The following is a 72,089-nucleotide window of genomic DNA, read 5'->3' on the forward strand; positions in this document are numbered from 1 at the left end:
TCCTGCTATGCTAACCCACTTGCATGACTAGAGTATAATGCTTTATACGCTGTGTGGTCTTGTTTGACTTTGTATGGTTTGGTCTGTCTTCCCCGTGCCTGTAATTTGAGGTGTTTCTAGACATTGACTCCTAATACCAATAGAACCATGGAACGCTTACTGGGGTCGTGACACACTTCGTGACACTGCCTATTCATTAGATTACCTCGAATTTTTGCTTTTTTACGATTGCTATCGAGGTCGTGATCTCATTGCCAGCATGACCGTTATCTCAATTGGCGTGTTTGCGGTAGAAGGGTACATGATTAATTCTAAGCGACTCCGGGCGTTTGTTAACTACATTTCCCGACATGCTCCGCTTTCCGCTATCAATTTCCTGATAGATGCTGAAACTCTCGTATCACGTGTAGGTGGTCAGATACGTGGTTGGTTCCCGCTTGAGGGCGTCACTCTTTGAGGCTTTAAGGGTTCGCGTCCACACTGTTCCGGCTACCACTCGGAACATTCAGGAAGATAGTCCGGGGTACCGACGGACAGGTAGGCGAACCCTATAACACTCTGTAGTTCTGTAGCCCTTTGTTGTCCAATTTGCATAGGCTGTATGGACATGCGTGCTGGCCAATTTTGCACAGAGATTGCTTAGTTTGAATGTGGGACTGGTTGTGCTTGCTGGTAGCATCCGGTTAAACCGAGCGCCAAACAATGCTCTTTACTCCACCGGCCCAGCAATATAAGTATATTCAGAGCATGGGTTATTAACTTAGGCTACACGTCACTCGTGGCGCCATCTCGATACTCTAGCTCTAGTATAGAGGTTTTTAGGTTCCAACCGGGCATGTTTTCAGTGTATGGGCGAGTAAACTTTTGGACCGGTAACAATATTCTACCTGTACTGTTCTATAAGGTGCTTCACACAACAGTCATAATGTCAACTTTGGCTAGGTACCGGTCCTCGTCTTTCCCTCATATGCACCCGAGCTAGGAACCGGGCATGTCTTTTAGTTACTGCATGGCCCAACAGTAAGACCCCGTGCTAGGTGCCTTGATATTCTCAGACTTATAGTCAGCTCAGAATTAGTTTTACAATGTTTGATTTCGTATAGCTGATCCTTTTTACGTCAACGTCAGTGAGCAGATAATATCTGGCCGCATCTGTTCCTTTTGTCTTTTTAGAGCGCTGCCTCACGCCCTGAGTTGTGAACAGGAGTGTGGGACGTTCCCCGATCTCTTGACGGGTAAGGAGGTATTTTGTTTCCCTCCCAGACAGACGTTTACCTTTGTAACGTGTGTAATAGGTCTACCTTTGTATGCTATCTTGTCCAGCTTTCTATACTTCTATGTCTGTCCCTGGTAAAAGTTAATTAGAAATCATTTCGTTTTTTTACAGGTGACCTTAATACTTCCCGACGGTGCCGTATATCTAGTGATAAGCAGGTACCAATGTTGGTTGTATCGTTCCTTGTATGTCCCTGTGTACACTTTATCACTTTGCAGTAGTGTTTTGTTATGGTCCTGAAGAAAGCCACGGTCATCTCCTTGAGACGCTAGTTGGCTGAAACATGTAGACCTACACCCAGAGTACGTGTTCCTTATTGTTTGGTGTACACGTTTTACTCTATCATTTCTGCGTTTTTACTGTTGATATCACCGGATATCCAATAAAGTATTTTTCCAGTGATAATCAATTTTAATATCACATTTTCACACACTGCACCTTACTTCACCACACCATAGGCAGCTTCCTCCTATTTTGGGAGTGATTCCCTCCACATTGATTAGTAAAAACATCCTTGAGCTCCTCCTTTTTATAGTAACTTAAGGAGTAGTAGCTCTTTAACCGCACAAGGTGCGGTTAAGGGAGGTCCCAGATGATGAAGCATGCCACTTCGGTGGGTGATGGGACTTGGTCCTTTTGAAAGGATTCCCTAATGTAGGATTGTAGCTGGCACTTTTTGCTTCTGTTTAGGTAGACCATTATAGACCCACGGACTCTGCTGTTGTACTGGTCCCTGAGGGCCAACTAGCCCAACAGGTATCTCCAGTATGCGCCAGGGAGCTGCATTGCAGACAGGTGTTCTGAGGCCATGCCCCTTTTTACACCTTTATGCAACGCAGCTCTGTGGCGCTTACTGGAGGTACCTAGTGGGCTAGTTTGACCCTAAGGACCCTTAGGATTCAAGGGGACTTAATCTCTCAACTTAGAACGGCACCAGGGCGCGTTTACACAGTGGTGAAGGGAGGGGACGGGGCCTGAGGTGACATGTGCAAACACACCCTGTGGCACGTTTTAAGTTGGGGAAATAGTTCCCTTTCAATCCTGAGGGACCCTGGGGGCCAACTAGCCCACCAGGTGCTTCCAGTAAGCGCCACTGCTCTGCATTGCAGAGAGGTGGTGCAGGCCGTGCCCCTTTTTACACCTCTCTGCAATGGCGCTTACTGGACGTACCTAGTGGGCTATTTTGCCCCTAGGGACCCTCAGGATTCAAGGGGACTTAATCTCCCAACTTAAAAAACGGCCACAGGGCGTGTTTACACAATGGGGAAGGGAGGGGACGGGGCCTGAGGTGACGTGTGCAAACATGCCCTATGGCGCATTTTAAGTTGGGGAAATAATTCCCCTTCAATCCTGAGGGACCCTGGGGGCCAACTAGCCCACCATGTGCTTCCAGTAAGCGCCACTGCGCTGCGTTGCAGAGAGGTGGTCTAGGCCGTGCCCCTTTTTACATCTCTCTGCAACGCAGCTCTGTGGCGCTTACTGGAGGTACCTAGTGGTCTAGTTGGACCCTAGGGACCCTCAGGATTCAAGGGGACTTAATCTCCCAACTTAAAACGGCCACAGGGCGTGTTTACACAGTGGGGAAGAGAGGGGACGGGGCCAGAGGTGACGTGTGCAAACACGCCCTGTGGCACGTTTTAAGAGGTAGTTTTAATCCCCTGCCCTATTATATACTAGGGGCTTACAGAGGAGGTCATGCTAATCACAGGGGGACCCCAACGCATAGTGTTCCCTAGTGTATGTAGGTGTTTTCACTGTATTCTGAGTGTCTTTTAACATAGCACTGGCTCTAGGACTGGTTAGTCAGACTCAGTTACCACCAGTATCCATCTGAAAAAGTTGAGGGTACAGGATGATTTTGCAGCAAGGCTTCTTTCTGCTCTTCTGTTTGTTCTTTCTGCACGTTATCCTTCTTCCTGCACTTTTCTTTGTCTTTGAGGACTTCTGTTGCTTCTTTCTGCATTTCTTTTTTTTCTTTCTGTGCGTTTTTTCTTCTTTCTTCACATGTCCTATGTCTGTAGGCATAGTTAGAAATTAGCATTTAAAAAACCTTTGAAATTCACTGAAAAAACCATAGGTTTCAGGCACGTTAGAGTTAGGAATTAGCATTTAAAAAACCTTAGAAATTCACTGAAAAAACCATAAGTTTCAGGGGCGTTATAGTTAGCTGGACTTTTCACTCGTACAAAACCATTGAAATTCCCCTGTTATAGTTATTTCAGCTAACTATAACTCGCGCGCCCACAATGCACTGCTGATGACGTCACATATTACATCACTCATGACATGGTCAGTGACATCACTCATGACATCACTGATGACATCTCAAAAGAGAGGGGGAAAAAAATAATTCTATTGGGTATAGTACCCATAGTTTTTTATGCCATACATATTACAGATGTACATGTAATTCTTCATCCCCATTCAAGCCAAATGGGGTCTTGGTTCTGAATCGAATGATAAGGCGTGATTCTAATTTTCTCAATTTCATTGTGCGATTCCCGCCTCTTTCATTTGTAGGCACAGTAGCAATACAAAAGTACCAAATGTTCTCCCATTTGGTTTTGTGTTGTACATGAAGATGTTTCGAGATTGCATATGTCAAGTCTTTGTTATGGATAGCTCTTAGACGTTCTAATATCCTTTTCTTAAGTTGACATATGGTGCTTCCATTGTATCGCATTCCACAAATACACTCAATCATGTATACCACATATGTTGTTTTACATGTTATTCTGTCAGAGATATGAAATGTCTTTCCTCTAAAGTCTTCAATGCTAGACATTGATTTGCCAATTTTACATGCCTTGCATTTTCCGCAATGGGTAAACCCCTTTTGTTTCTCTGTTAGCCATGTTGTTGGTTTTTTTGTCGCAAAGTGGCTCTTTACCAGTTTGTCCTTTAGAGATGTAGCTTTTCGAGTAATTTCCCTATGTCCAGATCTTTTTCTAAAACATTCCAATATTTTTGGAGAATTTTTTTGATCTTGAAGCTCTCTTTACTATACGTTATGATGAGTCTCGTGGAGTCATCTGTTTGTTTTTTATTTTTATTAATGAGAGTTTCTTCTCGAGAGGTGGTTTTAGGTCTTCTTAGACCTTGTTCCACATCTCTGTGTTTGTATCCTCTATCCATGAATCGTTTTTGGCTTTCTTTGTAGTTGTTCTCAGCCATCTCATTGGTGGAATAGTTTCTTCTCATTCTTATAAACTCTCCATATGGGATGCTTTTTATTAGACTCATTGGATGGCAACTTTTTCCATGGAGAATACTATTGGTAGCAGTTGGTTTCAGTTGTTCAGTCCATCTGGATGCAGTGATTTTAAACGGTACGAAAACTTCTGGATGTACCGTTTAAAATCACTGCATCCAGATGGACTGAACATTACTGACAACACAACCTGATTACTGCATATCTCAAGAGCTCTCAGGACTGCATTGATTCCACATTCCAAATGGAATCTTCACTCATGATGCTTTTTGAAAATTCAGCTGTGTCATCTGTGCAGCCACAGAGCAAACCATCTTGTACTACCTGAGGAAGGCGGAAGCTGAAACGTTGTAGTGGAAATATATTTTTGTTCTTTGGTGAATCTATCTGTTTGAGTGACTTATTTCTTGGATATATACATATATCTACATATATATACATATACATACATACATACATACAACCACACACATATATATAATATAAATATGTGCGTGTATGTGTTTCATACCATGTAGTTCCAACTTTCTGCTTGCAGCATATGTTGTTTTTGCTTAATTGTCTGATGTTGACAAATGAAATCTTACCTTTACACACATATATATATATATATATATATATATATATATATATATATATATATATATATATATATATATATATATGCTACTGGCATGGCTACTTTGTCTTCTCTGGTACAAACTGGTGTGTGTTTAGTTTCTTGATGCCGTTTGTCATTTCTATCTTCTTTCGTTCTTGTGCAATATGTTTTGTAAGATGGAAGAAAATATATTGGTACTGTAATGGGTGTTATGTCAAATATCAAGCTTTTCACATCAAACTCCAAGAATATGGATTGTGTGATATCAATTACCCTCATACCTTCTGGGTAATCATATAGCCATAAGTATACACTTACTCTACTAAACTCCACACTCACATATTTAGCAGATATTGTCAAGGTATATAGATGTTACGTTGAAAATAGTAAGTCTGCTCATATCTATGTATACTTAAACTGATGAAACTTGTATGGCAGTGTGATGCAAAAATGTTCACTTAAATACTTCTTAAAATAAAGCAGAATTAAATCTCAAAACTGTTTCAAACACCACCTGCTAGGTCACGATCCATATTGCTGTAGTAATGGCACTGATAGATGTGAGACCATGTCAACGTCACAGTCTGTGGCCCAGAGCAGATATCAGTAGTTGAGATTAATTCAAGCAATCCACCCATCATTTATCAATCAATCAGCATTTGTAGAGCACAGCACTGTCATCCCTGGGGGTATCTGGGCCCTGGGATGCAAGGTCTCTGTCGAAAAGCTAGATCTTGAGGGCACCTCAGGAAAAGGGAAGAAACAAGCAGAGAAAGGCAAAACAAAGGGCGGAAAAATGAGCTGAAAAGGCAAATCAGAGCAGTAGAGAGCAAAACAGATAGCAGCAATTCGAGCAGAAAGGCCAAGCAAAGAGCAAAAAAACTAACAGAAAAAGGCAAAACAGAGGGCAGCAAAACAAGCAGAAAAGGCAAAACAAAGCAGAAGAGGGCAAAACAGAGGGCAGAAAACCAAGCAGAAAAGGCTAAATGTAGGGCATCAAAATTAGCACAAGATGCAAAACAGAGGGTAGAAAAATGAGCAAAAAAGGCGAAACAGAGGGAAGCAAACGAGCAGAAGAAGCAAAGCAGAGGGCAGAAAAACTAGCAGAAATGGTAAAACAGGGTAAGAAAAGAGCAGAGAAGGCACAAACAGAGGGCAGCAAGTAAACAAGCAGCAGAGGGTAGCGGATTGCGGGCAAGCTGGACAGAAGAACGGTTGATGGGGGGAGGTGGTACAAGGACCTGCTCAATGGGAATCACGCTAGGGCCTCCATTAAGTAGGGGGATGGCGGGGCACTGGGTGGCGGGAGAAGGGAAGAAAGGAGCAGAAAAGGGCAAAACAGAGTAGAAAATGAGCAGAAAAGTCAAACAGAGCAGAAGAAGGCAAAACAGAGGGCAGACACGGTAAAAAGACAAAACGGAGAGCAGCAAAATTAGCAGAAAAGGGAAAACAGAGAGCAGAAAAATTAGCAGAAAAGGGAAAACAGAGAGCAGAAAACCAAGCAGGAAAGGCAAAACAGAGGGTAGAAAAACAAGCAGAGACGGCAAAACAGAGCATAAAAGGGCAAAAAAAAGAGCAGAAAAGGTAAAACTAAGGGCATAAAAACAGGCAGGAAAGGCAAAACAGAGCGCAGAAAAAAGAGCAGTAAATGGCAAAACAGAGGGCATAAAAACGAGCAGAAAGGGCAAGAACAGAACAAGAAATGAGAAGAGGAGGCACAAACAGAGGGCCGAAGGTAGGCAGGCAGCTGAGGGTAGAGAACCGCAGGCAAACTGAACAGGAGAGGGGGAGCTGGCACAAGGACCTGCTTTGCTTTCCATAGTGCAAAGCTATAAGTGTGAATGGTGTGATCAGACACCTTGAGATTCAAGATGCATACTACTGACGAGGCCCAGAGAAGCCAAAATCAGTCTGGTGTAGCTTGTACACCAATTCAGAGGGAACCAAGCCAGGCAGTTAAGGCTGGACTATTCCTATTGGAGCAGGTCCAAGTCTGATTTGCATATGCCTGGTTTCTATCCGAGGTGGCATAGTGGGCAAAAAATGATAGACTGGATTGCAGGCCAGAAAAATTAACAGTGGCTGGAATTCAAGCAATCCAACCATCATTTTGTTTAAATTCTTCAATGCAATCCCCTAATTGCAAAGGGTATGCCCACATGTGACTGCCTGGCTCACTGTGCCATAGGACTTAATCTGCATCCTAATGATGAGGCAAAATTTACTGAAACCAGTCTGGGATTGCTTGTGTTCCTGTTCAGAGAACACCTGGCTTGGCAGTTCAGGCTGTACAGTTCTAGTTGGAGCTGGAACTATGTATGCTAATTTGTATATGGCTAGTCCCTTTCTGAAGTGGCATGGGGACAAACAATGATGGCTGGATTGTGGCCCAAACTAATCCCTAGTAGCTAAGATTAATTCAATCCATCCATCCATCACTTTGTGTTACTTCAGTTAGTGAGGTCAGGCAGCGGCTCAACTGCGCTTGTGCCCACTGCCCCAATTTTACCATATGACCGTTTTGGACATGTAAAATTGAGCTTGGTGTTTCCACACCTAGTAATCCTGTTTGTGAGCCTCTCTTTGTCTAAGAAAGCCGTATCCCGCTGTGCACAGCTCTCTACCGTCTATGTGATTGGGTCCTATGTGGTCCCATGTGTCTAACATCATCCTCATAACCTCATTAATACAGAGATTCCTTTTCCTATCATTTTTGGGCGTCCAAAGAAGGTCACACAGGGCAGGGCTCTTTCTACCACTGCCTGGTCCATATGGTCCCATTTTCCTCTGATTCCCTGCTGTCTAATCCATGAGAATGCCCTGGTCTGCTGCTTGATAGTGCATCAAACATATGTGGGCACTAGATCACCTTAGGCTGGCTTTGCCATTAGAATTTGCCTTGCTACTCTACGGGTTCTACTCCCCAAATTAATTATGCTCTGTTACGCGTCAAGAATGTGCCTAGGAATGACTACTGGCAGCTTCTGGAAGAGATATAGCAGTCAGGGCTGAAAATTTCCCCTAAATGGCATTTCAGTATCCTACATGAGATCCCTGCTCCAATTTAGAAAGGGCTAAAGACTCACTTCTATAAAGAACACTATACCATGACGAAGTAACTTCACTCTCAGAATTTAATTTCCCATCCTATCACCCATTGACTGTATCTTTGCCATTGAACCTGTACAGAGCTCTGCTAAATTTTTCTAGGTTTTCTCTAAACATTCCACACACACAGACATTGTTTTTTTAGAATATTAATTCTGCATAGCTGAACGATATAGAGTTTATTCAAATTCCCTAGACGTTTTAAAATTTCGACAATTTTTTGCATCCGCACAAAAGGAATGTGGAGACCTCAGAATTACTTAGGGAAAGATTTAGAATTTGTGATTTGGAATAGTTTGTTTTATAGCCCAGAGCTTTCTAAAAGTTCTCCAGTACCTTTATTGTCATGAGAAGAGATCTCCCAGGCTCTCCAAGCAACAGAAGGCTATCGCCAGCAAATAAGCATATTATATAGTCCTCGTCCCCCAATGGTATGCTTCAGATTTCAACTGCCATGAGTTCAATAATTAAAAGAAATAGCAGGAGTGAGAGGGTAAAAGCCTCCCTGTGACCCATTTTTGGATTCTGCCCTTTTGGCTTACCCCCATTGAGCAAAATACTAGGCTCTAATTCTTGCTTCTATGTGAATCTTTGTTAGAACCTCTCCATGAACACCAGCTCACTCTGTCAAATGCCTTCTCTGTGTCCAACGCTTGTAGGATCTTAAAAATATACCTTATTTACACCTTCTCTATTAATTGAGTTGTCTTCCCTATATTAACATATGGGAGCCACTCCAATATGAAACCAGATAGGTTGGGACCACCAAAAGAGAGAAAGAAGTTTATCTATTGGGAATGGCTTTTACGTCCATATTTTTCATTGCTATTGCGTGAAAAGATGCACAGTTCCTGGGGTATATCCCTCTTTTTTAGGTCGAGCCTGGGTAGCGCATGCGCTGCTGTGAGGCATGCAGAAGTGGAGTATGGCTTTAAAGCCCTGCCCACTCTCCCTCCATTTTTTTAACTGGCTTGTGTCATTGTCCTTCATAAACGCTGGCTTTCAACTCGTTAGTAGCCTTTTTAGTCCCTCCATGGTACCGCCTTGTCTGTGTTTGTTACCTCCCAAAACGACTGGACCTTTTACTTGGTTGTTACATGGTCTGCTATATAAGTTGGTGAGCACTATTTTCTTTAATGCTTTTCCCCTATTCTACCCATGACAGCGCAGCACGCCGCAAGCTTTGACTACTGTATTTATTTAAATTACTATACGGTCCGCTTTAACTGTACTTGCCGACCTTATACAATTATTAAACTTACGGCATAGTCCACTTTCAATTTAGCAGTCGCGCTTATATAATTTATGTATTAATTAATTAATAGCTTGGGTTGCTTTCACTTCAGCTGCCGTGCTGCAGAACGTTTCTAAATTATTTTATTTGTTTTTGCTTTGTCTGATAGCGCACCATATGTGCCTTCACTTTATTATTGTCTGTGCCCCTTTGTTTAGACGCTGCTCACTGTAACCTGGATATGGCGAGCAGCGCTTAAGAAAGGGGCGTGGCCAACATTAACGTGCTCTTGCATTTGCGAGAGTTTGAGCTATTGGCATTAAAAATAACAATGCCTTTTATATAGGTGTTGGGTTTAAAACAGATAAATAAAAGGCATTGTCAGTTACAATGCCAATTGCTTAAACGCTCGCAAAAGCGAGACCTTTTGCATTGAAAATGCTTGTTGTATCAGGTCGAGGTCTCACATGGCAGACAGTTCCCAGCAGAGATGCTAAATAAATCTTCCTCCTATATGGGACACTGGGGTATCGGTTAGCGTTGGCTATGGATGTTCATGTAACGTCCTGGCTTTCTCGGGGTTGGGACAAACAGACGACGGACCAGAGAAATGGAGGTTTAAGGATGATTTAATAAACAGATAAACAACTACAGACAACAAAGAATACCGGTACTGGAATCACCAGTTAAAGTACGATACCCATTCACAGCTCGTCTAACCGTCCTCCGCATGCACACCGGACCCGGTATGCTCCAACGGAGGGCACAGTGCTAAGCAGTGGCCGACAATGCCACTCGACCGCTGTGAAGGGTAGTTCCAAGGTTGTGGAATCTACGGGGGGCACGTGGGAGTCATCCGGCCGGGCTCTCTACCACCTGGGAACAGCCGCTCTACCAGTATCCCCCAGAGTGCTGCCACAACACAAAGACGCTGGGAACACCTCCTAGTGTGCGTCTCTTGTATCCGGGTTTAAGTGATGATACCCAAGGTGGCGCAGAGAATGGATGGGAGCAGCTGCTCTACCTATCCCAGTTCTCCTACGAGTGTCGATGGCTAAGACGCGGAAACACCTCCTGGATAGCGTCTTAGCTCTAAGCGTGTGTTTACCCAAGGAACGAGGGTTGGGAGCTTCGGCTCGCACCAACCTCGTTTTCTCCAAATTGTCAGGCCGTTGGGAGCTTCGGCTCTACCAACGGGACTTGTGCCCCATGACGTTGAATACGGCTCTCAGAACGGGACAGGACACGGGCAGGAAGCACACGCCAGCACCTCTCCTCCGCTCCTTAGAATGTTCCTTCCGCCGCTCAACTCACCAACGGGTCCGTGTACCTCAACCAGGTACTCCGGCAAAGATCAGAATATCCGACGCAGAGTCCCAGTGATCTTCTCCTTAAGTAGTACTCTCGGCATTGTATAACCATGACTTTTGAGTTGCATAACAGGAAAACTAGGCGTTACCCTTGGTGTTATGTAACCAGAACTCTTGAGTTGCATAACATGAAAACTAGGCGTTCCCCTTGGTGTTATGCAACCAGAACTCTTGAGTTGCATAACATGAAAACTAGGCGTTTCCCTTGGTGTTATGTAACCAGAACTCTTGAGTGGCAAAAGGCAATTGTTGCCGGAGGGAATTCTGGGAGTTGTAGTCCGCTCTCCTCCAAGCGCACCAGGTTCACGGAAGTGGCATCGTGGGAGGGAATCCATGTGCGGGAGGGGATTCCTGACAGTACATCCCCCTCCCATCAGCGCCCCCCATCAGGACCAGCACAGGAAGGATATCGACGATGGAACGACGATACCAGACGAGGAGCGTGAACCCCCGCCGCAGGTTCCCATGACTGCTCCTCGGGTCCGTACCCCTTCCATGCCACCAGATACCATAGTTTGCCCCTGCGCCACTTGGAATCCAAGATACCAGCCACCTCGTACTCCACCTCCGAATCCACAGTCACCGACACCGGCGTACGAGGCCTCACCGCGTTCGCGGGTTTCAAGAGGGAAACGTGGAACACGGGATGGATCCGCAGGGACTGGGGCAGGCACACCTTCACATTCACCGTGCTGATGCATCGAAGGATCCTATATGGCCCATGAAGCGGGGATGGAACACGCTACTTTTCTTGAATCTCATGTGCCGTGTAGAGACCCAGACGTAATCTCCAGGTTTGTAGACCGGTCCAGGCCTTCTCCTCCTATCAGAAAAGGCTTTATATGTGGCCTTAGCCCCCTCCAGGGCAACTCGAGAACTCATCAAGGCCTCCTTGATGCGGGCCACCCTCTTGGCTGTTGTCGGCAATCTGTCTTCCCTGACCGGGTGCAGAAACGGCAAGAACCGGGGATGATGGCCGTAGTTACTATAAAAAGGGGAAGCCTTGGTGGAACAATGTGTGGCGTTGTTGTACGCGATTTCCGCGATCCAAAGTAGGTCCACCCACTCATCCTTCCCTTGCTCTACAAAACAACGTAGATATTGTTTGAGCGACTGGTTCAGGCGCTCCGTCTGGCCGTCCGTCTGCGGGTGATAACTCGTGGACATGGCAGACTTGACGTGTAATGCCGAACACCAAGTTTTCCAGAAGTGTGACGTGAACTGAGACCCCCTGTCCGACACGATCACGTTGGGTAGGCCATGTAGTCTCACTACATTCTTCAATAACAACGACGCCAGCTCTCCTGCCGAAGGTACCTGTTTGCAAGCGAGGAAGTGCCCCATCTTCGTGAGATAGTCCACCACCACCAGTATGGCCGTCTTTCCTTGATCCTTTGGTAGCCCGACAATGAAGTCTAAGGATATGTTTTCCCAGGGTTTGGTCGGTGTAGGAAGGGGTTGGAGGAGTCCTTGCGATCTTCTGTGGTCCGATTTCATGGATGCGCAAACGGTACATGATGAACACCAATTCCGGATGTCTGTTCTCATGGCAGGCCACCAGAACTGCCGTCTTAGGCTCGCTACCGTCTTTTCGACACCCAGATGACCGGCACAGGGAGACACGTGGCACCAGGTGAAGGCCTGTTTTCGAAGCCTAGGCGTGGGTAACAACATACATCGTCCTTTCACCGGAATCCCGTCCTTCATCTGCCACTCCTTGTGACTGCGAAGCCACCTCCGCCACATGAAGGTATGGGTCCCCTTCTGGACCCCCCTGAGGAACGACTGTGGTTGAATCCCCCCTATCACAACTCCTGGAGGGATGATGGAATGTTCGGCAACCGGCTGCGGATCCCTGCCATTCGATTGCCTCGAAAGCGCGTCCGCTTTCCTGTTCTCCGTACCGGGTCGGTATGTGATGTGGAAATTGAAACCGGAGAAAAAGATCATCCACCTCATTTGACGAGGAGACAAATGCCGCGCCGCCGTCAGAAACTGGAGGTTTCTGTGGTCCGTATACACTGTAACCACGTGTCTGGCCCCCATTAACAAATGCCTCCACTCAGCAAATGCGTCCTTTATTGCGAGTAGTTCCTTCTCCGCAATATGGTAATTGCGTTCCGCGTCGTTCAATTTACGAGACATGTACGCCACAGGATGGAGCAAACCCGACACCTCTTTCCTCTGAGATAGAATGGCACCCAGCGCCACATCAGAGGCGTCCGCTTCTACCACATAGGGTAATTCCGGATTCGAGTGAGCTAGCACCGGGGCGGTGCTGAAGGCCTTCTTGAGGGCCACAAATGCTTTTTGTGCTTCCGGTCCCCACACGAACTCCTGAGACTTCCTTAGTAGTTGCGTGATCGGGGCAACCAAGCCAGAAAACCCCTCAATAAAACGCCTATAAAAGTTGGCGAAGCCTATGAAGCTCTGGACTTCCTTTACTCCTCGGGGCACCGGCCACTCCTCCACCGCTCTGATCTTGCGTTCCGCCATCTCCTGTCCGTTGGGGCTCAGCATCACCCCAAGGAATTCCACTGTTGTGACGTGGAAGTCACATTTGCTGAGTTTGCAGTATAGCATGTTTTCCCTCAGTTTTTTGAGAACCGCGGATACGTGCTGTACGTGTTCTTCCTCTGAGTTGGAGTAGATGAGTATGTCGTCTATGTAAACGACCACGTAGATATCCAATACCTCCCGGAACACCTCATTGAGGAAGTATTGGAAGGCGGCAGGGGCATTGCATAGTCCGAACGGCATGACGAGGTACTCAAAGAGCCCGAACCTGGTCTTAAAGGCGGTTTTCCATTCGTCGCCGTCCCTCATGCGCACAAGATGGTATGCCCCCTTGAGATCAAGCTTTGTGTATATTTGGGCCTTTTTTACCTGTTCCAGGAGAACGCTTATGAGAGGCAGGGGGTACCGTTTTTTTATGGTTATCGCGTTCAAGGCCCTAAAGTCCACGCAGGCCCTCAATTCGCCATTCGCTTTCGGAATGAAAAAGAGAGGCGATGCGGCAGGGGATTTCGACGGCCTGATGAACCCCAGCCCTAGTAACTTATCCAAATATCCCCGTAGATGTACGTTTTCGGGTTCTGTGAGCGCATACAGTCTGCCGCTGGGAACGCTAGCCCCCGGAACCAGGTCGATTTGGCAGTCGAACGGTCTATGTGGAGGGAGCACCTCCGCTCGGATTTCATCGAAGACGTCCCCGAAACTGTGATACACTCTGGGCAGCTTTACGTCCTTTTCTGCTGCCGTGGCGACCGTGTGACCTTCGCCTACCTCACCTTCGTGGGGGTCCTGCTGCATGCCGCACCATTGTTCACAAAACGGGGAAGTCATCTCAATGTGATGCGTAGGCCAATCCACCGTTGGGTTATGTTTTTGGAGCCAGGGTAGACCCAATATGACCCCGTACTGCGGGGCTCTGATTATGCTAAAATCGATACGTTCATTATGCAGTTTTCCGAACCTCACCGGTATTTCTCCTGTGTGCTGTCCGATAGGTCCGGTCACCAGACTTCTCCCATCCACTGCATACACCTCCTCTGGTATCTGTTTGGGAAGGAGAGCGAGACCCAGTCTCCGTGCTTCATTGTAGTCCATGAACATGCCCGTGGCTCCTGAATCAATCATGGCTACCACAGGTATCCACTGGTCCTGCACTCCTACGTGTAAGGTAATAAACAAATGTCTTCGCCCTTTTTGATTCGGGCTCAACATGGAAGGGATGTGGGTGTGACTCCAAGATGCCCCTTCCCTAGACCCGGAGTCCCTCACTTTTCCGCCGGTGCGTCCACCACTGCTGTCACCGTTTTGTTCGCTCGGTATCGTGAGGTTTTTGACTTGGCTGGACACTCGCGTACATAGTGCCCCTTTTTCCCGCAGTAAAGGCAAAGGCCTTGCTTGCGGCGTGATTCTTTTTCAGTGGCTGTAAGGCTCGCCCTTATAGCTCCTATGTCCATGGGTTCCGTCCTGGTGGAGGAGTTGGTCTCAGGGCCACCCATCGAAACATACGATGGCAGCGCTTTCCCTTTCCTCTTGTGATCGCCCTTTCTTTCGTTCAATCTATGGTCCAGCCGTAGCACCAGGTTGATCAAGCCTTCACATGTCTTGGGTTGGGGGTCGATTTGTGCTACCACATCTTTGAGCTCTTCGCTCAAGCCCTGGTGAAACAGCGCGGTTTGTTTGGCTATGGGCCACTTGGTTTCGGCCACTAACCTTCGAAAAGCATTAAGGTACTGCACCAGATCATTGTTGCCTTGCCTCAGCTCCAACATCTCTCGATCGGCAGTATACGCGTCCGCCCTTCGATCAAACACCTTCAAGAATTCCTCGCGGAAGGCTCCCCAATCACATAGGATAGGGTCGTCCCTGCTCACCAGTGGGACTGCCCATTGCGCCGCGTTCCCAGCAAGATACGAGATCAGAAAGGCCACTCTGGCTTGGCTGGTAGGAAAGGCCTTTGGTTTGCAGGACAGATGCAGTGCTACTTGAGTGAGGAATACCTGCACTGTGTTGGGGTCTCCGCTGTACCTCTCTGGTGTCGCCAAAGGAATGGCTATGGGCATCTCTACCACAACCGCAGGAGCCGTGGCCGTGTGAGAGGCACCTGCCTGTAGCGGATCGTTCTGCCGAGCGTCCATTCTAGCCTTAACGTCTGCGGTTTCCTGTCTGGAAGCGGTGAGCTCGATTTGCATCGCGGCTAAGACGGCCAACACATCCTCAATCGTGGCCATGTCGTTCGCCCAACCAGGAGATAGTTATGGAAGAGGTCGGATATTATGTAACGTCCTGGCTTTCTCGGGGTTGGGACAAACAGACGACGGACCAGAGAAATGGAGGTTTAAGGATGATTTAATAAACAGATAAACAACTACAGACAACAAAGAATACCGGTACTGGAATCACCAGTTAAAGTACGATACCCATTCACAGCTCGTCTAACCGTCCTCCGCATGCACACCGGACCCGGTATGCTCCAACGGAGGGCACAGTGCTAAGCAGTGGCCGACAATGCCACTCGACTGCTGTGAAGGGTAGTTCCAAGGTTGTGGAATCTACGGGGGGCACGTGGGAGTCACCCGGCCGGGCTCTCTACCACCTGGGAACAGCCGCTCTACCAGTATCCCCCAGAGTGCTGCCACAACACAAAGACGCTGGGAACACCTCCTAGTGTGCGTCTCTTGTATCCGGGTTTAAGTGATGATACCCAAGGTGGCGCAGAGAATGGATGGGAGCAGCCGCTCTACCTATCCCAGTTCTCCTACGAGTGTCGATGGCTAAGACGCGGAAACACCTCCTGGATAGCGTCTTAGCTCTAAGCGTGTGTTTACCCAAGGAACGAGGGTTGGGAGCTTCGGCTCGCACCAACCTCGTTTTCTCCAAATTGTCAGGCCGTTGGGAGCTTCGGCTCTACCAATGGGACTTGTGCCCAATGACGTTGAATACGGCTCTCAGAACGGGACAGGACACGGGCAGGAAGCACACGCCAGCACCTCTCCTCCGCTCCTTAGAATGTTCCTTCCGCCGCTCAACTCACCAACGGGTCCGTGTACCTCAACCAGGTACTCCGGCAAAGATCAGAATATCCGACGCCGAGTCCCAGTGATCTTCTCCTTAAGTAGTACTCTCGGCATTGTATAACCATGACTTTTGAGTTGCATAACAGGAAAACTAGGCGTTACCCTTGGTGTTATGTAACCAGAACTCTTGAGTTGCATAACATGAAAACTAGGCGTTCCCCTTGGTGTTATGCAACCAGAACTCTTGAGTTGCATAACATGAAAACTAGGCGTTTCCCTTGGTGTTATGTAACCAGAATTCTTGAGTGGCAAAAGGCAATTGTTGCCGGAGGGAATTCTGGGAGTTGTAGTCCGCTCTCCTCCAAGCGCACCAGGTTCACGGAAGTGGCATCGTGGGAGGGAATCCATGTGCGGGAGGGGATTCCTGACAGTTCACTTCAGTTTGCACTGTACAGAAAAGGCAACGGTCAACCACTTCAATATAAGAAAACCATGGTGGAGAGACAAGCCAGAATGATTATCAACATAGTGCTAGAAGATGGGCCTGTGAGGTCAGAAGGAACTCAACATGCTCAATGCCCAGTGGGTTCTTCAAAGCACACTGGTGTTTGTGATGTGGCTGGATCAAAGCTTGTTGGCCCTCCGCCTTTCAGACACGGTAAGACTATCCAAAGCTGCAGGTGCGATGTTACAGTTCAAATTTGGTATGTATGAACCATATATCAAGTAAATATAAAGGATGAAATAGATTGATTGCTAAGTGATATCTTGGGTATTAATGCTTTCAAATAGACTGGAATTGGACATTTTCAGTCAGAAGATGACACAGTGTATTCTTCAGGTCATAAACTGAAAAAATCACCTTCATAGTCCGAAGGACATTGCACCTACTATATATGGATATTATGCCATGAACAATGTACTTATATCAAACAGATTTCATGGACAGACATTCAGCATATAATCTAAGCCAACAATCGATGTAGATAAAGAACAACAAGATCAATGTTATAATCAAGTCCACCCGACAGAACATGCAAACAGTATGCACTTCGAATGGTTGGAGAGTGGAATTCCGAGGTAAGCAATGAAAAAGAAGGCAACATATTTGGAGCACACTATAGTTCTCGAGAACCTCTACAATGCCAACACATTTTTCACGTGACTGAAGGAACATCTATAAACATAGACATCATCAGATGGACTGCATAGGAATCAAATCATTTGCATACTTAGAGGCCGATTACGATGTCGGTCGGAAAGCATTCCGACAAGTCGGTCTCGGAATGATTTCTGACCAAATCGGATTCGGGGAGTCCGACCGACCGATTACGATGGTTTTGGATACCATTCGGTCGGACTCCCATTGACTTCAATGGGAGCCGGTGTTCCGACCATACACAGGCTCCCATTGAAGAAAGGGGTGGGTGGGGAAAATCATGCATCCTGTGTCGGGCACCCCTTGGTGCCTGCCACACTGTGCATGGTCTAAAAGTGGGGTCCCTTTGGGTACCCCCATGGGCCCCATTCGGAAGGCTCCGGGTGAAGGGGGGGCCTGCTACGTGCCCTCAAATTCAGATTCCAACAGCCGATCTGTGTCAGAAATACCGATTCGGAAAGGCTGTCCGAATCCAACATCGTAATCGTTCGGTCAGAAACACAGTCTGTAGACCTGTATGAGTCAGCTCCGAATGACACAGTTCCTCCGAATGCCATCCGGAACCGACTCGCAAAGTCAAGACACTTTCCGAACATAGTTATCGATTGTTCAGAAGGCTTTTCGAATGGGACGGAAATACAGGTTCCGAATCTCAGAAAGGGCTACTCAAGACAAAAAAAATCATGCAGCCATATAATTACAGTTTGTCAATTTTTCACTAATATAATTATGTGGCTTTGTATTGTAGATTTTCATATGGTATCTGGATAATAAGTGTCTATTCAAATGTGATATCTGTATATAAATGCTGAATTTCTAGTATTATGATGCACAGGTATCCTGTGCAGTAATGGGACTAAGGGGTTAATTTTGCCTTCCTATATCCCCTGACACTTTGTTATGTTATAATTAGTCAAGGCTTTCATAATCACACAGTTTGTAAGGTTGATTATTAGTAATATGGCTTGATGCTTAATTGCATTGGTGCCTTATTTGTCACTTTTTGTTCATAAGCCGCGATTTCATTTAACAACATTACATTTTTAGAATGAGTGCTATCTTCCAAACTTTTAATTTTGTACCTCTTTGTGGATTTCATATCATCATGCAGTAATATAAAATGGCGGATTACTGTCAATGCCCATGGGTTAATCCCAGACTATATTTATTTTTGAGTGCTTTACTGCAGGACTGCCATCTTATTTCAATATGGTTGTCGCCTTTAATTGCTGTGTTTTTTGCTTACCCTCCTAATGACATTTACGTGTATCTTCACAAATTACTTTTTAAAATGGAGGACCTATGATGCCTAGCTTGATTTCCGGTGGACTCCTTGATGACGGACAGATTTTAGCACTTTCCCCACCACTTTAATTCAGCCTTAACCATGCTCTCAGTTTAACAGATAAGCCCGCCCTCTTGGGAACACCTTTCCGAAATGCTGTACACCGTGATGAAGTTCAACCAGGCAATAATTTTGTTGAGGCATTTCAAAATCTGGTATGAACAAAAAGGTAATCTGGGTTTAATGTCCATTTTTAATTAGTTTGGTCCACTGGAGCTGAAATGAAGTTCCAACACACGATGGAGGCCACTGGCTAAACTGAATCCTGATGGGTGATGAATCCTCCTTAAAAATATCATGGCTAACATATTTACCTGTACTGACTACGCACTTGTCTCATGTTTTTTCAGACTTCATGATTCCTGAAAATATCACAATTCATTCCTGTACCTGGACCAACAATGGTTTTGTTTCATGTGTGTTCAGACTTCATGTTGATGCTTGTAAAGTGGTGGAAGGTCCAGGAAGGTATTGAACAGGGATAGGAGGGAATTGATCAGGCTCGCAGTTGAGGCTGGGCACTGGACTTCTGAAGGTGTCCTCCAAGACTACATATGCTGACTGGGTACACCTTTACAATTTTTGTCCTAATATGGGACCACTTAGTCACTTAGGCGTGTGCGAAGTAGTATAGATTTATTTATGCATAGCATACATAGTTCATGAGAGATCTACAAGTATTATGTGTATTTTGCGTTAATATTTTCAGCACTCAAAAACCTGTAGTTTCCATTGTCTTTTGTTGAAAAGTTTGGTGTTTGAATGTCTGTTTGCAACAAAACATTATGTGATTGACTATCAGAATTCAAGACCTGGCAGAAAAGGTGTTGCAAATGCAATACTAGTATCATAACTCTAGTCTGCAGCAAATATTTTGCCAAAATAGACCAGACGAACACCAGTGGCATAAAAAACTTAGACGACTGAGTAAACACAGTTAGTGGAACAACTCCACAAACTACATGTAAACCCTGCACGGAGTTGTATGCGAAACTTCCCTCGTATATTAAAAAATATTCCCAGTCTACCACTTAGCCCACACTCAGGGAGGTGATTTCCCATGAAATACCCAGACACTCATAAATGTAGTACTCGGCTGATCTGAAAAGGACCAAAGTCCTTCTATGCCTTGAAACAATGGTTGGAAATTAAGCTTGATGATTCCAAGGTCTCTATAAAGCTTTACTAAAAGTGTCTGGGCAAGCTTTAAAGCTCTAACGATAGAGAGTACTACAGCACTATAGTTCTCGAGAAGGGAAACCCAACAAAAAAACTGTTTAACCTACTAAGAGAAGTGAACTCTGCTATATCTAGCAACAAGCACTGGGATTTTGTTAGATCTGTGAGCGACGTTCGATACGGTCAATCACGCACAACTTCTGGCCCGGATTGTCGACTTGGGCATCAGTGGGTTGGCTCACCAGTGGCTTGAGTCCTTTCTGTCAGGGCGGTCCCACAGGGTCCAACTGGGTGAGCAGGTATCGAACAGTGGCGCCGTCTCATGTGGCATCCCTCAGGGCTCAGCACTGTCTCCGCTCCTTTTTAACATGTATCTCCAGCCACTGGTGGCAGCTCTGGCCCGCATGGATTGTCAAGTCTTTAACTACGCGGATGACACCAAACTTATCCTCCAGATCGAAAATTCCCCTCAAGCCCAATCTCTTGTGCAAAACATCCTCAGATACACAGTGAACTGGATGACAGTTAACTCGTTAAAAGTCACCCCAGATAAAACTGAGGTCCTCGTCATCTCCTCTAAAAACAACCCCTGGAAAGACCTCTTCTGGCCACAGGAGCTTGGCACCTCCCCTACGCCAGCCCCTGTTGTTAAAAGTTTGGGCATTAAGATTGATGCCAATCTCTCTATGGCCAATCAAGTAGCTTCTGTGGTCGGCACCTGTACAGGTTTAATGCGACAGTTGCGTAAACTTACCCCCCTTCTCTCACCTGCCACTTTACAGATGATCGTGTCTGCCACGATATTGTCTAGACTGGACTATGGCAATGCCTTATACATCGGCCTCCCTGAGAAACTCATCAGCAAGCTACAGGTGACCTTGAATGACACAGCCAAGCTGATTTTCAGGCTCCCTAGAAGGGCTCATATTACCCCCTTGCTATGTAAGTTACACTGCCTCCCGATCAAACAGATAGCAAAGTTCAAGGGCCTTTGCATTGCTCACAAGCCATTCATGGCCAGGCCCCAGCCTATATCAAGGAGCGCCTGGGGAACTATGCGCTGGGAAGTACTCTTCGGTCGTCCGAGGCAGGCCTCTTGACTTACCCACGGGCCAAAACCGCATCTAAAGGTGGCAGAGCTTTCTCTGTCTTAATTCCCTAACTTTGGAATCTACTGCCTGAGAACCTTTGTAAAGAATCCACACTCCTCCCTTTTAGGAAGCAACTAAAGACTCTTCTGTTTAGGGAGGCTCTGGGCACAGTCTAAATCATCCGCCTAGTGCTTATCGGTGATTTCTGGTGGACCTTGGTCTTCGCAAAGCGCTAAGAGACCTGTTAGTGATTACGCGCTATACAAACTGCAGTTAACATAACATAACAGTGGTGATGGCCCAAAATGGTCATGATTTCTTTGTCAATAAAGTTTTACTGTCAACGAAAACATCTATATTGAGACTGGTGGTTGCATGTAGTCAGTACTCAGCATCACAAAGATTTCAGAGACGGTAGTTACAACGCAGCTCACTGACCACCTGGAGACTAACAACCTATTGGATGATCTACAATATGGTTCTTGGCCCAGTTGTAGTGTTGTGTGTTTAACACACCTGTGTGTTCGTATGTTGTTATACATTAACATAAGCACTATCTCCTACATTCGCACAGCATGACTATGCATTAGGCCTAAAAATGAACCTTTTCCTTTGCTAGTGCAGACATTTCTGAATAAACTCTTCTTTTTAGTGTGCTTGTTGTCATGTGACTTTTTTGCCACACTGTTCAGTCTGAAGGGAAAACTTTCTGCTTTTGCACTACTTCTTATTAAGCACAACTAGGACCTAAAACCTTCCTTGCACAGCAACCTTTTTAAGTCTCCGGTTCCAGCATTACCAGGTTTCAAATATAACATATACTGATGCGTCCGAAGCTTTGAATGAACTCATTGGGCCCAATTCATAAAGACTACTTACACCACTGAACAATTTACACTTTTGAGTAAGTTGACTACTTTTTGCTTATTCACAAAATTCGAGTGCAAATTACTACTACAAAAACAGTAAGTTGAGCACCACATATGGCCAACCAGTGGTACTTCAAGACAATCCCATAAAAAATAATGAAGTTAGGGAATTAAAATAAAACTCCATAGGAAATAATTGTAAATTACATAACATTTTTAAAAATAGTTAACAAATATAAATACATATAATTTAATGTTCAAAAAAAGAAAAAATTGTAAATATTATTATCTAATTATCAAGCATTTTAATTCCCAATTTTGAATTAAAAAATAATATAATAATTTGTATTAAAATATCTCTTAGTTTACTTTATTTAATTCAATGCTTCACTTGTAATAAGTCTCAAGGTGAAAATTTATTTTTGAATTAAACTTTAGATAACTAGTTTTAATTTAACTTAATATATTTCCATTAATTAAAGATTTATTTAAAAATTAATTGATAGTGCTGTAGCATGTTTTCATTTTATTCTATAATTTAAATAAATATATAAAATGAATTTACCATTTACATGGTAAAGTATAGACAAAAATAAAAGAGTTTATTTACTTGAAAAAAATATAAAAATATTCTCATCTCACAAAATAATGTAAATTAATTTTACATATACAACATGAATTTACCATCTACATGGTAAAGGAAAAAAGATAAAATATTCTTTATCAAGCATTAATAATCATTAAAAGTGATGTACATCATTAATTACAAATAATGTAGTTATATTCTAATAAAAAATATTGTTCATTAAGTTTTAAATTCAACATAGGGTGTTAAAATTTTCTAAAATTAAATAATACATTTGTACAATTTTTATATTTTTTAATGAAATTATATTAATTTATAATTTAAAATATTTTAAATCAATGATTTTAATTTAACATTTTGATTTTCATTCTCTTGCTCCATTGACTTGTATGGGAGGGTGTTGCAATATCAGTGGTTGGCCATGTGTGGTGCTGGACTTGCTACTGTTTTTTTAGTAGTAATTTACACTCAGATTTTGTGAATAAGCAAAAAGAAGTAAGTTTACTGAAAAGTGTAAATTATTCATAAGTGTAAGTTATGTTTGTGAATTATACCCAGTGTGTCTTGCACATGTTGCTGCTGGCTTCTTATGGATGTTGTGTGTAAGGTAAGAAATTGGGTATTTGTTGAGGGGGATAGAAGCCCCACTCAGGCAACAACCACAGTTCTTGTCAGGTTGACCCACAAAAGTCACTAAATTAACCTGTGCTGAATCCTCTGGTAGCTTGGCACAAAAGCAGACTTAATTTAGAGGGAAAGTGTAAAGTATTAATGCACCACGCAAACAGTAATGAAGTAAAAACACAACACAAGAAAAATCCCAAAGCAATATAGAAAATTAAATGATACCAGAACAACAAAAATTGAATCAGTAGGACCAGAGATATTCAACGTTACAGTTTTAAGTAGCTATAGCGCCTAAAAGCACTAAGGCCACTTGCAGTGCTCTGGTCGTGTTAGATCAGGGGGAAGTCACAATCTCATGCCAACCATGATGGAGTGCGGGCCAGATAAAGCGACCAGATTAGTCCAGCTGAAAAAGTTACCTTCTCAAAGTCCATCGTGAAGAGTGGAGGAGGCCACAAGGAGCAGGGAGGGCATCGCTGATGGTCGTCGCTGTATAGCGAAGAGCAGGCCAGGTGGCACGGCTGCCATCACTGTGGCACAATGAGCCAGTTGGACATTGCAGACAGTCGTTGCTGGACATTCGTGTTTGCGGTCACCGTGGGCTGATACTGCAAAATACCGAGGTACCGACGGACAGAGCGGGGCCTCATTTATTTGAGCGGATGCCAGGTGAGGTGAGGCGTCTTCTCGTACTTTGACGGGATTCGAAAGAATACTCCTGAGAAACTTAAGGAGTTTGCTTGAGAAATCCTTATTTCAAGTAGGTCGTATAATTTACTTCACTGGTGTGTTTTACTTTTTGGATCACACTGACATACACAGCAGTAGCATAAATTCTCGAAGGTCCTGACGAAAGCCTGATTATCACTTAATCTTTAGGCTGAAACATGTAGACCCCCCTTTTTGTTAGACTTGAGCAGTTATTTTGTCAAAACTGCTTCTACACTGGTTTTAATTTTGTCACACGGACAGATACTATTAAAGCACTTTTTCTGTCCTAGTAGATGATTTTAACTTTATCACTTTTCACTTTTTTGCACTGCTTCCAACACCACCATTAATACACAAGATAGCTACACTAAGAACTAGGGCAGACACCCCATCTTAGATGGATAGAGAGGTTTTGTTTGCCCGTTCAGCTTGTGGCCCTGATCTACTGGAGGGCTCAGTAAGGGCTATCTAATCCCAAATGATGTGGGCTGCTATTCTGGTGGCTGATGGGATTTATTATTAATGAGAAAGGGCTCCACTTGCTTTATGGTTTATTTTGACCCTAGGTTTCTTTGTTGTTGTTATAGCAGATCTTGCATTGACAGTTGTTGCTGGCAGTCGATGTAGTGTGAAAAGTCGGGTTCACCAGAGCTTTGTGATCATTGTGGGGAGCAGAGTCTCTGCATGAGTGGGCCTGCTTGCAGTCGTGAAAAGCCCAAATCTTTAGGGGGTTCATCTTCCTTCACAGGAGGAGCTGAACTGATGCCAGCCAAGGGTCCAGAACCTGGGGAGGCACATCTTGAGGATCAGGAACTCACTCCAGCGCAAAAAGGTTTTTAGGGAGGCCACAAATTCTTGATGTGTCCCTGTAGTTCAGACAGGAGGTCAGCCAACTGACCCTTGGAGTCACTCAGGTTATCCTGGGATAAGGGGAGACCCAGTCTTCATTCTAAGAGAGCAAGGCAGTCCCCAGGCAGCAGGGAAGTCCTCTAGCAGGCAAGGCAATCCTTCTTCTGTAATGTCCTCTGGTCCAGGAGAGTACTGAAGAGTGGCTCTGGAGGTCCAATGTATAGATGATGCCAGCTTTTAAAGTGTGAGGGGGTTCCCTATACTACCTCACATCTGATTCTGGAAAGTTCTTCCCTTCCCCTGTCAAGGTTCCAAGAAATCTGTGGTGACAAAATGCTAGTGTCAGGTTCCTTTGTGTGTGCTGGAAGCAAACCCTTTGAAGCGGAGCAGGATAAGCTCCGCCGCAGCCATCCACGCAGGATGGCCCATCCTACCCAAACCTAGTCCCCTTTGTGTCACTGTCTGGGAAGAAGGAAGAAACCCCAACAGTACAGCCATTCTCAGTCATGTGACCCAGGACATTGGCAGAAGGAACAAATGGTCAAGACGAGAAAATACCAACATTTAAATATTGAATGCATTAACAAAGAGATGGCTGGAATGCATTAATAAATCTCAGCCACTGGCAATCGCTCGGGCTGCATCCCAGTCCATAATTTTTCACCCAACATGCCACCTCAGTTTGGATCCAGCCATGTGCAAATTAGTCTTCACCCTGTTCCTTATGGGGACAAACCAGCCCGAACTGCCAAGCAGAGTCCTCCCTGAACTGGAACACATTTAACCCAGGACCTATTTTGCCCTAGTTATGGGCTCTTCTGCCGGGTACAGCTTAGTTCCAGTGGGACATTGAATCATGAACCCACGACTGGGCATACCTGGCGCACTTAGGATGTCGATTGCAGAAAACAACACAGTGATGGATGGAATGCTTGAATTAATCTCAGCCACTGGCAATCGCTTGGGGAAGCATCCCAATCAATAATCACCCACCATGGCACCTCAGTTTGGACCCAGCATCTGCAAATTAGTCCGGACCCTGTTCCTCATGGGATCAGTCCAGCCTGAACTGCCAGGCCAGGTCCTCCCTGCACTGAAGCACAAGCAACCCAGGACTGGTTTCACTCTTGTTATGGGCTCTTCAGCCGGGTATAGCCTGGTTCCAGTGGCACAGTGAGCCTAGGACCCACGGCTGGGCATACCTGGGTGCATTTGGGCATCAAATGCAAAAACAACAAGGTGATGGATAGAATGCTTGAATTAATCTCAGCCACTGGCAATCGCTTGAGGAAGCATCTCAATCCTTCATTTTTCAACCCCAATGCCACCTCAGTCTGGACCCAGCCATTTGAAAATTAGTCTTGACCCTGTTCCTCATGGGAACAGTCCAGCCCAAACTGCCAGACCAGGCCCTCCATGAACTGGAACACAAGCAATCCAGGACCAGCTTTGATCTTGTTATGGTCTATTCAGCAGGGTATAGCTTGGCTCCATTGGCACAGTGAGCCCAGGACCCACGTCTGGGCATGCACAGCACACTTAGGGCGTCTAACAACAAGGTGATGGATGGAATGCTTGAATTAATCTCAGCTGCTGGCAGTTCCTTGGGGCTGCATCATTTCACCCACCATGCCACCTCAGTTTGGACCCAGCCATATGCAAATCAGTCCTGACCTTGTTTCTCATGGGAACAATTCAGCCCAAACTGCCAGGCCAGGTCCTCCCTGAACCAGAACACCAGCAACCCAGGACTGGTTTTGCCTTTCTTATGGGCGTTTCAGCCTGGTATAGCTTGGTTCCAGTGGCCCAGTGATCCTGGGACCAACATCTGGGCATACCCGGCGCACTTAGGATGTCGAATGCAATTTACAATTTTGTGATGCAACCCAAGCAATTGCTAGTGGCTGAAATGAATTCAAGCATTCCTTTCATCACCGTGTTGTTTTTGCATTTAACGCCCTAAGTGTGCCAGGTACGCCCAGACATGGATGCTGGACTCACCCTGCTACCCCTCTCCCCAGGGTCTTTAGGGAGCCCTACTGCTTAAGATCTGGCTATTACTAGGGGTGGGTGGAAAATTCTGCTATGCTGGTGGAGTTCGCAGGGTTTTACCCACTTTGCGCCACACAGTGCTAGGCGGAGTTTTATTCTCGTGCACTGCTCACCAATGTGAAGTTGACGAACGCGAACGAGAATTTACATCCCCTAGCGTGATTTTCATCCACTGGAATGCCTCTTCATTAGATTTTCTCAATGCTGGAGGTCGTGGCAGGTCACACCCGTTCACACTGAGAAAACTGCTGCTCAAGTAGAAAATCTACTTTAGTGGCAGAAAGAAGCAGCACCCTCGGGCATGCCGCGTGGTGCAGTTCACGCTGATTTTACATTATGGAACAAACTCTAAGCGCTAAAAATCAGTGCAAGCAGTGTGATATGCCAAGTTCTGCCTGCTCTTTGAACTCTGCGGAATTTCACACAGTTTTTATGCAACCCCGCAAGCTCTGCCCACCCCTACCTACTACCACCGGGGTCCATTATGCATAAGCCCTCATCCGCTCAACCTCACCATGGACCAACTGAGGTGTAAAGGAATCAAAGCTCTTTCACTTCCCCCTTTACCTCCCTTTGACCCCAATTCATGCCCCCTAGAGCAAAGTGTTTTGATGATTTTCTGGGGAGTAACCACACTCCTACTCCCCTCTAAGTTACCAACACTTGGTTCAAAAGCTTATCCCAAGTCAGAGCACGTGTTGTGTCCTAAGGTTGATCTCTGTCCACTGTGTACTCAATGTGCCTTGATACCTCTCTCCTGGCAAGTTGGCTTTCCAAGGGATCATCCCCAATGATCCTCTCTTTTGGAGCTAAAGTGAGTGTAGCACCGGGTGTCTCTCCTTTCTTGGAAGGAAGGTGCTTGGCAGATATATAACTGGTTCACCCGGGAGACAGGCACAACTAAAGCAGACATCCCCAAATACATGCGGCTGCTTCTTGTTGGAATAGAGTTTCCGGCATTCCCATTTCACATTAGCGATCTCATTGGTGACTGAACCTGCTAGGCTGCACTTGGTGTCCTCCTGCTGCCCCAGAATGGCATACAGCGTCAACTGAGCCGATTGCATATCCACAATACTCAAAATAAATGGCAGATTAAGTACGAAAAACGAAGAGAATGCATTTTGGTTGTAGTAGTCCTAAATTTAACTGGGTTGTGGGCAACACAAGGATTGAACACATACAACAGTATACTTATTTTGGAGTAGTAATTGAAAGTAAAATTGTAATTTTATTTATATACCACTTACTACCCATGCCAAGGCATTGAAGCGCTCTACTGTGAGTAGCACGCTACTCAGAGTAGACTGGTGGAGAATAGGTAATGTTAGATTACCGGGATATGGTTGTAAAGAGGAGAGATTGTGATATATAGGTGTCAGCCAATTGCAGAATATGCACATCTTGGCTGCAAAACATCTAATGCTGCTGGAGCAATTAAAAGATTTGCAACAAAACATGGAGAAGGTGCTATAGGCAGGTATAGCATGGGCCCAGACGGAAAGCTGTTTGACCTTGGGGTCTCATTGTAATTATTCAATATTTTGTAGGCCATGCACGATGCAAAGCTGGTGGAAGTTTTTGATTGTGCCATGAATTGTGATGACCATCATTGAAGATTCTATTAATGCTACACTTGCATCCCATTTTCAAAGTGACATCTTAGTACTATGAATTCATTTTTCTGAAGTTTGTTTTGGCTTAGTAGCCATATTTAAGTGCTGCAGTCAAGACCTGGCATGTTAGACACAGAAGTCATGCAGTGATGTGTCTTGAAGTATTCATCTTGGCTTACTCAGCATGCTTTCTGAAGCTTTAGTGGTGAGAGAATGCACTGTTCAATAGCATGAGTGGTAGGTAATCAGTAACTGTACCATGTTGTCCCTCTCTTACATTGAGGTATTCTGAAGAGTTGTACATTGTGGCAAGAAATACAACCTTCCATATCAGAGTTCTTATGCTATTCCTGTACCCTTCTCCATGATGTGTTGCAAATATTCTTCTGCAGCATCAAGTCAATGCTGTCCAACTTCCATGGCCATTTCAGAAGTCCTGTCTCCACACAGTCTTGCCTGCCTGGCAAGTATGTTCACTCCTAAATCTCTCTAAAGTAACTGCCATCATGTCTCTTCATGTGGATGAGTGCACACAGGGTCTGAAAGCTACAATATCAAAGAAGCGTAGTTTCTTTGTGGTCAGACTTGAAGACATCTGGTATCTGTCGTCTATGACAAAGGAGGCAAATGTCTTAGTTAGAGACATGCTCACATTGGGGTGGCTCCATTAGAATTGTCTTGTCTGACATGAGTAAGCTTGCTTGTGGTCACAGCTCTTATAAAGTATCAGGCCATGGTGTATTCACAATCACTGTCAGACGTGCAAAGAGGGATAAAGGGACTTTTTAGAGTTTTGGAAGATGGAATACTCCATCAAAACGTGGTAAATATCCTGTTTTCCATAAAACAAGTGACTTACAAGTGTCATAGGCTATAATGCCCTTGTAATATGGTGGACGGGATATCCACCATATTTGGGAGAGAGTATCCCATCCACCAAGTCGTGTTGGTAACGTTAACTGGGGTGCCTCTATAACTAAGCACATTAAAGTTATTTCAGTTTGTCAGTGTGTAACCTGGTTTAGATGGAGGTGGGGCAGCCAATGATGACTAGGCAGAAGAACCAACAGATCCAAAACATGAAAGAATGTACTAAAGTAAAGACATCCTCTAGGAGTATATTCTTCAAGAGCTTAAAGGCAGATGGTGGCTGGTGTTGTTTGTTCATGGGTCTCCTAAGAAAAATGTAGCAGTCCCTGGAACTAGGGAATCTGGAAAGGCATGTTTGTGCACTGAAATTCTCTCTATTTGTAACCGATTCTAATGAGACATTAGGTGTACTTTGTAAACACCATTCAACAGCACTGAATTTTGCTTCAACATAGAGAGGTTTTTTTACTGTCAGTCTAAAAGATGGTGAAAAATGATATGTTTGTTTGGTCTGTGTCCCCAAATGAAGAGCCCATTTGTCAATTGGCAGAAGATCCCATCAAATATAAAAACAACAGGCCTTGACCAACAAGAAAGAACAAAATAATATACAATAACAAAATACAAAACACAATTGTATTATGCTGTGGCTGTATTGTGGTGTAGTTATGTGTTGTTAGATTTATTGTGTTGGTATGTTGTGAAGAGTTTTTTTGTTTTGCTGTTCTGTTATGTTGTGTTATTGTGATTGGTGTATTGGTGTGCTGGTGTGTTGTGGTCCCAGTTTATTTTATTTATTTATTTATTTATTTATTTGTGTATTTTATAAAGCGCACAGCTGCCCCAACGGGGCGTCCCGGCGCTAGAAAACTCAGAAACCGGAGAGCAAAGGAAGATAGCAGGCCTGATTTAAGGGGAAAAGAGATGAGTTTTCAGGTGTTTACGGAATACAGATTCAGTATGGCAAGTGCGAAGGGCAAGCGGAAGCTTGTTCCAACACTGAGTGGCACAGACCTCAAAGGTTTTTCCACCTGCTCGAGTACGTTTGAATTGTGGGGTGTCCAGGAAGAATAAAGAGTTGGAGCGTAAAGTCCTGGAGTTAACGTAAGGTCGCAAGGTGTTTTTCAGATGGGCCGACCCGTTGCCTTTGGACGCACGAAAGGCCAGCGTCATAGCTTTGAAGACACATCTTTTGGCAATGGGCAGCCAGTGGAGTTTACGGAGGAGAGGGGACATATGGTGTCTAGCGGGGACTTTCTCCACCAACCGTGCTGCGGCGTTTTGGACCGTCTGAAGTTTATGACAAAGGGATGCTGTAATACCAAGATAGAGGGCATTGGCATAATCAAGGTGAGATGTTATCAATGCCTGGATCACCGTCTTGCGGCAGTCTGCTGGTAAATAGTTGATGAGCCGTTTAATTGTCCTGATCTTTGCGAAGCAGGAGGCTGCAACTGTTTGTACCTGGGTGTTAAAACTAAGGTGGGTGTCCCAGCGTACTCCTAGGTTTCTGACCGAGTCTTTGGGGATGGGAGCTTGACTCAGATCAACTGGCCACCATAGGCTAGAATCCAGGGTTGCTCTGTTATTTTGTTGTGTTTTTTGTTGTTGTATTGATGTGATGTTTTGAGGTGTCTTGTGTTATGGTGTGCTATTTATACAATAATGTGGTTTTGTAACAGATGTTCCTTGCCCCACAACTGCTGTGAAGAGGTTCATGACCATTAGGGTGAAGAGAAGGAGAGAGAATATCTCTGCTGTCTAATTTTGGAGGCTGACCCTCATTCTGGGTTGGCAGCATAGCAGATCTGGCCTACTAAGCAACAGCATAAGCTCCAGCCCATATCTGTAACCACTCCATGTTCATGCTGCCATTTTGCCACTTGCAGGGTCTACTAGAACTGAAGTAGAGGCTCAAATTGACACTCTGGGCCTGATTATGACTTTGGGGGTCATCGCGCTGCACCGCCACCGTGGCGATCGTAAAAAGCCTGCCGAGCCGTCGGCATTGCCGCCCACTAGATAACAACATTAATCCAGGGCTGGCGGTGTGGCAGTGGCATGTCACGGCAGCGGAAATGTTTGGCTCATAGGAAAGCCTAAAAAGCATACCACCACTATGACAGCGCGCCCGTGTCGTGCATGCCCCACAGTGCACGCATGAATGTGCAATTTTGGGGGGGACATCATGTGCCCTCTGCACGCATCCCCATCGGCAGATTTGCCTGTGGGGCCCTGTGGGGGGCCCTTTTCATTCCTTTCCACCAAGCATTTTGTGGTGGGGTCTCCCCTATGAAATGCTTGGTGGAAAGGCAGGTCAGAATCTGCTGCTTGGTGCTGGCATGGGCACCACCGTGAATCTCACCTGCTTTCCCCACCGCCGTAGGATCTTGGCAGTGGCAGCTGTATTGTGGCAGTTTCACCGGCACCATCATAATCGGGTGGGAGGTTCAACGCGATAGTGACGTCTCACTGCCATCCATAGGTACGGCGGTCCCAAGACCGCCATACTTGTAATACGGCCCTCTGTCTTGGTGCCAAGGGTTGCAATGCCTGTCACCCAGCCCCAGAGACAAATGCAGACGACAAGGAAGTTGAAAGGCCTGTCACCCAGCCACCAGGTACAAACGCAGATCACAAGGGTGCTAAGGACCATGAACTGCCCAGTGAAGGTGAAGAGGTCAATAGAAGCTCCAGCACCACATAGGTAACAGTGGCCATCGTGGACAGGGATGAGAAGTATGAAAAAGTAGGAGAGTGGGTAAAAAAGACCCAAGGCAGGTCGTTCACTCATGCTCAGAGTTAAGAACTAGCAGAGAATGTTCTCCAGGAGGCACCTGGGATGTGAAGTCTGCCAACCATGCTGTTCTTCACCAATGAACATGAAGGCACCCAGCTGCGTTTGGTGGCAGTGGTCAAACTATCATGGCCCGTGTAAGGAAGTAGGAGGCAGACACTGGGTGTAGGTTCAATCCTTTAAGCTGTTGTAAAATCCACTTATTGCACCGAGCTTTCATACTCCGAGATCTTACTCGAAAATATCAGCGTTTGAACTCTAACTTGATCACTCTCTGAGACAGCTGCAATGACTGCACCGATATAGAACCTGTTAAAAGCCTTAGATTAAGTTAGAGTTAACCTAAGAGGCACTATTAGCCCCACCCTGCCCCCAAAACCCCAACCTAAAAAGATTTTTTTAAAGCTTGCTAAGGCTGGTGCCCTGTCACCTCATAATGGACGTCGGCAGTTCAAAGTCTCAGAAAACGAGCTGGAGATCCAATATTTACAGTGGTTTTCAGCCTATTTTCCCTGCCATCGTGTGCTAGCGGCCAACCGTGTGAGATGGTAGGTTTGAGGCGCGCACGATAAACAACAAAGAGAGCGAGAGAGAGAGAGAGAAAAAGAGAGAGTGTGTTGTAAAAAAATAAAAAAAATTTAATAATAGATCTCACTTTTTGTGGTGAAGAGCCCTCCAAACAGTATAAAATTGTGTCACTAATAGTTCTTACATTTCCTGTTATATAAATCCGTTTCATATATTTTCCTCCTTAGATCAAGCAACTTTGTACACAAAAATAAATATGGCCCAGAGACTCCTCTTCTGCAGTCCTCTTGCCTTCCACGAGCCTTGTTGTGCGCTTCCACGAGCCATCAACTTGAGAAAAAGGGAAGGTTAAAAGGTCTGAGATTTAGTAAACTTCGAATAGATTTAAGAAAAAGTGTTTTCCAATGTATCGACCACTTTGGACTTTCAGATTAGTTTTCAGTATCGGACTGCAGGAATTAGTTTGTTTTTGCCAGTAACAACCTGCCTATAGCACCTTCATTTCATCACAATTCATGGCACAATCAAAAACTTCCACCAGCTTTGCATCGTGCATGGCCTACAAAATATTGAATAATTACAATGAGACCCCAAGGTCAAACAGCTTTCCGTCTGGGCCCATGCTATGAGGGGTTGCATCCAAGCTGCAAGAACAGGGGGTTCTTGTGATTTCCAAGGATGGGTGATGAGGTGCTTGGCCGTCGGAAACCCTAAGTCAAGAAAGTGAAATGTGACCCCCTTATTCTTATTCCTATAGTACAGGCCAAGAAGACATACTTCCCATGCATGCAGCGCCGGGTGTCCTGTACAGGCGGACAGGTGATGTGTGACACCCTGCCAGTGTTGCTGCAGGGATGGACATGCCCATAGCGTATGGAGGACATCTGAGTCTCCCAGATGATAATGGGGACAGGCAGCATCTGCTTAGTGGAAGTATCAGTTTATCTTGGCAGAGGGCATTGCGGGGGTGTGGACTGGGCTTTCCAGCAGGGCTGCCCATTCTTTGTCCGTATAGGGGCGGGTCAGGTTTTCCTCCCACCTGCGGCGGAGGGGTGTGAGCTGCAGTGAGGTGTGGGTACACGGTGGGTCAATGGATCAGGTGCCTGCCCGGCCCCATCATGTGGCGGTACTGCAGGGTGAGGTGTGTCGGATGCTCCTGTGCCATGTCACCCCATCTGTTCCCCAACGCTGCAACCAGGGGGTTGAATAAGAGGAATTGGCCCGACTGTAATCCATATTCCTCCATCAAGGATTCGTAAGGTAGGAGGCTTCCATCTCGGTAGAGCACTCCTAGCAGAGGCGCAACTAGAGCCAAATTTCGGGGGGTGGGGGCTATGAAAAAATTTCGGGGGGGGGGGGCTGAATCTTTAAGCAATAGGCAAAGTGGAGCTGCAAGGGCTCTTAGAAGGGGTGAAACAACTGCAAGGCCTCATTAACATGCAAATGGTCTTTTAAAGACCTGTGAAGTGCTCGGGTGTGGCTGTGGTGTGCCCAGGAAGCTTTCTCAGCCCGGGCTGCCACACACGACGGAGGAGGGGGGGGGGGGGCTGAAGCCCTTTTAGTCCAATGGGTGTTGCGCGCCTGACTCCTAGGGTGTGAAGGCCCAACGCATACCAGACTGTTAGTTCTGCAGATGACGTGGTAATGTGTCCCCGGTGCGTGCCAAGTAGAGGCATAGGGAGTTACTGTTTGTGTTAGGTAGAGAGACCGGCGATAGCAGCGGTATGCCACTCCCAGAAGTAAGGGATCAGGTTTTGACGCTCGTGTGCAGGGGGAACAGGTGGAGGGTGTCCAGCAGATTCCAAACAGGTGCTGTCGTCGCTGTGTCCGCAAGCTGTAGACCTAGCAGCCACTTAGCCACCCACTGGAGTTGGAATACGAGGTAGTAGAGCTCGAGATTTGGCACCGCAAGCCAGCCCTGGTCAGTGGGTAGGTATGATTTCGACAGCACCACCCTGCAGCTACAATTATTCCATATGAATTCCCTCATTAGCTTCTCCAGGGAGTGAAAGAAGGGGGCAGGAATATTGAGGGGAATGTAGGCAAAGTAATAGAGGAGGCAGGGGAGGATAACTATTTTGAGGAGGGCTACGCGCCCCGCTACTGCCATTGGCAGTGCCTGCCAGAAAGTATTCTGCACCTATAAGGATGTAGTGGCCCATATAAGATTACCATTGTATAGGTCCGCAGTTGAATGACTCACTCGAATACCCAAGTACCTGAATGTGGAGAGTTGCCAAGCCACTTGAGTCTCACTGACGGTGAGGTGGGGTTCCGGTAGTGCAGGAAAAAAGGGGAACAGGCAGCCCAGTTAACCCTTAGGCTGGAAAGGTAAGTAAAGAGGTCGAGTGTCAGTGCAATTGCATCAGGGATTGAATGTACATCCCTCGGGTAGATAAGCAGATCATCTGCATGAAGGGAGGCGGAGTGCAGTCTGTCACCCAGAAGTATACCCCAGTCATCACTCCCCTCTTGAAGCAAGCGCCAGTTGTTCTATCGCTAAGGGGAAGAGTAGTGGAGATAGCGGGCAACCCTGGAGGGAGCCCCTGTGTATCTGGAATGGGTCAGAGACCAGGAGGCCTGTCTTGACTCTGGCCAGTGGTTGAATGTATAGTAACTTGATCAGCTGTATAAGGCGCTTCCCAATGCCATAACGTGGTAGGGTTTCGAACAGAAAAGTCCATTCCAGAGAGTCAAAGGCTTGTGTTAAGTCCAGCACCCGACACCCTGCCCGGGGCCACAAGTCCGGAGCATATCTTAGGACACTGAAGAAATGCTGCATTTTTAGGGGTGTATGACAAGCTGGTACAAACCTGTTCTGTTCCCGGTGGATCAAAGGTGCCAGCCGTCCAGTCAGGATTTTGTCCAGCACTTTGTAATCCATGTTGAGCAGTGCCAAGGGCCTGTAGGTGCCCAAATCAGTGTGATCCTTGTCTGGCTTGGGAAAGGATATGAGTAGTGCGTCACAAAGGGAAGTGGGGAGGCATGAGGCTGATAATGGCTCTTCATATAGTGTGTGAAGGCGGGGAGCAAGGAGTGGGGCATAGGCCTTGTAAAATTTGGCGTGTTAGCCATCCGGGACAGGGGCCCTGCCTGTGGCTAGGGTTCTGATCACTTCTTGTATTTCAAAAAGTGTAATAGGGCCGTCAAGCTCCGTCTGTTGGTCTGGTGTAACTTGGGCAGGGGTACCGTGGAGACGAAGAAGTCAATGTCGTGTGAGGTGGTGGTGGATATCGACTGATGTAGGGAGGTGTAAGTGGTTGGTCATGTCGCAGTGTATGTCACGTTGAGTACAGGGCAGAGTGCCAGTGGTGGATCATAGTGCCATGATAGAATGTCTGGGCTGATCTGGGCGTATCAGTCATGCCAACAACGAGGCAGATTTGTCAGCAGTAGCATAAGTCCTTGCGGAGTGGGCCGCGTAATTTAGGCAACGCAGGCACTTCAGCAAGGAGTCATGCTCGTTCTGCACCATCAGCAGGTGGTAGGACTCCGCTGGGTTCCATGGCGAATGGCTCACTTGTTGCAGAAGTGTGCATTCTTTGCGGGATATGTCCTTGTCAAGTTGTCAGCGTATATTCCAGGATACCCCTAAGCAGTGGCCCAATTGCCACTTTAAATGCGTCCCACTCAATCAGTCTAGTTGTTGCTAACTCTTGGTTGTGCTCAAAGTAATCCTCAATGGTAGTATGTAGTGAAGCACAAAAAGGGGGATCTTCAAGCGCCACTGCTCATAATTGACAGGTGGGAATGGTGGAAGGGCTTGTATCCCATATAAGCTGCAGGTATTGGAGATTATGATCAGAATGGGTGTGGTCTAGGTAGTCAGTGTGTGTGTAACGGAGGGCAGTGAGTTGGTGGAGCCAACAAATTGGTCAATTCTAACATGCAGATGATGTGCGGAGGAAAACACACCTTTGCAAGGGCTTTACGCTGGCGCCAAATGTCTACAAGGTTCCAATACTGGAGCCAACCATGTAGTGCCTGGGATTTGGGGTGGCGGGTTTGCGGGGCAGCGGAGGGAGGGATAGGTCAAGGTCAGTGTTCAGAAAACTGTTGAAAGCACCTCCTATAATCCACAGAACTCCACTTTAACGGGAGAGTGTCTCAGACAGCCGGTGGAGGAACAGGGACTGTTCTGTGTTAGGTAACTATATGCTACTTCCGAAGATGTGCTGGCCGTCTAATCGACCCTTTATGAGCACATAACAGCCCTCAGCATCTGTTACCACCTCCTCTGCCATGAAGGGGATCCCTGGCCTAATACAGATCATCACTCCTCTTGCATAGGAAGAGAAGTTGTTGGCATACACCTGACCACGCCAGTGCCGCTGGAGCCTGTTTGCTTCAGCAATTGTTAAGTGTGTTTCCTGTAAAAATGCGACATGTGTAGTACGGCTTTTGAGATAGGAGTAGACAGCGTATCAACCCAAGGGGCTATGCATTCCTCACATATTCCAGATGATAATGTTAGTGTGTGTCATGTTGTCTGCTGGTAAGGGTAGGGAAGGTGGCTACCACATGTGGAGCGGAAAACCACTGCATTGGTGGCATGTGGGGTTGTGTGTCGGGCTTCATAGAACAAAGAGATGTAACTGAAATGGAAATCAAGTAAAACCATTGAATACTATTAGGGCAGAGAGTCAACATATACTGCTCAACAATGTGTATCCGAGTCAGTCAAAGTTTGTGCACCCCATACAGTGTGGATGTATGTGTACCAGCCAGCAATGGGTAAGCTTCGCCGCAGCCGGGCGCTACACTGTGGTGGGGAGCGACCTCAAAGTGTCGGCTGCACACAGTTAAGGAGAATGGAGGCACTATGCCTCTTTGTCAGCTGTAAAGGAAACAAAAGTTAGCTGGGAGGAACGGAAGTCTATGATGTTGGGCAGTCTTCTGAGCATAAGTCAGACAGGTTGTCCTAGTTGGTGGATCACAGATCAGATAATGTCATCGGCCGTCTGCAGAGTGACATCTGGAGGAATCATCTAATCTATGTCAGAAGTTCAAATGGTAGAGGAACCGTCACGTGAGGACTTTACGGAGTCATCATCTGGGTCTGAGTCTTGGTTGGCTTCACTTATCGCTGCTGCCGATTGAAGAGCCTGTCTTCCTTCCTGCATGACCTGCTGCAGGTCAGAAGCCACCGCAAGCCTGGGGGAGTGCTGCACTGCCGGCGGTATCCACGACGGCAACCACCAGCAGTGCCGCTGGACACAGTGGCTGCCTGCAGGAATTGGCAGAGGATGTAAGTCCTGATGCTTCCAGCTATTCCCAGGCATCTCCTGGAGAATTGAAGAAGCTCGCCTCTCCTTCAACTACAACGCTACAATGCGTAGCCATGCAGGAAACAAGAGTGTACCGCAAATCCAGGTCGCGGAGGCGACGCTTTACAGCCAGAAAGGACTTCTGTTGATCCTGTACTGCCACTTTATAGTCAGGGAGCAACACGATGTGGACATTGTCAACGACAATGTCTCGAAGTTTCTTGGTTCCTTGCAAAATGAAGTCGCTGTCTTGGCAGTGAAGCAGGCGAAATAGCAGTAGTCTGGATTTAGAGCCAGGCGGGTGTTTCGTGTTGGGATGCGGTGGGCCCACTCAATTGAAAAGAAATGAGATTGGGCAGTCGTAGGGAGCAGGTCGCATAGCCAGCAATCAACGTACTCCGCCGCATTTTGCCCTTCGACTCCCTCTGAAAGGACCACCGTGCGTACATCATTTCTACGTTAAAGGCCCTCAGCGTCCTTGGCCCTGCACTCGAATGTATGGACTCAGAACACCAGCGCCTGCATGGAGGACTCCATTTCTTTGTATTTTGGTTGTAGCTTGGTTATAGTTTGTTCCGCCGTGTGTACCTTAGCAGAGTGAAGTCTGCAGCTAATATGTCATTTTTATTTTCCAAGGGGACCTGGATGCTTTCCAGGGACATCTAACTCTTCTCTAAAGCATCTGGGATGACTTCTAATTTGTCCTCTAGGGAAGAGGGGTGGTCAGGAGGATCCATGGAGGCAGGGTTACCAGCCGCTGTGGCAGCCGTAGCAGATGGTCTTGTGGCCGCATTCTGGGCTCCTGAACACAGGCGGCCCATGGTCATGTAAAATATGGTTGGACTCAATGCTGGAAGAGGTCTAGGTCATTTATTGCCATTTATTGCAGTGGGTCCACTTGGTAGCACCTGAGGGCCAAATCAGTTGCCGTAGCACGAGCACCAGTGGATCCAGACGAGTCCAGACAGCTGCACACACCAGGAGGGGCCGCAGGGCAGACAACGGTGACGGGACGGAGGTGGGCCCTAGTGGGCGGCAGACGTTAGTGTTCCGAGTGGTGGCAGTCATTTAGGGCGCTATGGGTAAGTAGGGTGAGGGTGCAGCAAGAACGCAGCGATGTGCAACACCTCCAGGCAGTTCAGAGCAAGGGATCCACTTATTGTGCTACTACTGTCCTATTAACATGGATATGCCTTTATCCTTGGAGGTCCAGGATGGATTATAGGTGATTCACTGGTTCCTGAATGCAGCGCAGGAGGACTGCACAGGCCATAATCTGCACCTTGCAGGGGCAGCAGGTCCCATCCACGTGTGGCCCTCTGTTGTATCCTTGGTGACCTTCTGCTGTTTTGTCACAGAGAGGAGGCAGAAGGGGGGGTTGCCACTCACCTCGTGATCAATGGTGGGCTCGTCCACAAGATCCAAGCAGCCCTGCACCACTGTGGCGTACCCCTGAGGCATGAGCAGGCGAGATAGTAGCCTGTGCCCTTTACCACAAGGCCCCCCTTGCTCCTCCAGGAGCCCAGATTTTCATAACTCCCGGGAGGCAGAGCAGGCTTACAGATACAGTAGTGCCAGTGTCACACTGGGGGCAGCAGTGCTCCGACCAGGGCCACAACACCCAACAGGCCTTACTTTATGGCAGCTCGGTGGCAACACGCTTCGCCGCACAGTCCTGTCTTCAGCAGGATGCCCCCAGCATCACCACCCCATGACAGCGGCCCGCATCCCAGCAACACCCCCGCAACAGCAGAGCCCCCTCACTCCGGCAGGCCCAGTCCCTCAGAGGCAGCACGAGAGGACCACATGGGCCCTCAGCAACGCTGTGCAGGGGCCACAGGTCGCACCCGTGGGTGGTCAGCTTTTGTATTGTTGAGGACAGTACAATAATGTGCCACAGTAAGGAGGCGATGGTAGGAGGGGTGCCGTTCACCACGCCACCAGTGGCAGCCTCATCCACAGCAGGATCTAGGCAGCTGAGATGGTTTGGACATAAAGGATTCCAGCAGTCATCCAGTGAGGACCAGGAATTGGATAACTGAACTACACGTTTGAAATAAAACTCATATAAATTACTCTTAACACAATACTATAAAGATAAAGAATTAATACTGCAGGACCAAAATATTCTGAAGAAACGTAGGCGAGACAAAATTATACACACTAAGAATTCAGATAAAGCAATATAAAATAGTAACGTGAGTATTTGATGACCTGTAAATTCTCGAATCCGATCTCCTTTAATCATTTAATAAGATTTTAATTTGAGAATGCTTATTTACCTTAAGTGAGGAAAATCATGATAACTGAGTCAATTTAGTTAATATACTTAGTTGATCAAATCTTTTAGAAAAGTAAGTGCATCATCTGAAATAAGACATTTAGCAAAGAGCGAATCAGTACCCAAAGCTTACAAGTTCAGGAAAGGACATGAGTTTGCCATTTCTAGTAGTCTCGAAAGGCAGAGACCCCTAAGGGCATATAGCCTATGCGCAAGTTAGGAAAGGAAGCCAGGTGAGTCTGCATCACAAAGTTCTGTAAATCTCGTCATTCAGTTTGAAATCATGCAGAACAGCAGCTCTCTGACACCACCATCAGTTGCTTAAGCCCACAACAGTCTCTATCCTTTCATGGGCAAGGTAAGGACCGACCAAACCCTCAATTTGTCAGATCATGGAATAAAATATTCTTAGTGTTTCCAGGGATGACACCTCCTGGTGTCAACTCATCTGATCAGACCACTCAGTCCATTGGTCACTTCATATTGGAATGTGGATCAGGCGACACAAAGAAGACACAAAATGCAGAGGAAATAGGTGGAAGCATTCTGCAGTCCTTAAGTCATCTTGTTTTATAAAATGTTAAACAATCCCCCATTAGCTATACGTGTAAAGTTCGCAAAGGCAGTTTCCCACGGAAGTGTCCCGTAGATGGTAACATAATTGTAGCAAAATCTTTTATACAATACATGAGAACTCAAGAGGGGAAAGAACTTGTTACATACTGATTGTTACATCAAGTGATTCTCTCATATTCAGTAGGCATGGCGAAGCACAAAACTCCATGAATACAATTTGGCCTATGTTAACCTAGGCAAATATAATGTAGAATATATAGAATTATATGTGTAGCTTTATAAGAAATCGTGATAGGGTTAAAATGCTTGTGACGTTTCTGTTACACTTTGTAACAGTTCGGTCTGGACTGTTTCCATGAGGCACAGGGTCAAGTCTGATTTGCATATGGCTTGGTCTAAACTAAGGTGGCATGGTGATCAAAAGAACAATGGATTTAACCCAGATCTCTTGACTGGGTGTGAATGTATGATTTAATCAGCATTCTGTCCATCATTTGTTTGTGTAGCACTTTTCACCCTAAGTGGGATGGGTATGCCCAGACGTGGGTCCCTTGCTCACTCTGCCACTGGATTCAAGCTAGCCTTGCTGTTGAAGGGTAATACCCAGAAACCGGTCCCAGGATGCTTGTTTCCGGTCCAGGGAGGACCTATCTTGGCAGTTCGGTCTGGACTGTTCTCATGAGGCACAGGGTCAAGACTAATTTTCATATGGCTGGGTCTAAACTGGGGTGGCATGGTGATCAAAAGAACGATGGATTTAACCCAGATCTCTTGACTGGGGGTGAATGTATGATGTATTCAGCATTCCGTCCATCGTTTGTTTGCGTAGCTCATATCAACGGCCAGCATCACCCATACAGCAGCGGGGCCTTGTCTAGCCAGCAGGCCCAGGCCTCTGCGCCCAGCAGCAGCAACGTGGTGGTGGTGGCCAGGGAGGTCCCAGGCGTCTCTGCTGCAAGGCGAACAATGTCAACGGTACAGGGCATATGGCAGAGACTGCCTGTGCTGATGGCCAACTGGGAGCAGGATATTGCCGGATGAAAGGAGTGTCTTGTAGGACTCCTGTTAGTGTGCGTCCGCCATCTTGACAGATGTCTCATTATTTTCATCTGGGATCCAGACCATCTTGCCCTCAGCCCAAAAGTGATCTTGATTCCTCTTGACCTTGAATGCGGTGCTAGGGCATTTCTTCTTAGACCTATGTATTGTTGGATTACATTGTCTTGAGTTCACTGTACTTCTAAGATTATACATCGCTCTCTGGAGACTTCCATGGTCATGTTTGATTGTGACCCAATGAAAGGGTTTTTTTGCTAGCTGAATTGATTTTGTTTGTGAAAGTGTGAAGAAGCAGAGCAGAAAACACAGACATGAAGAAAGTGTTGACAAATGAGTCAACAGGGTGGACTACTCAGATGCGCAACAGGGGTAAGTTAGGGGCAAATGTAGGAGAGAAATGAACAAGAGCTAAGTGGGTAGCACATTGAAGGACACTTTTAAGCTTCAGTGATATTTTTACTAGGGGATATAGGGCATAGAGACACCAGAGTGAAGGGCCACTGGCATAGTGTTTCATGAAACATATTATCCAATGAGGTTCTGTGAACTAGCAGCAAATACTAGAGAACAAGCACATGGGATAGGCAGTTGGGAAGGAAGAAATTAAGACTATTGGACTACTGGTGCAAAGATAATATCCATCTTATGCAAGTTATTAAAAAATAAAAGCACCTAAAGGATTCAAGTGGTTGATTTCTAAATGTTAAAGCTATGAGGCGCATAGATGTTTCAAGAAAAACTTCTTGTTTGATCATTTAAATCGATATTTCAGGTAGACACTTTTATCTGCGCAAAGGTTTTGTAGTTGATGCAGTGGATATAAAAGACAATATACCTTTTAAATGTGGGAGTCAACTTTTTAGTGGCAAAGAACATGGGACAAACCCAGCTTTCAAATTCAAATCTCCCCTAAAAAGTAAAGTCCGCTATAATGCTAAAGCTTTGCATGTTCTGCATCAATCCCAAATGGCCTCAGGAGCTTTCCCCTTCAACAAAGGTGATTTGGATCCATTGAAACATTTTTACATTCTGCTCAGCAAATACGAAATGACATTTCGTCAGTGGCAAGTTTTGTAAAAATTTAAATACCTTCGTTTTCTTTAATACTAGAAAATGATTCTTTTCATACCATATTAATCCATATGTAATGGGACGTTGTAACTTATTCCCATAGTCTTTACTATAATTTCTTCTTGATAAATGCAGCCTTCTGGATAAATGGTGTGTTTTCACTTTATATAATTTGTACTTGAATATAGTTCACAAAAACTATTTCGCTTTTGGCACGTTTCTAATTGAGTTTCTGATTCTTTATTGTCCTTCCAAATGGGTTGGCTCTGAAATGTATTTCATCACCTCTTGTTCAAAAGTTTAAAATCAAATCTTGCGCTTTTCATATTGTGCCTCCATAAATGATCCATCTGTGTGATTTCACCATCATATTTTATTTTAACTTAGTCACACTCATGATGAAGTAAATTATATTTACCAAAAGCGTATGTTCGAAATGGAATTAGAAAAATAGCATGTCTTGACCATAATTGATATTATGAGGATCTGTGAGATGTAATAGACAGCATAGCAGTCTGACTGTAGATCACTTTAAAATGGAAAATAACCCCAATAACACCTGTCTTATGTGGAAGGAAACTCATAATAATCGATGGATAAAGAAACCTTGAGTTATTAGGGGGCAAATGTTTCTAAGTTTGTTCAGGACTTTTCAAAAATGTTGTGGTGGGAGGGAGGAGCCTAGCGCTTGACCAAGATGGCCGCGTGAGCTTTGAGCTCCCGGGACCCACGCGCCCTCCGTCGATTATCCTGTCTTAAATCCTGTTTTATATGCACGGCATCTTGCAGATGACTCATTGCTGAGGCGATTGATGCTGCCCGGGTTCGGATCGCCCACCGGGAACCGGAGTTGTGCACGGCGGAAGATTGAGGCCTATCTCCGAGGGATGCCAGGGGCTGGCGTTGGCAGGAAGCCCGGCCACTAATTGAACAACAGCGGCCTGGCGAGGTGTGAACTGGCGGACGGAGAACGCCGTACTTTCACTTTCACTTTCTCGCCCTTTGTTTGCCTTGGCCCGGGAGTGCCTTCTGATGCTTTACTATCCTCTGGACGCCTTGCGCTCTACTCTGGCTGGTTATTGCAGATCTGGCTTCTCCTGTTCCCTCTGACTGAGAGAGGGTCGTCTCTTTGCACCGGATTGCTCGGTGCCAGACATGTCGGGTAAAGCAGAGGTGGATAGGCTGAAACCCAAGGCTACCAGGCGGGGAGCCTATACCCAGTCCAATAATATGGATCGCTATGCCCACCAGAAGGGATCGCCTGGTGGATCGGGCCAGTCGCTGGACGTGCAGAAGGCTGCCTCATCCCGACCTCGGAGCTCTCGTTGCAGGATGTCATGGGTGCGCTCGAGGGGATGCAGGCCTCGATTGGGAGACAGTATGATGCCCTGGCGCATAAAGTGGATACTATCTTGGTGGATGTCAACCTGATCCGCGCGGATTTGGGCAAAACCAATGAGCGGGTTAAATCCCTTGATCTCAAGACCACAGGCCTCGCTGATGATGTCTCTGAACTTCAGACCGAAGTTCGTAAGCTGCGGGCCCAGAACGACCTTTCCGCCTGCCGGCTGGAGGACATTGAGGGCCGGGCCAGGCGCAACAACGTGCGCATTATTGGGGTCCCGGAGTCCTCGGACGAGATCTCCGTAGATCTGCTCGTGGAGGACTTGGTGCTTCACCATCTGAAGCCTAAGGGCCTTGGGAAGTTTTTTGCAGTCGAGCGGGCTCACAGAGTTCCTGGCGGGAGGCCCAAGGCGGGAGCCCCTCCGAGACCGATTGTCGCCCGGCTCTTTCACTTCCGAGATCGGGACGCTATCCTGCAAGCATCGCGGGTGACGGGCCCGGTCCCTTTTCAGAACGCATCAGTGAGTTTCTATCCTGACTTCACCCATTTGGTGCAAAAGCAAAGGCAGAGTTTCCTGGGGGTGAAGAGACGTCTTCGGGAGAGGGACCTGAAGTATGCTATGCTTTTCCCTGCCAGATTACGTGTGGTGTATGAGGACCGGACTTTCTTCTTCGAATCGCCTGCTATGGCCGGAGACTGGTTGGACGCTTTGCCCCGACGACGGACTGGCGGGGATGCTGCCACAGACGTGGAGGGTGACCGGGATGGGCAGGGTTGATGCCCTCGGAGCCAGACTGACTTGCTTTGGTTCCGGACAATGACTTGAGCTGATTGCAGTAATACGGAGGGTTGCGGGAGGAAGATGGGAGCTCTTTCCTCCCTCAGGGTACTTTTTGTAGTTTTGTGTTATGGTAGGGCGACAGGCACACTGCAAGTTGGGGGGGCTTTGTAAGCTACAGCAGGGGTGCAGGGTGGGGGGGAGAGTTGGGATTTTGGGGTTGTTGTTGGGGGGTTTGTTTTTGCAAGGCGTAGTAATGGTTGTCAGGGTTGTTCAATGGTGGCTCTTCGGGTGTGGGGTGGGCCTCTTTGTGTGTGGGGATGGGGGGTAGGGGCTTAAATATTATTAGCTGGAATGTTAATGGCTTGGGAGATCGTATTAAGCGGGGGATAGTCTTGCAGTTCTTGAAACGGTCTTTGCCGGATGTGGCCCTGCTGCAGGAGACACACCTCATAGGTAATACTTGCTATGCTCTTAATAGAAAAGGTTACAAATTCATCGCTCACTCGGGATTCTCCTCGGGCTCCAGGGGTGTGGGCATCCTTGTCAGAGCTTCACTACCTTTCGAGGTGGACTCCACTATTGTTGATGATAGGGGGAGGTTTGTGGCGGTGGCGGGGAGGTGGGAGGGAAGAACGTTGGTGTTGGTTTCGGTTTATGTCCCTCCTGCCCTGCAGGCCTCCACGTTTGCAGATCTGGGTAGGGCCTTGTTGGACCTCCCGGAGGGTATGCTAGTGGTGGGGGGAGACTTTAATGCTGTCGGCTCTGGGTTGCTGGATAGGTACCCGCCCAGAGACACCGGGGGGGCTCAGAAGTGGCTTCCAGACTTTATAGATACACTCGGCTTGGTAGACTGCTGGAGGCTCCGGCACCCCACACAGAGCTAATATACCTTCCACTCCGGGGCGCATGGTAGTCTCTCTCGGATTGATTACCTGCTCACTCTGGCTGCGCACGCCTCCTTGGTATCTGAGGCTAGGCATATGGTGCGGGGCATATCTGATCATTCGCCAGTGTGGGTCCGGCTGGATGTCAGCCGCGAGGGAGGGGGCAGGGTTGCTCCTATCAACCCCTGGTACTTTCGTGATCCCAAGATGCGCAGTGCGCTGTTGAAGACAGTTGATCACTATTTTAAGGACAATCAGGGTTCCGTTGACTCGGCTGTGTCATTGTGGGAAGCATTTAAGACCGTGTTGAGGGGGGAGGCCCTCTCCTTGGTAGTGGCGGCCAAGCGACGGAGAGATGGCGAGGTTATACAGGTTGAGGATGAGATCGCGGCTTTAGAGGTGGCCCTGGAGGGGGAGGTTACAGCGGCCTCACTGCATAATCTGAGCTTGAAGGAAGCGGAATATAGGGACCTGGTGGCGAATGCCGCCAAGACCCTCAGTAGGGAACAGCAGGGTCGCTTGTACGATGTTGGCGATAAGGCTGGGAAACTCCTAGCGTGGCTGGACAAAAAAGAACGTGTTAATAGAGTGGTGCCGGAACTGACGAGAGAGGGGGGAGAGGTGGTTCTTGATCCCGAGGGTATAGTACAGTGTTTTTCGGATTATTTCCGTATGGTTTACGCCTCGGTTTCGGATAGGCCAACTGAGGATTCGCGTGACCTCCTGCGTGACATCGCTCTGCCCTGCCTTTCTGACGTAGATAGAGATGACCTCGATGGAGATATAACGGTTGATGAGGTGGCGGGTGCTATCCGCGCGCTGAACTCGGGCAAGGCCTCAGGCCCAAATGGTTTGCCGATTGACTTGTATAAGCTGTTCCCGGATAGGGTTGCTCCTCACCTGCGCGCCATGTTCGTGGAGGCGCGGGGGAGTGGGTCCCTTCCGTTGGACCAGCGACTGGCGACGATTGTTGTGATACATAAGGATGGTAAACCCCGGGACAAGTGTGCCTCAAATCGGCCAATATCACTCCTTAATGCTGAGCCGAAAATTCTGGCTAAAATCCTGGCGGGCCGCTTGGTCAGGGTGCTTGGAGACCTGATCCACCCGGATCAATCGGGTTTTATCCCGCACCGTAACACTGCGTTAAACCTTAGGCGTCTTCATGGAGTGATTGCCAGGGCGAGCACGCTGCGAGAACCAGCTATTGTGGCGTCTCTTGATGCCACGATGGCTTTTGATACGGTGGAATGGGCATATCTGTGGGCCGTGCTTGCCAAGTTCGGCTTTGGCCCTGGTTTTGTGAGCTGGGTGAGGTTGCTTTATGAGGGTCCCCTTGCGAGTGTTGTGGTAAACGGGCGGGCGTCGACTCCGTTCCAGCTTGGGAGGGGCACCCGGCAGGGTTGCCCCCTGTCGCCTTTGTTGTTCGCCCTCGCCCTCGAGCCGCTGGCGGCGTGGATACGCTGGCACCCGGATATACGTGGACTTAGATGGTCACCCGATCACGAGGACCGTATTTCGCTCTATGCCGATGACATCCTGTTATATCTCGCCTCGCCCAAGAACTCGCTTATAGTGGTTTGTGACGTTCTGACATCTTTTGGTAAGAACTCGGGTCTCGTCGTCAATTGGAGTAAATCATATCTGTATGTTCTGAGCGGCGATGTTCCACCTGTCCTGCGAACTTGTTCGATCCAGATCACCCAGCAGGGCTTCGTGTACCTGGGGATTTTTATCTCCACTGATTCCACTTTGCGGTATGAGAAGAACCTGCTCCCTCCCCTGGCGCGTTTGCGGCAGGATGTTGCGGGCTGGCGGAGGATGCCGCTCTCCCTCCTCGGGCGTGCCGCCTTGTTCAAAATGATGTCTCTTCACCGGTTCCTCTACGCCTTGCAGAATACTCTTGACTGGGTACCGGCCAGTTACTTTCGGGAGGTCGAAAGCCTCCAACGATCGTTGTTGTGGGATGGGCGGCCGCGCATAGCGATTGCTAAGTTGACGCTTCCGTGGTACGACGGGGGTATTGCGCTTCCGGACATTCGACGCTATTACTGGGCCACCCAGTTGAGCGCGATTAATCATGGTTTCTATGGTCCGGCTCTAAGCCCCGGCTACGCCATGGACCGATGGTTGTTGCGCGGCGGTAATTATCACAGAGCGTTGTACTCGCGGTCGCTGGACTCGTCCCTCACGGGGCCCACTGGGGTGGCGGTGCGGGTGTGGAAGTTGGCGACTGACTCGCTGGGCTGGAAGGATAGGCTCACCCTTGCTACCCCGTTGTTTGACTCTGAAAAATTGGGGAAGCTTTGGCATACGAAAGGTTTTGAGAAATGGGACTTGATCGGTATCTCCAGGGTTGGAGATTTGCTGATTAAGGGGAGGGTGAAGTCCTTTGAAGAGCTGCAGAAGGAGTATGAGTTGGGGAAATCCGAGTTTTTCCGCTATGTTCAGGTGCGTCATGCCCTGCGGTCAGTTCTCGTAGAAGGTGAGAAGGTGCCTGAGTCCTCTCCATTGGAGGACCGGATCCTCGATGGCCATATGCCAGAGAGTACGATCTCTCTTATCTATAAGAAATTGATTAATGTTCGGGCGGACCTGCTATTGGGGCTGCGGGACCAATGGACTAGGGACGGACTTGAGCTGGATGACGAGGACTGGCAGTCTGCGGTTTCCTCTCCTAAGGAGGTCGCGATCCCGTCGCGTCTGCGGCTGGTGCAGCTCAAAATACTCCACAGAGTCTATGTTACGGGGCCAAGGCTGGTTCATATGGGATTTTCTGAGGAGGGCTTATGTAGGAGGGGCTGTGGTATGGTGGGTACCTTCCTGCATATCATTTGGGAATGTGGCGTCATCATGGAATTTTGGAGGAGAGTCCATGCGGTAATGGGGGAGGTGACGGGCATTGTTATGCAGCCGGAGGCGCGGTGTTGTCTCCTGAATGTTTGGGGGCCTACTGATCACGATGAGGCACAGACCCAGTGGGTGACTCTGGGTAACATGGTGGCTAAGCGAGACATCGCGCGCCTGTGGGGCTCCGCGGGACCCCCCACATTGGCTGCGTGGAAGGAAAACATGGACTGGAGTATGTTCAGGGAAAAGACGGTATATTGCGCTAGAGGGCGCCCTCGGAAGTGGCATGCCATTTGGGGGCGGTGGAACCAATATAGGGGGGGCATATGTCTTGCCCCTGATCTGGATCCCCCCGAGGAGCAGCTCTCTCCTTAGCATTCTTTCCAGCTCTGTACATATATTTGATTGTTAATTGACTTCTTGGGTCTCTGCTTTTCCCCTTTTTCCTCTTATCACAGCACTGTGACTGATAGACGAGGGGGGTCCGGTCTCCCCTGAGGGGCAATCACCAGTTGTATTCAGTGTTTTTCGCCTTGCTTGGGTTTGGTTTGTGTTTGGGTTTATTTAAAATAGAACCTTTTTGCTTCTCCTTTTATGCACTGAGGACGCTTCTTTGTACTGCTCTCTTGAAGCTGCCGAACCTCCGGGTTGTCGGCTGAATAGCTGTGTCCCTGATTTTTGATGAATAAAGGTTTTAAAAAAAAAAAAAAAAAACAAAATGTTGTGGTGGAGAGAGCAGATGATCAAACATGGCCTTTGCTGCCTGGCGCTCACAGCAATCATGAATCTGCTGGATTTGTTTTTGAAGTTCAATCGATAAGGCTCACAATATCTTTTGGCAAGAGCTAAAATACAACTCCTCCTCTCTGGCTAAGCAGACTAGAGAAAATTGGTTCCCATGGCAATTGACATTCCGCTTCTAGTTATTCAAAGTCTTATTTGAAATCAAATATTATCACACAGCTTGTGCTTTAAAAGATTTGTTTTTCCTTCAAGTGAAACATCTGTATACATGTCTGCCCTTTTCTTGCGACACTAGCCAGAGTATAGCTATCTATAGAATCTACCTAATCCTTCATGCCCCCAAATTGTTGCGTTTGAGAAATACTATTGAACCTGGCTGGAGCAGTGTGACAATAATGTGATGTATGGTGTTGACCGCCTGCATGTAGACAAAATTGGTCCAGGCAATATTTCTTCATCAAAGCATAGTGCATTGGAACATTTATAAAGCGGGAGCCATTTGATGTTGGAGTAGCTTTGAGATATTCTTTATTTAAAATATGCTTTTATATTATTATTAATGGCTTATGAATTGTCTGGAAATTGTGAGAAGTTTTAACTTATGTATGTAGCCATAATAAACAAAATATATGAATTTACTTGAAGTGACAATGTCAAGAGATCAGATCAGCCTCATTCTTATGCCATCTCTTTCCCAAGTTTAGAAATCCTGAGAGCTGCATGAAAATGGTGACCGAGATTGTGGTGCCTGCGGTTTACGCCCTCTGTATCCTCCTCAGCGCCATGCTCCTTGTGACTGTGCTTCGTCGTCAGAGCTGAATATGGCAGTGGGCTACCATTTCGTGAACGACAGTGACATACTCCATCTTGATCCTCACAGCCTTACCTCTGCAGCTGACTTTACGTGTGCATGTGAAATGTAATTGGTTGCAGCTTACCTGACTTATGAAATACAAGGTTATGTCACTTTCACCAGCAGCTGCAGCTTTTCAGTTTATTTTAGGGAATCCAGGGGTTGAAGAGATTTTATATCAAATGAAATATAGTTGCTTTAAACCGTGGTGGACCTATTGGGAAGTGGGAAATTATCTTGGTTAGGCCAGTGAGGCTGAAGGGTTGTTTTGTCATATTGGCTCTTTCCCCTGCCAAAAAACATTTTTGACTGGCGCTACTTCATGCCCTTGGTTGTAAATTAAGGTGGTATTTGGTGAAAAATCCTCTTACCACCATATTATAAAAGCAGGTTTCTGGAGGTGATACTGTATTGCAAGAATGTTTGTGCATATTTGTTGTGTGGCATTTTGTTGTGGTGGTGATGTGTTCTGATGTTTTTTTCTACTGCTGTGTTTTTCTGCTACATTATTGTGTTTCATTTTTGGTGTGCTGTATTGTGGTTGTTGTGTTGCGTTCTGTTTTGACTGTTTTATTGTGTCGTACCCTGTTATGTTTAAATTGTGGTGTAATGTTGCTTTGTGTATGTTATTGTGTTATGCTCCGTTGTTTACTTTAGATAAGTCAACAAATGCTTCTACATTTCCTGCCAAAAGCGGCACATTCCTTTATAGATCCCATGGCAAACAGCCCTTTGCCACTGTATAAGGTAGTAAACTAGCACTGCTCCGGCTCTTCTATTAAAGACAGTCAACGTAAAGGTGAGGTATAGTCTGGTTCTTAGATTGTCGCTTGGAGTGGTCATGTTGTGTGTCAGGGTTCTCTGTGTCCTGACCACAAAATATTCCATTAGACCATTTCATGGCTGTCCTTTGTGTCTCAACTTATACACTAAAAGCTATGCTTTGACCAGCTGTAAAAAAAAAAAAAACAATCTGTGCTCTAAGGAGACATTATATAGTGGACATGCTCTTGTGGAAGATTCTTCTGATGGAATGGGAGGGATAACCTTGACGTGCATCGAATGCATTGGTTTAACTCAGGGCCGCTGAAATTATGCAGCAGAGTAGGACCAAATTATGCAGCAAGGTTGACTAAATTGTGTGGCAAGAAAAGGCAAATTATGCTGTGTACTATGTGGCAGATATGGCAAATCCATAATTATGTGCAAAATGCAGCAGCCACAAAATAACATAATTTCCGTGGCCCTGGTTCAACTTTGCCCTTGGAGGATTTTCAGCAAATAGTAGTGACCTATTGATGTATTACACTACTTATAGTTACAGTTCAATAACCCTGAAATCCATCCTACATAGGTTGTTTTATGTCACACCTCCATACTGCAGGCACCCTTCTTCTGTTTGGGACTGTTCTACATCAGAGAAGGACATGTGGGGGGCGGGAGGGGGGGGGGGGGTTAATTTCCTTAAGTGATCCGGTGATACTTGTAAAGTCGAGTATGAATTTCATGTAGTAAGACAGAAAGTGAAAAATTCTTCTCTATCAGACTTTAATTCCCAATGTGGGTTGTATTCTGTTTGCACACAGGTGCAATCATTTTGTTTGTCCATATTGAAGGTAGGGGTGGGTGGAACTGATGAAGTTTCACTCCGCAGAATTCCACGGAGTTACATAAATACTCTGTGAGATTCCACGGAGCTCCACAAATGTTTGAAAATATGCAAGTTGCGCTACAATTAGTGCCAGTAGCACGAGAACTCTGAAAAATCAGTGCGAACAGCACTATCAGCCCATGCCCATTTGAGTTGATTTTGCTACCCCTCAAATAAAAAATCTACTCTAGCGGCAGCAAGTCTACTTGAGAAGCAGCCTTTTGACTGCACAACCGCTAGTGATTGCCCGTATTAGAAAATGGCGACATCCAGTCAGAACTCTGTGTTACTTGAAACATTCTGCCCACTCCTAATTGAAGGTAGGGATTACCAGAAAATACTAGGTTCTTTCCCACACTTTTTCTGGGAACTTTCCAACTCACGTTTATCACCTGTTCACCTGTATTTTGCAGGTGGTAATTTTTCGTGGAAGGGGGTCATGAGAGGGTTGCTGTGTAGGGACCGTGGGGTGGGTGGGTACCAGGGGCACTTACGGTCTCTTCTTCACACTCCTGGAGGTTTTATCAGGCAAGTTTTTGTATGCAGTAAAAGTATCCCAGTATCCCAGCAGTTGGTAGCTTTGAGTGTGGGTACATCAACTACTCAGAATAGACGAGGGGAATATCCATTTTGGGATATTGCTCTGGCCGACACAAAACGAGGGCCTAATCTACTAAAAATATGTTTTTTATCTGATAGTGCAAGGGATTGTGCAATTGGGGTCTTTAGCTTTTGATCACACGCTCAAGTTGTCTTATGGAACCTAAACACTACTTTACCTGCAGCCTGGGAAGGTCAACCAGAGCTCTTCAGTAATTGCTGGAAGGATCTTCTGGGGGTTACAGACTGGGAACACTTACTTGAAGCCCTTAGGGACTTATTTAAATTTAGGCAGAGGGAGTAATTACCGTCACCATGGTGGAGTACATTACTGCTGCCATGGCGAGGGTACTCCGCCCGCTGTATTTAGAGATATCTGCTGCCACAGTGGACATCTCTTGAATTTCCAGGAACCGCCATGACGGCAGTACCTGAAAATGCATTGTAAGTTCGATGGACAGCTTCGTCAACATGAGGACGTTGTACATCAAATTTACGACATTCTTTTTATTTTTAAAAAGAAATTGACAAAGGGAAATTTTCTTTTTGAAAATAAAAAAACGAATGAGCTCCTCACCATTGAAGCATTCTCCCATGACATGGGGGTCATTTAAAAATCTTCACTTCCCCTTACTACTGCGATTATCATGGCGTTGATGGGCAGTGAAAACTGAATATTTGTCTGCCCAATCTAAATTCGGCACACAGACACATTGCCATACCTCCTACGGGCTTTACTCCGTCAGAGGTGTGTGTGGGCAGCAGAGATAAACTCCGCCATCTACACACTAGAGGTCTGCCTTATTCTAAATGAGACGGGCAGACCTTTGGGTTGTGGGAAAGGTACTTCATCACCATAGTCACAGAGTATCCTTTCTGCCAACATATAAATCAGGCCCTTAGAAGAGCAACATCTCTAAAGACAGAGGAAAGACTGATCTTGTAAAGCATCCTTTAGAGTTGTGGGTCGTCATCGTGGGAACAGCCATTACATTGCAGCTGTTACCCCGCATGTCATTACAACGCAACATTACAATGCATGCGTTGGAACAACGCATGACCATCACAACGCAAATCTTTACAACGCATAGGCCTTTACAACGCATACCTTTACAACACATTTCGTTGTAAAGGCATGTATGGTAAAGGCATTTCAAATGTAAGTATTAGGTAAGTATGGGGTTTGGGGCTGTATGGGTAATTTTAGCATTTAGGGTGGGTATGGGTTTTGGGGTGACCAGGGTTATTTTAGTGTTTAGGGTGGTTATGGGTTTTGAGTTGCCAAGGGTAATTTTATGGTTGATATTGTGCATGCGTTTTGTGGTGGCATTGGTAATTTTAGGGTAAGGGTAAGTAGGGCTTTTGGGGTGGCAAGGGTCATTTTAAGGTGGGATAGGTGGTTTTGGGGTGGCATGAGTAATTTTAAGGTTTACGGTGGCTATTGGTTTTGGGTTGGTATCGGTACTTTTAGCGTTTAGGGTGGGTGTGGGTTATGGGGTGACATGGGTAATTTTAGCATTTAGGGTGGGTATGGGTTTTGGGGTGACATGGGTAATTTTAGGGTTTAGGGTGGTTATGGGTTTTGAGTTGTCAAGGGTAATTTTAGGGTTTTGGTGTGTATGGGTTTTGGGGTGGCAATGGTAATTTTAGGGTAAGGGTAGGCAGGGCTTTTGTGGTGGCAAGCGTAATTTTAGGGTTTAGGGTGGGTAGGTGGTTTTGGGGTGGCATGGGTAATTTTAAGGTTTTGGGTGGGTATGGTTTTTGGGGTGGCATGGGTAATTTTTGGGTTTAGGGTGGCTATTGGTTTTGGGGTGGCATGGGTAATTTTAGGGTTAAGGGTGGCTATGGGTTTTGGCGTAGCAAGGGCAATTTTAGGGTTTAGGGTGGGCATGGGTTTTGGGGTGGCAAGGGTACTTTTAGGGTTTACGGTGGGGATGGGTTTTGGGGTGGCATGGGTAATTTTAGGGCTTAGGGTGGTTATGGGTTTTGTGGTGGCATGGGTAATTTTAGGGTTCATGGTCGGTATGGGTTTTGGGGTGACATGGGTAATTTTAGGGTTGAGGGCAGCTATGGCTTTTGGGGTGGCAAGGGTACTTTTAGGGTGTAGGGTGGGTATGGGTTTTGGGTGGCAGGGTAAATTTCAGGGTTTAGGTTAGGTATGAGTTTTGGGGTGGCATTGGTAATTTTAGGGTATAGGGTGGGTAGGGGTTTTGGGTTGGCAAGGGCAATTTTAGGGTTTAGGGTGGGTAGTGTTTTTTGGATGGCATGGGTAATATTAGAGTTTGGGGTGGGTAGGGGTTTTGGGGTGGCAAGGATAATTTTAGGGTTTAGGGTGGGTAGGGGTTTTGGGATGGCAAGGGTAATTTTAGGGTTTAGGGTGGGTAGGGCTCGGCTTAGCTTGTTAAAGTCTGACTTCAAAGTTGGAATTGAAGGCCACAATGAACTATCAGAAACCATGTGCATCAGAGGGAAAAGCACATTATTACAGCAGGTCATTATCTGGTAGACAGATAAAATATATGGAATCCCAGCCTTCATTCTGCAACAGTCTTGGTCACTTAACATTAAATAGCTTACATTTGAAAGGACAGTCATGAGAGGGAGAATTGAAGTGGCTGGTATTCTTTTTAAAAACAGGCCAAATTCGTTACTGAAGCATAACATGCGCTGTGAATGGTAACATGTTTTCAAACAAGTGAGTGGCCAACAGAAGAGTTGCATTCTTTTCCAAAAAGGAGCACCTCTTTGTTGGCCCATTCATAATAATAAGAGAATGGGAGTGACCATAACTCATAACTAACTTTGAAGGCCGTCAAACTCTGGATGGTCAGAAAATGCCTAAAGCTTAACTCTGGGGACCGACATGGCTGCTTAGCGGAGCGGCTCTGAGCGCCCGGCCCCGTCTTCTTCAGCCTGCTCCGTACCTAGCTGCCCTGGCCGGGTTCTGGCGGGCGCTTTGAGACGCGGAACAGTCCCGCATCCTAGGGGCGTAGTTTGCAGGGCTCCGGTCCTCCCCGGGCCCTGCTAGATGTGCTTGAGGCGTGTCGGGTACCCCACAAGGCTTACCTCTGCTTGTGGAGTGATTCCGCAGAGACGACAAGAGCGCCTGTCCCTGTACCCACTTGACCCTCGTGGAAGGTAGAACCCAGCAGGGATGAGATGGACGCAGGGAAGGGAGCCAGAAGGAAGGTAGGGGGTTGGGAGCGTAGGGTTCTCGAAGACGACTGGAAAGGAAGAACAAAGACCCAGCTTAGTAAGGGGACCCCAACTCCTTCGTCTATACACCCCGTAATCCACACACAGAAATGCTCTTGTCCCCCATTCGGAAGACTTACCAGTGCGCAGCAGACCACGAGTCTCAACAATACTGGCAGCCCAGAGAGGCTTCCTGATTCAGGTGCTGTCCTGCGAGCTCCTCCGTAAGCAAAGAAGGCGCTCCTGCGCGTCTCGTGCCCACGAGTGCTCTTACACCAGAGGCACTCCTGTAAGGCACACGTTCCGCTGGACGCTGCTTCGACACTGGGGTATTCTGACCCACAACAGCGTCAGTGCAACGGAACTGTTCAATAGTCAAAAGAAAAAACAACCCCCCAAAGTAACCCCTCAGCGCTCCTGCGTGGTTGGGGACAAAATTACCATATAGCGCTCCTGCGCAGACAAAGAACCAAACAATACATGCGCCCCAGCGCGGTGTACTGAAAGCAAGAAAATGCGCTCCAGCGCGGTGTACATAAAGCAAGAAAATGCGCTCCAGCGCGGTGGGAATAAACACGGCTCAATGCGCTCCAGCGCCGTGAACAGAAACCAGGCTACTGCGCTCCAGCGCGGTGGATATAAACAAGGCTAATGCGCTCCAGCGCGGGGAGAAACAAGATCAAACCTCACAATGCTCCACAGTACGGCGAGTCCGCTTGAGGTCGATGCTGCTTGGCTCCGGTACGATCCTCGCCCTCAGGATGCCTTCAAGAATACGAAGCAACGACTCCGGCGGGAAACGCGCGGTTTAAGCGTTTCCCCCGGAAGTGGTTTCCTGACCTGTTGCTGGTGTTGCAAGACTAGACCGGGACTTCACTTCCGCCCGGAAGTGAGTCTCCCGATCATTCTGTGTGTGTATTAGCGGACGGAACGGGAGTACCGGCAAGCGCCGTAACCATGACAGTACCCCCCCCCAAAACAGGTCCCCCCCGGCACCCCCAGAAACCCAGAAGGGAGAAGCAGGGCGAGGGATTAAGGGGTGACTCAGATGAAAAGCACGGACGAGAACGGGTGCATGACGAACATGGGACAAGGGCTCCCAAGACCGTTCGTCCGGACCATAACCCTTCCAGTCCACCAGGTAGAACAGCTTACCCTTGGTACGACGGGACCCCAGGATGGCCCTGACCTCGTACTCAACATGGTCCTCCACCACCACCGGAGCAGGAGGAGAGGGAACAGAGCTACCAGAACGGACCGGCTGCAGAAGGGAGACGTGGAAAACAGGATGGATCCGCATATGCGGAGGGAGAGAGAGCCTCATAGCCACAGGGTTAACCACATTCTCAATGACAAAGGGACCCACGAAACGGGGCAACAGTTTCTTGGGACCATGCACATTGAGGTGCCGAACGGATAGCCACACCTGGTCTCCCACGCAGTACACAGGCTCCTGCTGTCGATGAGCGTCTGCGTGTGTCTTATAGGTGTCTTTCGCCTTGGCTAACTCAAACCGTGCCTGCTGCCATAGTCCGCGCAGGGAAGCGTGATAGGCCCGTACCGTTGGCAACAGGCTGGCCCGGGGAACTTCCCAAGCAGAGGAGCGAGGATAACGGCCTTGGAGACAAAAGAAGGGAGACATGCCGATGACCGAGTGCCTGCCGTTGTTGTAGGCATATTCCGCCATCCAGAGTACTTCGGACCATTCTTTTTCGACCGTAAGCAGCAAACAACGGAGGTACTGCTCCACGGTGTGGTTCGTCCTCTCGGCCTAACCGTCGGTCTGGGGATAGTACGCCGAGGACAAGCGCACTTCCATCTCCAGGATCCTGCACACCTCCTTCCAGAAACGGGACACGAATTGCGATCCCCTGTCCGTTATAATCACTGAAGGAATGCCATGGAGACGCACCACCTCTTGTACGAAGATGGAGGCCAGTTCCGCTGCTGTGGGCAATTTCAGTAAGGGCACAAAATGCGCCATCTTCGAGAGATGATCAACGATGGTGAGAACTCTGATATGCCCCGTCTTGGTGATGGGCAGTTCCACCACGAAATCCATGGAGACGGTGTGCCAAGGATACGGGGGCACAGGAATGGAACGCAGAAGACCAACAGGAGGCTCCGATCTGTTCTTACTCAAAAGACAAACGGTACAGCTTGTTACATGGTTCCTAGTGTCGGTTACCATAGTAGGCCACCAAAACTGTCGTTGCACGAGCTCAAGTGTTTTATGAAAACCAGGATGGCCGGATAGGACATGGTCGTGGCACAGAGCGACTGCCCTTTGCTGGCTGGGTAACCCAGGCAGGTACATCCTCTCTCCTCGGTATAATAAGCCGTCCACGCAAGTCACCCCTTTGTGTTCATTCGCCAGGGCCTCTAGATTGCAACGCCTCGCGTCCTTTTCCACCTGAGCAAGGAACTCTGAGGATGTTACCACACCCTGGAAGCGTTTCTCTGGAATTATGGGAGCGGGCTCGGTGGGTTCGGCTTCTTCGTCGGCCTCTCCTAGCCGTGAGAGGGCATCGGCTTTGGCGTTTTCTTTTCCAGGTCGATACGTGATCACGAAGTCATATTCATTGAAGAACAGAGTCCACCGCAGCTGTCGGGCGGTGAGAGCACGTGCCGACCGTAGAAACTGGAGGTTTCTGTGGTCTGTGTAGATGGTTACAGTGTGTTTTGCGTCTTTTAAGAAGTGGCGCCATTCCTCGAACGCGGTCTTGATAGCCAGTAGCTCCCTGTCGGACACCGTATAGTTGCGTTCCGCGGGTTGGAGTTTCTTGGAGTAAAAGGCTACCGGATGTAACTGTCCTGTGCTGGTGTTTCGTTGGGAGAGAACGCCCCCTAAGGCGTCTTTAGAGGCGTCTGCTTCCACCATGATTGGTTGCTCGGTATCAGGGTGCACCAGCACCGGGGCTATGGTAAAACGCCTTTTTAGTTCTCGAAATGCGTTGTCCGCTTCCTGATCCCATCTGAAGCGTACTCCTTTGTGCAGCAAGCGGGTGATAGGAGCTACCATCTCGGAGAAGCCTGTAATGAATCTACGGTAGTAGTTGGAGAAACCAAGGAACCGTTGCACCCCTTTGACGGACTCCGGAGGAGGCCAGGAGAGGATTGCTTCCACTTTTTTGTTATCCATGTGGATGCCTGCGGGAGTAATGACGTGACCCAGGAATTCAACAGAGGTGACGTGAAAAACGCTCTTCTCCAGTTTCACGTATAAACGGTGTTTTCCCAGCTGTTGAAGGACGGAACGGACATGTTGTACGTGTTCCGCAGTGGACTGTGAAAAAATCAGGATATCATCTATGTAGACCACACAAAAGATATCTATGAAGTCCCTCAACACCTCGTCAATAAAATACTGGAACGCTGCGGGGGCATTACAGAGACCGAAAGGCATGACCTGGTACTCAAATAGACCAAACTTCGTCCGGAAGGCAGTTTTCCATTCGTCACCCTTTCGGACTCTGACGAGATGGTAAGCACCCCTCAGGTCCAGCTTAGTGTAAATGGAGGCGTCTTTCACCCTTTCCAGGAGATTGGTGATTAATGGTAGGGGGTAGCGATTTTTTATGGTGATGGCGTTCATCGCACGAAAGTCAATACAGGTCCTCAAATCGCCCTCCTTCTTCGACACGAAGAAAAGAGGAGAGGAAACAGGAGACCTGGAATGGCGGATGAACCCGTTGCCCAGATATTCGTCCAGGTAGGACCGAAGGTGTAGGTTTTCCTTCTCCGTAAGGGAATAGATTCTACTGCATGGCAACGTGGAGCCGGGAATCAGATCTATTCGGCAGTCGAACGTCCGATGTGGTGGCAGCGTGTTGGCCCCTTTTTTGTCGAACACGTCAGCTAGGTCCTGATATTCCTCTGGTATCGCTGCTTGGGAAACCAACCCCATGCCATGTGCTGGTAGCGATCGTGCTTGTATGGAACGATCTTCCAGGAGGTTGTTCGTAGCATAACAGAGTCCACAACAGTGTTCCGAGTCTAAATGTATCACTCTGGATACCCAATCAATGCGGGGGTTGTGCTTCACTAACCAAGGCAATCCCAATATCACCTTGAACTGAGGTGCGTCTATGACGTCAAAGCAGATGGACTCGGCGTGGTGATTGGCAAAGGACATAGTCATGAGCTCGGTTCTATGCCTGATAGGTCCGGAGGTTAAGTCCGTTCCGTCAACAGCCGTGACGTTTTCGGGTTGGGCTTTGGACACTCTGTTTATGCCCAAGGCGCTCGAGAATCTGGTATCAATAAAGCAGCCTGTTGCACCGGAGTCCACCATTGCAGTTACCTGCCAGGTTCTTCCCGCCGGATTCTGTAACGAAACGTCCACCACCACGTGGTGACTGCCGTCGAAAACAGCAGGGATCGCTAAGGCGTCATACGAAAAACCCGGAGGACGGATCCCGTTGTCTACTGGGTTTCCTCGTTTCCCGTCTTGTCCACCTTGGTGACGGGCAAGGCAAAAGGCCTTCTGCCCCGAGGTTTGGATGGCTTCACCGGGCATTCCCTCACGAAATGTCCGCTTTTCCCACAGTACAGACATTGGTTCTGCTTTCTTCGCCGTTCTCTTTCTTGGTTCGACAAGGGCCCTCTTACGCCCCCGATTTGCATGGGTTCCGTGGCCTCACCCTGGGGAGCGGTTTCCTCTCTGGCCTTATCCATTCCCTTTTCTCCGAAGGACAGGAAACGGGTGTCACCGCCTTTTCCCTTCTCGGTTCTTCGTTCCTGCAGCCGGAAGTTCATTTTCACCACTAGGTCGATAAAAGGACCTATTTCCTCCGGGGGGTTGGGTAACTGGGAGATGAGATCCTTCAGGTCATCTCTTAATCCCCGGTAGAACACCGACACCTTCTTATCCTCAGGCCACTGGGACTCGATCACTAGCCTGCTGAACATGGTGATATAGTGAAGCAGGTCCTGGTTGCCTTGTTTTAAATTAAGCAACTCGTTGTCCGCTGCTTGCACAAAGGTGTGACGAGCGAACATACGTCGCATGGCTTCCTTGAACGTCGGAAGGTGATGTAGCATGGGGTCATCATGTTCCACCAATGCGATGGACCACTGAGCTGCGTCTCCGCCCATGTAGGACAGAATGTAGGCAACTTTTGATGCATCATGGGGAAAGGCCGCGTTTCTGGCCATGAAATGCAAGTGACACTGATGAATGAAGATGCCATACTTGGTGCTGTCCCCGTAGAAGCGTTCAGGTGGTGCCAGCTGTACGGGATGAGGGGTGACGACCTGTATGGCGGTGTTCGGGTTGGTGGCAGTGGAGGACCCCCCATAGGTGAATGTAGGCTGTCGTAGGAGGCCTTCCTGCATGACCCTGGGGCTAGGGGTAGTACCCCAAGGACTGGTGACCCCAACTGCCATCTGATCCTGCAGAGCGGTAATGTCGTGGCGTAAGCTACGGTTTTCCGCTTGCATGGCAGTCAGCATGAGGGCTATGTCTTGTAGCGTAACCTCTGGGTCGCCCATGTCGTCTAGGCAGAATGAAAAACGTGGGCTTCGTATTCTGTCGGGTACCCCACAAGGCTTACCTCTGCTTGTGGAGTGATTCCGCAGAGACGACAAGAGCGCCCGTCCCTGTACCCACCTGACCCTCGTGGAAGGTAGAACCCAGCAGGGATGAGATGGACGCAGGGAAGGGAGCCAGAAGGAAGGTAGGGGGTTGGGAGCGTAGGGTTCTCGAAGATGACTGGAAAGGAAGAACAAAGACCCAGCTTAGTAAGGGGACCCCAACTCCTTCGTCTATACACCCCGTAATCCACACACAGAAATGCTCTTGTCCCCCATTCGGAAGACTTACCAGTGCGCAGCAGACCATGAGTCTCAACAATACTGGCAGCCCAGAGAGGCTTCCTGATTCAGGTGCTGTCCTGCGAGCTCCTCCGTAAGCAAAGAAGGCGCTCCTGCGCGTCTCGTGCCCACGAGTGCTCTTACACCAGAGGCACTCCTGTAAGGCACACGTTCTGCTGGACGCTGCTTTGACACTGGGGTATTCTGACCCACAACAGCGTCAGTGCAACGGAACTGTTCAATAGTCAAAAGAAAAAGCAACCCCCCAAAGTAACCCCTCAGCGCTCCTGCATGGTTGGGGACAAAATTACCATATAGCGCTCCTGCGCAGACAAAGAACCAAACAATACAAGCGCCCCAGCGCGGTGTACTGAAAGCAAGAAAATGCGCTCCAGCGCGGTGTACATAAAGCAAGAAAATGTGCTCCAGCGCGGTGGGAATAAACACGGCTCAATGCGCTCCAGCGCCGTGAACAGAAACCAGGCTACTGCGCTCCAGCGCGGTGGATATAAACAAGGCTAATGCGCTCCAGCGCGGGGAGAAACAAGATCAAACCTCACAATGCTCCACAGCACGGCGAGTCCGCTTGAGGTCGATGCTGCTCGGCTCCGGTACGATCCTCGCCCTCAGGTTGCCTTCAAGAATACGAAGCAACGACTCCGGCGGGAAACGCGCTGTTTAAGCGTTTCCCCCGGAAGTGGTTTCCTGACCTGTTGCTGGTGTTGCAAGAGTAGACCGGGACTTCACTTCCGCCCGGAAGTGAGTCTCCCGATCATTCTGTGTGTGTATTAGCGGACGGAACGGGAGTACCGGCAAGCGCCGTAACCATGACAAGGCGGGCCCGGAGTGCGGACATGGAGCGCCTGGAGCGAGGCTCGGCGACGGAGGCTACTTGAGCCCGCGGCGCCCACGAGGTGTCTGGGCCCCGGGCCTCCGGTGGCAGAGAGGGGGCAGCCGGACTGCAGTGATCGCGAGGGGCCCTTCCCCCCCCACCACCACGAGGCAGGACCCACCTATCTTCGGAGGACTCTAATAGCCGGTGAGGGAGTGGAGCTGCATCCCGGGGACGGACTGACACCAGGTGGAGGCTGGTGAGTGCGGTGATGTGGAGGCGGAAAGCGGAGCCATAGGAGCGGTGCGGGGGTCTGAAGGTAGTCCCTGGGGGGGACCGGCACTCCCTCAGCTACTTCCCCCCCCTCCGCTGATGCAGGCCCTCCGACGGCGCCCGTCTTGACCAGGGGGGGGGCGCGGCGAGGCCGGGGGTTGTCCCCGGCGGTCGGCGGTCGGCGGTCGGCGGTCGGGAGGCCGGGCTCCCTCTTCTCCCCCCATCCGCCCACGCTCCAGGGGGTCGCCCTACAGCGCTTGCACACCAGTGAGGGGCGAGGGGACCCGGGGGCCCCATGGACACTGACGGCGCCGTCCGGAGACGGTGAGAGGTGGCGGCGTACCACCCTGGACTCTGACGGGCCATGGATCGGCGGCAGTCCCTGGGGGTGGATCGGCTGTCATACCGGGCAGCGCCCCGGGAGGTGATTTGCGGGGCTTGAGTCTGCAGGCTGCCCGGGCGAGTGGAAGCCCTGATTGCAAGTTCTTCCTCCTGCCATCCAGTTCCCTGGTCCTCCTGGTCTCCCCGTGATCTATTGCAGGGCCTCCGGCGGGGGTGGCTGTTCCCCGCGGACTGAGGTGGGGCCCCCATGGGCAAGGACAGGTCCTCCCGACCGGCGCCTGCGGTCACCCAAACCAGGATTGATCAATTCACGACCTCTGAGAGAGGGACTGGTCCGACCGGGGAGGCGGTGTCGGCCCCCGCTACAGACCTGGCCGCCATCTTGCAGGCCATTAATGCATCCCGCTCCTCCCTGGAGGGCATGGTAGGGGAGGTCAAGGTGGATGTTGCCCTTCTTCGGCAGGACTTACGCAATGCTACTGCCCGCATCTCTGAGGCCGAATCGAGAATCTCGACAGCCGAGGATGACATCCGTAAGCTGCAGGATCAAGTACGGGAGCTCACCACCCACTCTAATGAGCTGCACCGCCGGGCCGAGGATGCAGAAAACCAGGCGCGTCGCAGCAACCTCCGCCTGGTGGGTTTTCCGGAGGGGGCTGAGTCGGGCCGGGCGGACGACTTCTTGGAGCGCTGGTTCAGATCCTGGATGCCAGCGGACAGTCTATCGGCCTGGTTTGTTGTTGAGAGGGCCCACCGCTCCTTGGCTCCGAGGCCTCCGGGGGCACCCCCCCGCCCCTTTATTCTCAAGATCCTCAATTTCAGGGACAGGGACGCTATTCTCCGTGAGGCCAGACGTGCTGAATCTCTCACTTACCAGAATCACAATATCATGATCTTCCCGGACTACACTCGGGAGGTTCAGGAGCTGCGGCGGTCCTACACGGAGGTGAAACAGAAGATGCGGACCCTGGGCCTCCAGTACCAGCTGCAGTTCCCGGCCCGTCTTCGGGTCATCTTTCAGCACAAAGCCATTTTCTTTGAGACACCTCGAGCCGCCTGGACTTGGCTGACGGAGGAACATCCGTTGCATCGATCCGGGCGAGGCTCACCGGCGAGGAGCCGCGGGGGTCAGCCTGCGTCCAGACCGTTCAGACCCCGTCGTAGGAGGCGCACCGTGCCCCGGGGGAGCGCCGAGGGGGAGGTGGTGGTCACACGCTCCATGGGACGGCCACGTCGGGCCTCTGGAGCTTCACCGGCCTCTTCGGCCGCCCCTGCTAGTCCTGTTGCCGCTGACTGCCGGGCCGGATCCCCCGTGCGGTCGGGCTCTGTGGCCCCGCCTGCTGCACAAATGGATACCTTGGACCTCTCCTGCAGTCCAGTGATTTGACTCTCTCTTGCTGGGGGTGGTTTGTTTGTTTGCTGGGGGACTGGGAGCGGTCTACCGGGCTGCCAGTGCCAATACTTGGACTTTTCAGGTGCTCCATTTCAGGGAAAGCTCTCGGCCAGGGCAGGAGATTAGGTCATTATCCGACCGATTGGGGGTCCACTAGGTGCTCAAGCCCGAGCGTTCTAGCTTGGTAGTTGTTCTTCACAGTTAGGGTGACAGATGCTTCAGTTTTCGAAGTATAGGGTGGGGGGTTGGGCTGGTTTTGGGGTTGTTTCTTTCTCCTAGGGAGGATTATGTTGGCTGGAAAGATCCTCCTCATGGTTGTTGTTCTACGGCATCATTGCGCTCCTGACTTTCCCACTGACCTGCTTTCCCGGGGTCTCTCCCCTTGGGGAGCCCCTGCGCCTGCATCCCCCCTGGTCTCATTGCTGGGATCGCGTTCTAGGGACACCCCCCTTCCACGTGCACTAGATGGTCCGACCTGGGGTTATGGCTGAAGCTACCATTCCAAGGGCCGCCGTGCGTATTTTGTCATGGAATGTCAACGGTCTTTTGGATCGTTTCAAGCGCACGGCAGTCCTTAAATATGCGCAGCGCATGGGGATTGATGTCCTTCTCTTGCAGGAGACCCATCTTATTGGCAATAACTGTCTCTTTCTTGCTCGGTATGTGTACGATAGGGTATGGCACTCGGGCTTCGTTAGGGGTTCCCGGGGAGTGGCTATCATGCTTAGATGGACTTTTCCCTTCGTTCTTGCCCAGGTGCATTTCGACTCCCAGGGCACGGCGCTTGCGGTTTGTGGCACTCTTGAGGGGCGGCCCCTCACCCTTCTATCCCTGTATGCGGCTCCGTCCCAGTTGCAACCTGTCCTCTCATACATTGCAAACTTACTTCCAACACTCCCGGTGGGCGCACTCGTCTTGGGGGGGGATTTCAACGCTGTATATACAGCTAGCATGGACGCAACGGGCCTGGTCTCCCTTGCCAAGGCTACCCGCGCGAAGCAGTTATCGAACTGGGCCGAGGCCCAGGGTCTGTGTGATGTATGGAGGGTTTCGCACCCGCAGGTCCGCCAATACACCCACACCTCGGCAGCGCACCACTCGCACGCCCGGATTGATTTAATCTTTGTTCCATCTACCGAATGCACGGGGGTACAAGATGCCCGCATTCTTCCTAGGGGCCTTTCGGACCACTCTCTGCCGCTTCTGGCCCTCGGCCCGCCTCCCTTCTCTGCCCACCCGGTGTGGCGCCTGAACGCTTGGTTCCTTCAAGATAAGGAATTTCGGAAATCGGTGGGAGCTGAGAATTCTAATTACTACCACCATAATGTGGGCTCTGTCTCTTTCGCGGCCATCCTCTGGGAGGCTGGGAAGGCGACTATTAGGGTAGCGGCTAAGTGTCTTGTACAGCACCAACGCCGGAAACGTCTACAGCAGCTTACTGAGTGTGAAGCGCAGGCCCTGGAGCTTGAGCGCGATCCGGAGGCTTTGGGGGAGGCCGGGCGGGTGCGACGACTGGCCTTTCTGCGGGATGAGATTCGCTTGCACTCTATGGAAGCGGCGAAAACTTTATGGCGCTCCTCGGTGGCGCGTGTGTACGGCTGGGGGGATAAGAACGGTGCTCTTCTCCACCGGCTGGCCACGTACCCCCGGGCAAACAGGATTATCCCCCCATTGTGGGCCCTACCGGTGACACTCACACGGCCTCCGTGGCGGTGGCAAAATCCTTTGCCGATTACTACTCCACGCTGTACCGTGCTCGGGAGCCTGGGATCCCTCTTACGGAGTTGCTTGGGACCGCGGGAGCGGATCTGAAGTGCTTGGGGCAGGAGGCCAGGGATACCCTCGACTCGCCCGTTACGCTACAGGACATTGACGATGCCATCAGCCACCTGGCCCCTGGGAAAACCCCGGGTCCGGACGCCTTCCCACAGGAATACTACGCCCACTACCGTGAAACCCTCGCTCCGCAGCTTTTGGGCCTCTATGCAGAGGTGGTAGAGAAAGGTTCGTTCCCATTGGAGACGGACCCGGCTACGATAGTCGTTCTCCCTAAGACGCAGCCCCCATTGCAGTCCTGCTCGGACTATCGGCCGATCTCTCTTATTAAGACGGAGGTCAAGATATACGCTACCATCCTGGCACAACGGTTGCGTCCGTACCTCCATTCACTGGTCCACCCGGACCAATGTGGATTCATGCCGAAACGAGGGACTCGGCACTGCCTGCGGCGCCTGCATCTCGCCCTTGCCCACCGAGAGTGCCTCTCTCCTTATCTAGCTTTGTTGTTGGTTGACTTTGAAAAGGCCTTTGACTCGGTGGGGTGGGTTTACCTTGATGAGGTTTTAGAGAGGATGGAGTTCGGTCCTCAATTTCGCGCCATGGTCCGGGTCTTGTACGCGGCTCCACGGCCTAGAGTGTTTGTGAGGCCCTGTCCCGCCCGTTCTCCATCGGGCGGGGGACGCGCCAGGGCTGTCCGCTCTCGCCCCTCCTCTTTGCCTTGGCAATGGAACCCCTGGCCATTTTGGTCCGATCAGACCCTGCTCTTCGTGGATGGGACTGGCCGGGCATGGCTCCAGATAAAATAGCTCTGTATGCGGATGACGTCCTCCTTTACCTCTCAGACCCAGCCATTTCTGGTCCTATTGTTCGTCGGATTCTTCGCCGATTCGGTAGGGCGTCGGGTCTCCGTCTCAACCCCAAGAAGTCGGTCTTGGTTCCGCTGCATCCGTCTAGAGATTGCTTTGATTGGCAGTCCGATATTCCCCTCCGGAGGCTTTCCTTTAAGTACCTGGGAATCTGGGTCACCCTTCTGCCTGAGCTCTGCTGGGCTCTTAACGTAGCTCCCGTGGTCAATAAAGCCAGATCAGACCTGGCGAGGTGGCAGTCGCTCCCATTGAATCCCATGGGGAGGATCGCTCTCTACAAGATGATGATCCTTCCTAGGTTCCTGTACATGCTGCAGAACACGCCCTGCTCTTTCTCCCGTCCTTGGTTCCGGGACTTGGACAGCATGGCGACCAAGTTTCTCTGGGGTGGCGGTAGGGCCCGGCTGGCCCTGGGCCGGTGCCGGATTCCGTCACACGATGGAGGTCTGAGCATGACCAACCTTTATTTATATTACCTTGCGACTCGGCTCCTGGTGGTCCATGATTGGTTCTCGGGCGGGTGGAACGATCCGGCCTACAGGCTGGAGGTACAGCTGATCGGGTTCCCCGCTATTCAGAATATGCTTTACGGGGCGACGGTTCCTCGGTCGCTTCCGGACGTTGTGCGGGCCTCCTTTTTGGCTTGGCGTGCCGCTCTACGACATACCCGGTGGCCGGGGAAACTGACCCGTGTTACACCGCTCTGGCATGGCACTTGGCTAAGGGAGGTCACGGGTTTGGAAGGGTTTCGAGCGTGGGATCTCCTCGGAATCTCTTGTTTAGGCGATCTGTGGCGGGGGAGTCACATGTGCTCTTTCCGGGAGCTCCAGGCTCGCTTCTCGTTGTGCCCCTCACAGTTCTACAAATATCTCCAGCTGCGCCACGCGATTCGGTCTCATGTGCCTCTAGATTCCCGGATCCCTGACCATAGCCCACCAGATGCGCAGGCGATGATGGGGTTTCTGGGGAGGGGGGGTATCTCCCGTATTTACCGGGCTCTGGTCAATAACACCCCACTGGACTGGGAGGACACGAAATTGCGCTGGGAGGCCTGGGTGGGACCACTGGATGAAGCCGATTGGAGGGACGCCCTTATGGCACCTAGGACGATCACCTCCTCGGCCAGGCTGCGGCTCATCCAGCTTTACTACTTGCATACCGCCTATTTGACCCCGGAACGCCTCCACCGCGCGGGTCTTTCTCCAGATGCTTCATGTGCACGATGTGGGGCAGACTCGGCTGATTTTTTCCAGATGGTGTGGACCTACCCGCGTCTGAGAGCCTACTGGGGCGAGATTGAGGCTGAACTAACTGAGACGCTGGGGTGGGGGGTTCCCCATGATCCCAAGTTGGCCCTGCTGGGGATAACGGACGGTCTGGACGGTTCCCGTCATGAGAAATTCTTCCTAACTACTGCTATGGTAGTGGCAAAAAGAGATATTGCTGCCGCATGGAAGCGGACTGACCCACCCAACTGTGCTACATGGAGGAGGGGGGTGGACTGGTGCGCAACACAGGAGCGCATGATGTGTTCGGTGCGGGTTTGTCCCAAAAAGTTTAACAGAGTATGGGGGAAGTGGCTAGGGGGTATAATCTAGGGGTGTTGATGCAGGTGGGGGGAGCGAAGTGGTCGGGGAGGGGGCGGGAGGTCTTGCTATCGAATGTCGATGAACATAGGAGCTATATTCTTGATGCCAGTTCGATTGGACGGTTGTCCATGTATTTTTGTATGTTTATATGCAAAATAAAAACTTGCTATCAAAAAAGCTTAACTCTGATAAGATGGAAGACCCACTGTTTGGAGCTCATACGTACTTCTGGACCCCCTCCTGTTGGCCACAGGAGTTGGGCCCCCTACCATCTCCTGTAAAGAAGGTTCATAACCTGCGGGTCTTGTTGGATGACATACTTTCTTTTTGAGACCACATTAATTCAGTGACTGCTTCTGTTTTTTTTTTTACCTTGAGGACCATTAAAAAGATTCTACCTTTTATTCCAATTTATCTCCACAAAACTCGTGTGACATCTTTGATCATAACAAAACTGGACTACTGCAATTGACTACTCTTCTCTGCCAACCAATGTGTTATCAACAAATTGCAAATCCTACAAAATGCAGCTGCCAGGCTTTTTTTTAAGATCCCTAAAAATAATTTGGCTTCCAATGCCATAAGACAATTGCACTGGCTCCCCATTAGACACAGAATAATTTTCAAAGTACTCTGCACCACCTACAAAGCCCTGCATGGACTTGGTCCACTCTTTTTTCAACAGAGTTTCATACGATACACTCCAGTTAGAACCTTACGCTCAGCCTCAGCTAAACTTGGGGCGCCAGATTCAATCGTGCAAGGGGAGGAAAGAGAGTTGTATTGGGAGCCACAAAAGCCTGGAATGCACTCCCACTGTATTTCAAGGAAGCTCCCAATGTACCAGTGTGACGGGGGACCAAGGAGAGACGGAACACGGGGTCGGGGTAGTTTAGGTTTTATTGCTATAGGTTTGCGTTTTGTTCTGATAGTCAGTCTTTCTCGGGCAAACCGGGCGGGATCCGTGATGATACGTCGGTCAAGGTCTTGGGGCCGTCTTCTACCACGGAGGGGTCCGGTCTCTCGTCGCCCCAAGGTCCGCGCTCGCCGGTCCCCAGAAGGAAAGAGAAGGGGCTTATTAGGCTTTGTATACGTGGACTTGTACCTAACACCAGGACCAGGGGAGTGAGGGATCACCATGTGATAACCACAAACAATAGATTCCTGTGATCGCAACCGTAACCGTGAGGGATGGGGTTTTAAACACAAATAAGGCCTAGGGAGAAACGCTGCGGTCGCCGACTACTGTGGACGGTCCCGCCTCCCCATCCAGCCCGCTACCCGGTCCCGTACCTGTCCTAGCCACGCTCCTCCCCCGGGAACGTGGCAGGGCGCTTCGCCGGATCCGTATCCTGCGGTCCTCTCCACCTCCGCCTTCCTGCTGTACTCCGGTTGGTTCTGCTGCTCCTCGCTCTCCTTCTCGCCGTGCTCCTTGCTCTCTGCGACTCCAACACTCCTCCAGGGTTCGCCGTCCGTCGACTTCCTGGTTCCACCCACGTTTGTAGGACCTCGCGTCGTGACGTCACTGCAGGGCTGGACTTGTGATTCTGGATACTCCCAGTTAAAGGGCCCAGCACCCATCCGGAAAAGCTGATCTTCCGCTACCGAATCCCACTCATCCTGCGGACAGGGAAGAAGGTTAGAGACCCGTGTAAGCGGGGTCCACCAATCAGTGTCTTCAGTAACCCCCGGGGTAGCGCTCGGAGCTCCGTCACAACCAGTCTTCAGGAAACCGGTAAATACCTGGTTATTTAAGTCTCTGTAGCTTCTCTTCTTCTTGGTCCACCCATTACACTGCTAGCTTTTAAGTCAACGCCAAGACGCCTCTAAGTATTCAAGCACTTTAGAAAACTATATAACATAACTTAATATAACATAACAATAAAGCTCTCTTGTAGGGCTTCATATCTACCGACTGGGAAATGTTTCATGCAAGCTGTGAATTGTAATGTTGAAATTGGCATAGACATTACACCATGTATTAACCACACTGTGGAGGGTGTCTCTGCTATTGTGAATGGGAGCTGTTCTAACTTCTTGAGATGTAACATTGTGTGAGTGGCATCTTTCCTGGCCATGAGCCGTTGTTTACTTGTCCGGTGAAAGGCAAGAATAGGTGCATAGAAATGTAATTAACGCCATGACACGCTGCCACTTTTGAGGACCTGAAGTCTCAAGCTACACTGTATGACAGCTCTAAGCTGACTTTCCCCTGGAATAATAAAGACATGTCACTTTGCATAATATCGATAACGGACGACATAAAGTTATTTAAATTATAAATACGAGAAGACAACGTATTAATACTATTATCAACAATAGCAAGTACGTTATGTGAATTATCTTGATCAATTTGTCTTAAATGTGCAGCAGCTTCCATTTGTAATAGTTTCCATATGTAATTATATGTGGCATAAATAAAAAATTTTGATCACAGAGAATTAGGACCCAACAAAAAATCAGATGGGTCCAAGTCTTCCAAATGGAAGAAAATATGTTGTTTTACTACAGACAATTTGGAATGTTCCAACCATTGTTGGCACAATTTCTCTACCAAATAGGTGGTTACTATCCCTGAGTGTTGAAAATTGGGAATAACGAGGGTCAGGTCTGCTTGTCTTAAACCCCGGTGTAAAATCTAAACCATGTGCATAACAACCATTTGTGTCCTCTGGCTACAATAATCACCTGTTTGGACCTGAAAGTGTAGAGTTAAAAGTACAGTTCTGTATCATTCTATTGGGCTGTTCTATCCCTTTTGTTTGAAAACATTTCTTTTTATTGAGTTAGTATTAATCAGATCAAACACCCCATTGGAGATCCAATGGGTACATTTAGCTTTCTGCTTCAAACTTGATACATTCAATATTCCTATCTCAGGAAAAAGAAAGAAGAAAATATGAAATCATAAATACAAAGATGGCAATAAAAAGAGAAAGAAGAAAAATTTAATAGAGGGAGACAGCCTAAGAGGCTTGCAGCTCCAGAAATTCAATCAGTCAACTATAGGATAAATACTCAAGTGGCAGCTAGAGATAAGAAATACAACATCCTTTAAAAAACATAAATATATTCCATTACAGCACACAAAGGACCCCCTACATTGAAAACATTAATAGGCATTAGTCTGCAGCTCCCAATTAAACTGTGCCCATATTCTATCAAACCCCCTGAGTGATCGACCATATCCCAAACCATTCCATCAGTTTTTGGGACAGCTGAAATGTTCACAGGGAACAGGTCTTGTTATAGCGTATGTGCAGATGACTGAGACCTCATCAACCAGTTCTGTGGCAGAGTGTTCTGGAAGGTAATGACCATTAATCAGCAAGAAGAAGTCACATATCCAATCCAAAGAATAGAAAAAACAAGGAAAGTGTTATTCAAACATGTATCCAAAAAGGGACCAGATAAGTGAATTTCAGCCATAAAAAGAA

The 72,089-nt window shown here is 48.4% G+C and overlaps 1 long non-coding RNA gene across 1 annotated transcript; it reads left to right on the plus strand.

The window, feature by feature from the left end:
- Nucleotides 1-441: 441 nt before the first annotated feature.
- Nucleotides 442-51,273, plus strand: LOC146776103 (uncharacterized). The gene is made up of 4 exons (XR_014972024.1): nt 442-537; nt 1,174-1,235; nt 1,388-1,434; nt 50,170-51,273. It is a non-coding gene; the product is annotated as an uncharacterized LOC146776103 (long non-coding RNA).
- The last annotated feature ends 20,816 nt before the right edge of the window (nt 51,274-72,089 follow it).

Source organism: Triturus cristatus, chromosome 12 (genome assembly GCF_964204655.1).
Source record: "Triturus cristatus chromosome 12, aTriCri1.1, whole genome shotgun sequence".
NCBI classification, from domain to species: Eukaryota; Metazoa; Chordata; class Amphibia; order Caudata; family Salamandridae; genus Triturus; species Triturus cristatus.